Source organism: Carcharodon carcharias (genome assembly GCF_017639515.1).
Source record: "Carcharodon carcharias isolate sCarCar2 chromosome 27 unlocalized genomic scaffold, sCarCar2.pri SUPER_27_unloc_1, whole genome shotgun sequence".
Lineage (NCBI taxonomy): Eukaryota > Metazoa > Chordata > Chondrichthyes > Lamniformes > Lamnidae > Carcharodon > Carcharodon carcharias.
This window is the reverse complement of record NW_024470624.1, coordinates 902,444-966,145: the sequence shown is the minus strand read 5'-3', so window position 1 is coordinate 966,145 and position 63,702 is coordinate 902,444. Positions and strand designations below refer to the sequence as shown.

Genomic DNA, 63,702 nt, shown 5'->3' with positions numbered 1-63,702 from the left:
ACTCGGTCGTCCCACCTGCAGAGACACCAGCGAGTTCACAGCGGTGAAAGGCCATTCACCTGCTCTGAGTGTGGGAAGGGGTTTAGTGATTCATGCTCCCTGCTGACTCACCAGCGAGTTCACAGTGGGGAGAAGCCGTTCACCTGCTCTGACTGTGGGAAGGGATTCACTCAGTTACCCCACCTGCAGATACACCAGCGAGTTCACACTTGGGAGAGACCATTCACCTGCTCTGAGTGTGGGAAGAGATTCACTCAGTCATCCCACCTGCTGAGGGACAGGCGAGTTCACACCGGGGAGCGACCATTCACCTGCTCTGAGTTTAGGAAGGGATTCACTCATTTGTGTGACCTGCTGGCACACCAGCTGGGGAGAGGCCGTTCACCTGCTCTGAGTGTGGAAAGAGATTCACTGATTTATCCGCCCTACGGATGCATCGGCGAGTTCACACCAGTGAGAGAACCTTCACCTGCTCTGAGTGTGGGAAGGGATTCACTCAGTTATCTCACCTGCAGAGACACCAGCGAGTTCACACCAGGGAGAGACCATTCACCTGCCCTGAGTGTGGAAAGAGATTCACTGATTTATCCACCCTGCGGATGCATCGGCGAGTTCACACCGGTGAGAGAAACTTCACCTGCTCTGAGTGTGGGAAGGGATTCACTCAGTTATCCCACCTGCTGAGACACCAGTGAGTTCACACTGGGGAGAGGCCGTTCACCTGTTCCGTGTGTGGGAGGGGATTCACTCAGTTATCCCACCTGCATATAAACCAGCGAGTTCACACCGGGGTGAGGCCGTTCACCTGTTCCGTGTGTGGGAGGGGATTCACTCGGTCATCCAAGCTGCTGAGTCACCAGCGAGTTCACACCGGGGAGAGACCATTCACCTGCTCCAAGTGTGGAAAGAGATTCATTGTGTCATCTCACCTGCAGTGACCCCAGCGAGTTCAAAGCGGGGAAAGGCCATTCACCTACTCTGAGTGTCGGAAGTGGTTTAGTGATTCATCCTCCCTGCTGACTCATTGGCGAGTTCGCACCGGGGAGAGGCCGTTCACCTGCTCTGAGAGCGGGAAAGGATTCACTGGGTCATCCAACCTGCAGAGACAGCAGCGAGTTCACACCGGGGAGAGACCATTCACCTGTTTGAGTGTAGGAAGGGATTCACTCGGTCGTCCCACCTGCTGAGGCACCAGACAGTTCACACTGGGGAGAGGCCGTTCACCTGTTCTGAGTGTAGGAAGGGATTCACTTGGTCATTCCATCTGCTGATACACCAGCGAGTTCACTCCGGGGAGAGACAGTTCACGCGCTTTGAGTGTGGAAAGGGATTCGCTGCTTTTTCCGCCCTGCTGATGCATCAGCGAGTTCACACCGGGGAGAGACCTTTCACCTGCTCCAAGTGTGGGAAGGGATTCACTCAGTTATCCCACCTGCAGAGACAGCAGCGAGTTCACACCAGGGAGAAACCATTCACCTGTTCTGAGTGTGTGAAGGGATTTAGTGATTCATCCTCCTTGCTGACTCACCAGCGAGTTCACACTGGGTAGAGCCCATTCACCAGCTCTGAGTGTGGAAAGGGATTAATTCTGTCATCACACCTGCAGAGACACCAGCAATTTTAACCCGGGGAGAGGTTATTCACCTGTTCTGAGTGTGGAAAGGGATTCAGTCAGTCGTCCCACCTGCTGAGGCACCAGACAGTTCACACTGGGGAGAGGCCGTTCAGCTGCTCTGAGTGTAGGAAGGGATTCACTTGGTCATTCCATCTGCTGATAAACCAGCGAGTTCACTCCGGGGGAGAGACCGTTCACGCGCTTTGAGTGTGGGAAGGGGTTCGCTGCTTTATCCGCCCTGCGGATGCATCAGCGAGTTCACACTGGGGAGAGACCTTTCACCTGCTGCAAGTGTGGGAAGGGATTCACTCAGTTATCCCACCTGCAGAGCCATCAGCAAGTTCACACCAGGGAGAGACCATTCACCTGTTCTGAGTGTGGAAAGGGATTTAGTGATTCATCTTCCTTGCTGACTCACCAGCGAGTTCACACTGGGTAGAGCCCATTCACCAGCTCTGAGTGTGGAAAGGGATTAATTCTGTCATCACACCTGCAGAGACACCAGCGATTTTACACCGTGGAGAGGTCATTGACCTGCTCTGAGTGTGGGAAGGGATTCAGTCGGTCGTTCCACCTGCTGAGGCACCAGTCAGTTCACACTGGGGAGAGGCCGCTCACCTCCTCTGAGTGTAGGAAGGGATTCAATTGGTCATTCCAGCTGCTGACAGACCAACGAGTTAACTCCGGGGAGGGACCGTTCGCGCACTTTGAGTGTGGAAAGGGATTCGCTGCTTTATCCGCCCTGCGGATGCATCAGCGAGTTCACACCAGGGAGAGACCATTCATCTGTTCTGTGTATGGAACGGGATTTAGTGATTCATCCTCCTTGCTGACCCACCAGCGAGTTCACACTGGGTAGAGCCCATTCAGCAGCTCTGAGTGTGGAAAGAGATTAATTCTGTCATCACACCTGCAGAGACACCAGCGATTTTACACCGGGGAGAGTCCATTCACCTGCTCTGAGTATGGGAAGCGATTCACACAGTTACCCCACCTGCAGAGACACCAGCAAGTTCACACCGGGGAGAGACCCTTCGCCTGCTCTGACTTTAGGAAGGGATTCACTCAGTTACCCCACCTGCAGAGACACTAGCGAGTTCACACCGGAGAGAGACCCTTCACATGCCCTGAGTGTGGGAAGGGATTCACTCAGTTATCCCACCTGCAGAAACAGCAGTGAGTTCACAGCGAGGAGAGACCATTCACCTCTTCTGACTGTGGGAAGGAATTCACTCAGTTATCCCACCTGCAGAGACACCAGTGAGTTCTTATCGGGGTGAGGCCCTTCACCTGCTCTGAGTGTGGGAAGGGATTTAGTGATTCATGCTCCCTGCTGACTCACCAGCGAGTTCACAGTGTGGAGAGGCCATTTACCTGCTCTGACTGTGGGAAGGGATTCACTCAGTTATCCCACCTGCAGAGACACCAGCGAGTTCACACCGGGGAGAGGATGTTCACCTGCTCTGAGAGCGGGAAAGGATTCACTCGGTCATCCCATCTGCTGACACACCAGCGATTTCACATCGGAGCGAAGCCGTTCACCTGCTCCAAGTGTGGGAAGGGACTCAGTGATTCATCCGAGCAGCTGAAACACCAGCAAGTTCATACCGTGAAGAGACCGTTCACCTGCTCTGAGTGTGGAAAGAGGTTCACTGATTTATGCGCACTGCGGTGCGTCGGCGAGTTCACACCGGGGAGAGTCCCTTCACCTGCTCTGAGTGTGGGAAGGGATTTAATCAGTTATCCCACCTGCATATACACCAGCGAGTTCACACCGAGGAGAGTCCCTTCGCCTGCTCTGTGTGTGGGAAGGGATTCAGTCGGTCGTCCCACCTGCTGAGGCACCAGACATTTCACACTGGGGAGAGGACGTTCACCTGCTCTGAGTGTGGGAAGGGATTCACTCGGTCATCCCACCTGCTGAGGAACCAGACAGATCACACCAGGGAGAGGCCGTTCACCTGCTCTGAGTGTAGGAAGGGACTCACTCGGTCATCCCACCTGCAGAGACACCAGCGAGTTCACAGCGGTTAAAGGCCATTCACCTGCTCTGAGTGTAGGAAGGGACTCACTCGGTCGTCCCACCTGCAGAGACACCAGCGAGTTCACAGCGGTGAAAGGCCATTCACCTGCTCTGAGTGTGGGAAGGGGTTTAGTGATTCATGCTCCCTGCTGACTCACCAGCGAGTTCACAGTGGGGAGAAGCCGTTCACCTGCTCTGACTGTGGGAAGGGATTCACTCAGTTACCCCACCTGCAGATACACCAGCGAGTTCACACTTGGGAGAGACCATTCATCTGCTCTGAGTGTGGGAAGAGATTCACTCAGTCATCCCACCTGCTGAGGGACAGGCGAGTTCACACCAGGGAGCGACCATTCACCTTCTCTGAGTTTAGGAAGGGATTCACTCGTTTGTGTGACCTGCTGGCACACCAGCTGGGGAGAGGCCGTTCACCTGCTCTGAGTGTGGAAAGAGATTCACTGATTTATCCGCCCTACGGATGCATCGGCGAGTTCACACCAGTGAGAGAACCTTCACCTGCTCTGAGTGTGGGAAGGGATTCACTCAGTTATCCCACCTGCAGAGACACCAGCGAGTTCACACCAGGGAGAGACCATTCACCTGTTCTGAGTGTGGAAAGGGATTTAGTGATTCATCCTCCTTGCTGACTCACCAGCGAGTTCACACTGGGTAGAGTCCATTCACCTGCTCTGAGTGTTGAAAGGGATTAATTCTGTCATCACACCTGCAGAGACACCAGCGATTTTACACCGGGGAGAGGTCATTGACCTGTTCTGAGTGTGGGAAGGGATTCAGTCAGTCGTCCCACCTGCTGAGGCACCAGCGAGTTCAAACCGGGGAGAGACCCTTCGCCTGCTCTGACTTTAGGAAGGGATTCTCTCAGTTATCCCACCTGCAGAAACATCAGTGAGTTCACAGCGAGGAGAGACCATTCACCTCTTCTGACTGTGGGAAGGGATTCACTCAGTTATCCCACCTGCAGAGACACCCGCGAGTTCACACCGGGGTGAGGCCATTCACCTGCTCTGACTGTGGGAAGGGATTCACTCAGTTATCCCACCTGCAGAGACTCCAGCGAGTTCACATCGGAAAGAAGCCGTTCACCTGCTCCAAGTGTGGGGAGTGACTCAGTGATTCATCCGAGCAGCTGAGACACCAGCGAGTTCATACCATGGAGAGACCGTTCACCTGGTCTGAGTGTGGAAAGAGGTTCACTGATTTATCCGCACTGCGGTGCGTCGGCGAGTTCACACCGGGGAGAGACCCTTCACCTGCTCTGAGTGTGGGAAGGGATTTAATCAGTTATCCCACCTGCATATACACCAGTGAGATCACACCGGGGAGAGACCCTTCACCTGCTCTGAGTGTGGAAGGGATTTAATCAGTTATCCCACCTGCATATACAGCAGTGAGATCACACCGGGAAGAGACCCTTCACCTGCTCTGACTGTGGGAAGGGATTCAATCAGTTATCCCAGCTGCAGAGACACCAGCGAGTTCACACCGAGGAGAGTCCCTTTGCCTGCTTTGAATGTAGGAAGGGATTCACTCGGTCGTCCCACCTGCTGAGGCACCAGACAGTTCACACTGGGGAGACGCGGTTCACCTGCTCTGAGTGTAGGAAGGGATTCACTTGGTCATTCCATCTGCTGACTCACCAGCGGGTTCACACCAGGGAGAGTACATTCACCTGTTCTGAGTGTGGGAAGGGATTTAGTGATTCATCCTCCCTGCTGACTCACCAGCGAGTTCACACCGGCTAGAGCCCATTCACCAGCTCTGAGTGTGGATTAATTCTGTCATCACACCTGCAGAGACACCAGCGATTTTACACCGGGGAGAGGTTATTCACCTGTTCTGAGTGTGGGAAGGGATTCAGTCAGTCGTCCCACCTGCTGAGGCACCAGACAGTTCACACTGGGGAGAGCCCGTTCACCTGCTCTGAGTGTGGGAAGGGATTCACTCGGTCGTCCCACCTGCTGAGGAACCCGACAGATCACACCAGGGAGAGGCCGTTCACCTGCTCTGAGTGTGAGAAGGGACTCACTCGGTCATCCCACCTGCAGAGACACCAGCGAGTTCACACTGGAGAGAGGCCGTTCACCTGCTATGAGTGTGGGAAAGGATTCACTGAGTTTTACAGGCTGGAGATACACCAGCGAGTTCACAATGGGGAGAGGCCATTCACCTGCTCTGAGTGTGGAAAGGGATTAATTCTGTCATCTCACCTTAGAGACACCAGCGAATTCACAGCGGTGAAAGGCCATTCACCTGCTCTGAGTGTGGGAAGTTATTCACTCCGTTACCCCACCTGCAGATACACCAGCGAGTTCACACTTGAGAGAGACCATTCACCTGCTCTGAGTTTGGGAAGGGATTCACTTGGTTGTGTGACCTGCTGGCACACCAGCTGGGGAGAGGCCGTTCACCTGCTCTGAGTGTGGAAAGAGATTCACTGATTTATCCGCCCTACGGATGCATCGGCGAGTTCACACCAGTGAGAGAACCTTCACCTGCTCTGAGTGTGGGAAGGGATTCACTCAGTTATCCCACCTGCAGAGACAGCAGCGAGTGCACACCAGGGAGAAACCATTCACCTGTTCTGAGTGTGTGAAGGGATTTAGTGATTCATCCTCCTTGCTGACTCACCAGCGAGTTCACACTGGGTAGAGCCCATTCACCAGCTCTGAGTGTGGAAAGGGATTAATTCTGTCATCACACCTGCAGAGACACCAGCGATTTTACATTGGGGAGAGGTCATTGACCTGTTCTGAGTGTGGGAAGGGATTCAGTCAGTCGTCCCACCTGCTGAGGCACCAGTGAGTTCACACCGGGGAGAGACCCTTCGCCTGCTCTGACTTTAGGAAGGGATTCTCTCAGTTATCCCACCTGCAGAAACATCAGTGAGTTCACAGCGAGGAGAGACCTTTCACCTCTTCTGACTGTGGGAAGGGATTCACTCAGTTATCCTACCTGCAGAGACACCCGCGAGTTCACACCGGGGTGAGGCCATTCACCTGCTCTGACTGTGGGAAGGGATTCACTCAGTTATCCCACCTGCAGAGACACCAGCGAGTTCACATCGGAAAGAAGCCGTTCACCTGCTCCAAGTGTGGGGAGTGACTCAGTGATTCATCCGAGCAGCTGAGACACCAGCGAGTTCATACCATGGAGAGACCGTTCACCTGGTCTGAGTGTGGAAAGAGGTTCACTGATTTATCCGCACTGCGGTGCGTCGGCGAGTTCACACCGGGGAGAGACCCTTCACCTGCTCTGAGTGTGGGAAGGGATTTAATCAGTTATCCCACCTGCATATACAGCAGTGAGATCACACCGGGAAGAGACCCTTCACCTGCTCTGACTGTGGGAAGGGATTCAATCAGTTATCCCACCTGCAAAGACACCAGCGAGTTCACACCGAGGAGAGTCCCTTTGCCTGCTTTGAATGTAGGAAGGGATTCACTCGGTCGTCCCACCTGCTGAGGCACCAGACAGTTCACACTGGGGAGACGCGGTTCACCTGCTCTGAGTGTAGGAAGGGATTCACTTGGTCATTCCATCTGCTGACTCACCAGCGGGTTCACACCAGGGAGAGTACATTCACCTGTTCTGAGTGTGGGAAGGGATTTAGTGATTCATCCTCCCTGCTGACTCACCAGCGCGTTCACACCAGGTAGAGCCCATTCACCAGCTCTGAGTGTGGATTAATTCTGTCATCACACCTGCAGAGACACCAGCGATTTTACACCGGGGAGAGGTTATTCACCTGTTCTGAGTGTGGGAAGGGATTCAGTCAGTCGTCCCACCTGCTGAGGCACCAGACAGTTCACACTGGGGAGAGCCTGTTCACCTGCTCTGAGTGTGGGAAGGGATTCACTCGGTCGTCCCACCTGCTGAGGAACCCGACAGATCACACCAGGGAGAGGCCGTTCACCTGCTCTGAGTGTGAGAAGGGACTCACTCGGTCATCCCACCTGCAGAGACACCAGCGAGTTCACACTGGAGAGAGGCCGTTCACCTGCTATGAGTGTGGGAAAGGATTCACTGAGTTTTACAGGCTGGAGATACACCAGCGAGTTCACAATGGGGAGAGGCCATTCACCTGCTCTGAGTGTGGAAAGGGATTAATTCTGTCATCTCACCTTAGAGACACCAGCGAATTCACAGCGGTGAAAGGCCATTCACCTGCTCTGAGTGTGGGAAGTTATTCACTCCGTTACCCCACCTGCAGATACACCAGCGAGTTCACACTTGAGAGAGACCATTCACCTGCTCTGAGTTTGGGAAGGGATTCACTTGGTTGTGTGACCTGCTGGCACACCAGCTGGGGAGAGGCCGTTCACCTGCTCTGAGTGTGGAAAGAGATTCACTGATTTATCCGCCCTACGGATGCATCGGCGAGTTCACACCAGTGAGAGAACCTTCACCTGCTCTGAGTGTGGGAAGGGATTCACTCAGTTATCCCACCTGCAGAGACAGCAGCGAGTGCACACCAGGGAGAAACCATTCACCTGTTCTGAGTGTGTGAAGGGATTTAGTGATTCATCCTCCTTGCTGACTCACCAGCGAGTTCACACTGGGTAGAGCCCATTCACCAGCTCTGAGTGTGGAAAGGGATTAATTCTGTCATCACACCTGCAGAGACACCAGCGATTTTACATTGGGGAGAGGTCATTGACCTGTTCTGAGTGTGGGAAGGGATTCAGTCAGTCGTCCCACCTGCTGAGGCACCAGCGAGTTCACACCGGGGAGAGACCCTTCGCCTGCTCTGACTTTAGGAAGGGATTCTCTCAGTTATCCCACCTGCAGAAACATCAGTGAGTTCACAGCGAGGAGAGACCTTTCACCTCTTCTGACTGTGGGAAGGGATTCACTCAGTTATCCTACCTGCAGAGACACCCGCGAGTTCACACCGGGGTGAGGCCATTCACCTGCTCTGACTGTGGGAAGGGATTCACTCAGTTATCCCACCTGCAGAGACACCAGCGAGTTCACATCGGAAAGAAGCCGTTCACCTGCTCCAAGTGTGGGGAGTGACTCAGTGATTCATCCGAGCAGCTGAGACACCAGCGAGTTCATACCATGGAGAGACCGTTCACCTGGTCTGAGTGTGGAAAGAGGTTCACTGATTTATCCGCACTGCGGTGCGTCGGCGAGTTCACACCGGGGAGAGACCCTTCACCTGCTCTGAGTGTGGGAAGGGATTTAATCAGTTATCCCACCTGCATATACAGCAGTGAGATCACACCGGGAAGAGACCCTTCACCTGCTCTGACTGTGGGAAGGGATTCAATCAGTTATCCCACCTGCAGAGACACCAGCGAGTTCACACCGAGGAGAGTCCCTTTGCCTGCTTTGAATGTAGGAAGGGATTCACTCGGTCGTCCCACCTGCTGAGGCACCAGACAGTTCACACTGGGGAGACGCGGTTCACCTGCTCTGAGTGTAGGAAGGGATTCACTTGGTCATTCCATCTGCTGACTCACCAGCGGGTTCACACCAGGGAGAGTACATTCACCTGTTCTGAGTGTGGGAAGGGATTTAGTGATTCATCCTCCCTGCTGACTCACCAGCGCGTTCACACCAGGTAGAGCCCATTCACCAGCTCTGAGTGTGGATTAATTCTGTCATCACACCTGCAGAGACACCAGCGATTTTACACCGGGGAGAGGTTATTCACCTGTTCTGAGTGTGGGAAGGGATTCAGTCAGTCGTCCCACCTGCTGAGGCACCAGACAGTTCACACTGGGGAGAGGCCGTTCACCTGCTCTGAGTGTGGGAAGGGATTCACTCGGTCGTCCCACCTGCTGAGGAACCGGACAGATCACACCGGGGAGAGGCCGTTCACCTGCTCTGAGTGTGGGAAGGGATTCACTCGGTCGTCCCACCTGCTGAGGAACCGGACAGATCACACCGGGGAGAGGCCGTTCACCTGCTCTGAGTGTGGGAAGGGATTCACTCGGTCATCCCATCTGCTGACACACCAGCGAGCTCGCATGAAGGAGAGACTGTTCACCTGCTCCAAGTGTGGGAAGGGATTTAGTGATTCATCCGAGCAGCTGAGACACCAGCAAGTTCACATCGAGGAGAGACCATTCACCTGCTCCAAGTGTGGGAAGGGATTCACTGATTTATCTGCCCTGCGGATGCATCAGTGAGTTCCCACCGGGGAGAGACCATTCACTTGTTCTGAGTGTGGGAAGGGATTTAGTGATTCATCCTCTCCCCTGACTCACCAGCAAGTTCACAGTGGGGAGAGGCCATTCATCTGCCCTGACTGTGAGAAGGGATTAATTCTGTCATCTCACCATAGAGACACCAGGGAGTTCACACCAGGGAAAGGCCATTCACCTGCTCTGAGTGTGGGAAGGGTTTCACTCAGTTTCCCCACCTGCAGATACACCAGCGAGTTCACACCGGGGTGAGGCCATTCACCTGTTCTGAGTGTGCGAAGGGGTTTAGTGATTCATCCTCCCTGCTGACTCACCAGCGAGTTCACAGTGTGGAGAGGCCATTCACCTGCTCTGACTGTGGGAAAAGATTCACTCAGTTATCCTACCTGCAGAGACACCAGTGAGTTCACACCAGGGTAAGGTGGTTCATCTGCTCTGAGAGCAGGAAATGATTCACTTGGTCATCCCATCAGCTAACACCAGTGAGTTCACATCGGAGAGAAGCCGTTCACCTGCTCCAAGTGTGGGAAGGGACTCAGTGATTGATCCGAGCAGCTGAGACACCAGCGAGTTCATACCGTGGTGAAACCGTTCACCTGCTCTGAGCGTGGGAAGGGATTCACTCGGTTGTCCCACCTGCTGAGGCACCAGACAGTTCACACTGGGGAGAGGCGTTCACCTGCTCTGAGTGTAGGAAGGGATTCACTTGGTCATTCCATCTGCTGACTCACCAGCGGGTTCACACCGGGGAGAGCACATTCACCTGTTCTGAGTGTGGGAAGGGATTTAGTGATTCATCCTCCCTGCTGACTCATCAGCGAGTTCACCCCGGGTAGAGCCAATTCACCAGCTCTGAGTGTGGATTAATTCTGTCATCACACCTGCAGAGACACCAGCGATTTTACACCAGGGAGAGGTCATTCACCTGTTCTGAGTGTGGGAAGGGATTCATTTGGTCGGTTTACCTGCTGAGGCACCAGACAGTTAACACAGGGTAGAGCCCATTCACCAGCTCTGAGTGTGGATTAATTCTGTCATCACACCTGCAGAGACACCAGTGAGTTCACAGCGGGGAGAGACCATTTAGCTGCTCTGACTGTCGGAAAGGATTCACTCGGTCATCCTACCTGCTGACACACCAGCGAGTTCATACCGGGGACTGACTGATGTGCTCAGAATGTGTGAGAGATTCACTTGGTGGTGTGATCTGCTGGCACACCAGCGGGTTCACACTGGGGAGAGTCCGTTCACCTGTTCCGCGTGTGGGAAGGGATTCACTCGGTCGTCCCACCTGCAGAGACACCAGCGGGTTACACCGGGGAGAGGCAATTCACCTGCTCTGAGTGTGGGAAGGGATTAATTCTGTTGTCCCACCTGCAGAGACTCTAGCGATTTTACACTGGGGAGAGGCCATTCACCTGCTCTGAGTGTGGAAAGAGATTCACTGATTTATCCGCCCGGCGGATGCATTGGCGAGTTCACACCGGTGAGAGATCCTTCACCTTCTCTGAGTGTGGGAAGGGATTCACTCAGTTATCCCACCTGCAGAGACACCAGACAGTTCCCACTGGGGAGAGGCTGTTCACCTGTTATGAGTGTGGGAAGGGATTTAGTGATTCATCCTCCCTGCTGACTCACCAGCGAGTTCACACCGGGTAGAGCCCATTCACAAGCTCTGAGTGTGGATTAATTCTGTCAACACACCTGCAGAGACACCAGCGGGTTTACACCGGGGAGAGGTCATTCACCTGTTCTGAGTGTGGGAAGGGATTCACTTGGTCGGCTTACCTGCTGAGGCACCAGACAGTTCACACTGGGGAGAGGCCGTTCACCTGCTGTGAGTGTGGGAAGGTGTTTAGTGATTCATCCTCCCTGCTGACTCACCAGGGAGTTCACAGCGGGGAGAGACCATTTAGCTGCTCTGACTGTGGGAAAGGATTCACTCGGTCATCCTACCTGCTGACACACCAGCGAGTTCATACCGGGGACTGACTGATGTGCACAGAATGTGGGAGAGATTCACTTGGTGGTGTGATCTGCTTGCACACCAGCGGGTTCACACTGGGGAGAGGCCATTCACCTGCTCTGAGTGTGGGAAGGGATTAATTCTGTTGTCCCACCTGCATAGACACCAGCGGGTTTACACCGGGGAGAGGCCATTCACCTGCTCTGAGTGTGGGAAGGAATTCACTCGGTTGTTCCACCTGCTGAGGCACCAGACAGTTCACACTGGGGAGAGGCCATCCACCTGCTCTGATTGTGGGAAGGAATTAATTCTGTCATCTCACTTTAGAGACACCAGCGAGTTCACAGCATGGAAAGGCCATTCACCTGCTCTGAGTGTGGGAAGGAATTCACTCAGTTATCCCACCTGCAGATACACCAGCGAGTTCACACCGGGGAGAGGCCATTCACCTGATCTGAGTGTGGGAAGGGGTTTAGTGCTTCATCCTCCCTGCTGACTCACCAGCTAGCTCACAGTGTGGAGAGGCCATTCACCTGCTCTGACTGTGGGAAGAGATTCACTCAGTTATCCCAACTGCAGAGACACCAGCGAGTTCACACCAGGGAAAGGCCGTTCATCTGCTCTGAGAGCAGGAAATGATTCACTCGGTCATCCCATCTGCTGACACACCAGCGAGTTCACATTGGGGAGAAGCCGTTCACCTGCTCCGTGTGGGATGGGACTCAGTGATTCATCCGAGCAGCTGAGATACCAGCGAGTTCATACCGTGGAGAAACCGTTCACCTGCTCTGAGTGTGGGAAGGGATTAATTCTGTCATCTCACCTTAGACACACCAACGAGTTGACAGCGGGGAAAGGCCATTCACCTGGTCTGAGTGTGGGAAGGGGTTTAGTGATTCTTCCTCCCTGCTGACTCACCAGCGAGTTCACAGTGGGGAGAGGCCATTCACCTGCTCTGACTGTGGGAAGAGATTCACTCGGTTGTGTGACCTGCTGGCACACCAGCTGGGGAGATGCCGTTCACCTGCTCTGTGTGGAAAGAGATTCACTGATTTATCCGCCCTGCGGATGCATTGGCGAGTTCACACCAGTGAGAGACCCTTCACCTTCTCTGAGTGTGGGAAGAGATTCACTCAGTTATCCCACCTGCAGAGACACCAGCGAGTTCACACTGGGGAGAGGCTGTTCACCTACTCTGAATGTGAAAGGGATTCACTCAGTTATCCCATCTGCAGATACACCAGCGAGTTCACAGCGTGGATAGGCCATTCACCTGCTCTGAGTGTGGGAATGGGTTTAGTGATTCATCCTCCCTGCTGACTCACCAGCGAGTTCACGGTGGGGAGAGGCCATTCACCTGCTCTGACTATGGGAAGAGATTCACTCAGTTATCCCACCTGCAGAGACACCAGCTAGTTCACACCAGGGTAAAGTGGGTCATCTGCCCTGAGAGCAGGAAATGATTCACTTGGTCATCCCATCCGCTAACACACCGGCGAGTTCACAACGGGGAGAAGCCGTTCACCTGCTCCAAGTGTGGAAAGGGACTCAGTGATTCATCCGAGCAGCTGAGACACCAGCGAGTTCATACCGTGGTGAAACCGTTCACCTGCTCTGAGTGTGGAAAGAGGTTCACTGATTTACCCACACTGCGGATGCGTCGGCGAGTTCACACTGGGGAGAGGCCATTCACCTGTTCTGTGTGTGGCAAGGGATTTAGTGATTCATCCTCCCTGCTGACTCACCAGCGAGTTCACACCGGGTAGAGGCCATTCACCTGTTCTGAGTGTGGGAAGGGATTCCGTCGGTCATCCCACCTGCTGAGGCACCAGACAGTTCACACTGGGGAGAGGCTGTTCACCTGCTCTGAGTGTAGGAAGGGATTCACTTGGTCATTCCATCTGCTGACACACCAGCGTGTTAACTCCGGCGAGAGACTGTTAACGCGCTTTGAGTGTGGAAACGAATTCGCTGCTTTATCCGCCCTACGGATGCATCAGCGAGTTCACACCGGGGAGAGACCTTTCACCTGCTCCAAGTGTGGGAAGGGATTCACTCAGTTATCCCACCTGCAGAGACACCAGCGAGTTCACACCGGGGAGATGTTATTCACCTGTTCTGAGTGTGGGAAGGGATTCAGTCAGTCGTCCCACCTGCTGAGGAACCAGACAGATCACACCGGGGAGAGGCCGTTCACCTGCCCTGAGTGTGGGAAGGGATTCACTCGGTCATCCCATCTGCTGACACACCAGCGAGTTCGCATGAAGGAGAGACCGTTCACCTGCTCCAAGTGTGGGAAGGGATTTAGTGATTCATCCGAGCAGCTGAGACACCAGCAAGTTCACACCGGGGAGAGACCGTTCACCTGCTCTGAGTGTGGCAAGGGAATCACTGATTTATGCGCCCTGCGGATGCATCAGTGAGTTCCCACTGGGAAGAGACCATTCACTTGTTCTGAGTGTGGGAAGGGATTTAGTGATTCATCCTCTCTGCTGACTCACCAATGAGTTCACAAGGAGGAGAGACCATTCACCTGGTCTGAGTGTGCGAAGGGATTCACTCAGTTATCTCACCTGCAGATACACCAGCGAGTTCACACCGGGGAGAGGCTATTCACCTGCTCTGATTGTGGGAAGGGATTCACTCAGTTCTCCCACTTGCAGAGACACCAGCGAGTTCACACCGGGGAGGGGCCATTCACCTGCTCTGATTGTGGGATGGGATTCACTCAGTTCTCCCACCTGCAGAGACAGCAGTTAGTTCACACCGGGGAGAGACCATTCACCTGTTCTTAGTGTGGAAAGGGATGTAGTGATTCATCTTCCCTGCTCACTCACCAGTGAGTTCACAGCGGGGAGAGGCCATTTACCTGCTCGGATTGTGGGAAGGGATTCACTCAGTTCTCCCACCTGCAGAGACACCAGCGAGTTCACACCGGGGAGAGGCTATTCACCTGCTCTGATTGTGGGAAGGGATTCACTCAGTTCTCCCACCTGCAGAGACGCCAGCGAGTTCACACCGGGGAGGGGCCATTCACCTGCTCTGATTGTGGGATGGGATTCACTCAGTTCTCCCACCTGCAGAGACACCAGCTAGTTCACACCAGGGTAAAGTGGGTCATCTGCCCTGAGAGCAGGAAATGATTCACTTGGTCATCCCATCCGCTAACACACCAGCGAGTTCACAACGGGGAGAAGCCGTTCACCTGCTCCAAGTGTGGAAAGGGACTCAGTGATTCATCCGAGCAGCTGAGACACCAGCGAGTTCATACCGTGGTGAAACCGTTCACCTGCTCTGAGTGTGGAAAGAGGTTCACTGATTTACCCACACTGCGGATGCGTCGGCGAGTTCACACTGGGGAGAGGCCATTCACCTGTTCTGTGTGTGGCAAGGGATTTAGTGATTCATCCTCCCTGCTGACTCACCAGCGAGTTCACACCGGGTAGAGGCCATTCACCTGTTCTGAGTGTGGGAAGGGATTCCGTCGGTCATCCCACCTGCTGAGGCACCAGACAGTTCACACTGGGGAGAGGCTGTTCACCTGCTCTGAGTGTAGGAAGGGATTCACTTGGTCATTCCATCTGCTGACACACCAGCGTGTTAACTCCGGCGAGAGACTGTTAACGCGCTTTGAGTGTGGAAAGGAATTCGCTGCTTTATCCGCCCTGAGGATGCATCAGCGAGTTCACACCGGGGAGAGACCTTTCACCTGCTCCAAGTGTGGGAAGGGATTCACTCAGTTATCCCACCTGCAGAGACACCAGCGAGTTCACACCAGGGAGAGACCATTCACCTGTCCTGAGTGTGGAAAGGGATTTAGAGATTCATCCTCCCTGCTGACTCACCAGCGAGTTCACACTGGGTAGAGCCCAGTCACCAGCTCTGAGTGTGGAAAGGGATTAATTCTGTCATCACACCTGCAGAGACACCCGTGATTTTACACCGGGGAGAGGTTATTCACCTGTTCTGAGTGTGGGAAGGGATTCAGTCAGTCGTCCCACCTGCTGAGGAACCAGACAGATCACACTGGGGAGAGGCCGTTCAGCTGCCCTGAGTGTGGGAAGGGATTCACTCGGTCATCCCATCTGCTGACACACCAGCGAGTTCGCATGAAGGAGAGACCGTTCACCTGCTCCAAGTGTGGGAAGGGATTTAGTGATTCATCCGAGCAGCTGAGACACCAGCAAGTTCACACCGGGGAGAGACCGTTCACCTGCTCTGAGTGTGGCAAGGGAATCACTGATTTATGCGCCCTGCGGATGCATCAGTGAGTTCCCACTGGGAAGAGACCATTCACTTGTTCTGAGTGTGGGAAGGGATTTAGTGATTCATCCTCTCTGCTGACTCACCAATGAGTTCACAAGGAGGAGAGACCATTCACCTGGTCTGAGTGTGCGAAGGGATTCACTCAGTTATCTCACCTGCAGATACACCAGCGAGTTCACACCGGGGAGAGGCTATTCACCTGCTCTGATTGTGGGAAGGGATTCACTCAGTTCTCCCACTTGCAGAGACACCAGCGAGTTCACACTGGGGAGGGGCCATTCACCTGCTCTGATTGTGGGATGGGATTCACTCAGTTCTCCCACCTGCAGCGACAGCAGTTAGTTCACACCGGGGAGAGACCATTCACCTGTTCTTAGTGTGGAAAGGGATTTAGTGATTCATCTTCCCTTCTCACTCACCAGTGAGTTCACAGCAGGGAGAGGCCATTCACCTGCTCTGAGTGTGGGAAGAGATTCACTCGGTTCTGTGACCTGCTGGCACACCACCTGGGGAGAGGCCGTTCACCTGCTCTGAGTGTGGAAAGAGATTCACTGATTCATCCGCCCTGCGGATGCATCGGCGAGTTCACCCCGGGGTGAGACCTTTCACCTGCTCAGAGTGTGGGAAGGGATTCACTCAATTATCCCACCTGCAGAGACACCAGCAAGTTCCCACTGGGGAGAGACCCTTCACCTGTTCTGATTGTGAAAGGGATTCACTCAGTTATCCCATCTGCAGAGACACCAGCGGGTTCACACTGGAGAGAGGCCATTCACCTGTTCCGTGTGTGGGAAGGGATTCACTCGGTCGTCCCACCTGCAGAGACAGCAGCGAGTTCACACTGGGGAGAGACCCTTCACCTGTTCTGAGTGTGAAAGGGATTCACTCAGTTATCCCACCTGCAGAGACACCAGCGAGTGTACACCGGGGAGAGACCATTCACCTGTTCCGTGTGTGGGAAGGGATTCAGGCGGTCATCCTATCTGCAGAAACACCAACGAGTTCACATCGGGGAGAAGCCGTTCACCTGCTCCAAGTGTGGGAAGGGACTCAGTGATTCATCCGAGCAGCTGAGACACCAGCGAGTTCATACCGTGGAGAAACCGTTCACCTGCTCTGAGTGTGGAAAGAGGTTCACTGATTTACCCGCACTGCGGATGCGTCAGCCAGTTCACACCGCGGAGAGGCCATTCACCTTTTCTGTGTGTGGCAAGGGATTTAGTGATTCATCCTCCCTGCTGACTCACCAGCGAGTTCACACCGGGTAGAGGCCATTCACCTGCTCTGAGTGTGGGAAGGGATTCACTCGGTCGTCCCACCTGCTGAGGCACCAGACAGTTCACACTGGGGAGAGGCCATTCACCTGCTCTGAGTGTGGGAAGGAATTCAGTCAGTCGTCCCACCTGCTGAGGAACCAGACAGATCACACCGTGGAGAGGCCGTTCACCTGCCCTGAGTGTGGGAAGGGATTCACTCGGTCATCCCATCTGCTGACACACCAGCGAGTTCGCATGAAGGAGAGACCGTTCACCTGCTCCAAGTGTGGGAAGGGATTTAGTGATTCATCCGAGCAGATGAGACACCAGCAAGTTCACACCGGGGAGAGACCGTTCACCTGCTCTGAGTGTGGCAAGGGAATCACTGATTTATGCGCCCTGCGGATGCATCAGTGAGTTCCCACTGGGAAGAGACCATTCACTTGTTCTGAGTGTGGGAAGGGATTTAGTGATTCATCCTCTCTGCTGACTCACCAATGAGTTCACAAGGAGGAGAGACCATTCACCTGGTCTGAGTGTGTAAAGGGATTAATTCTGTCATCTGAACTGTAGAGACACCAGCGAGTTCACACAGGGGAGAGGCCATTCACCTGCTCTGAGTGTGCGAAGGGATTCACTCAGTTATCTCACCTGCAGATACACCAGCGAGTTCACACCGGGGAGAGGCTATTCACCTGCTCTGATTGTGGGAAGGGATTCACTCAGTTCTCCCCCTTGCAGAGACACCAGCGAGTTCACACCGGGGAGGGGCCATTCACCTGCTCTGATTGTGGGATGGGATTCACTCAGTTCTCCCACCTGCAGAGACAGCAGTTAGTTCACACCGGGGAGAGACCATTCACCTGTTCTTAGTGTGGAAAGGGATGTAGTGATTCATCTTCCCTGCTCACTCACCAGTGAGTTCACAGCGGGGAGAGGCCATTTTCCTGCTCGGATTGTGGGAAGGGATTCACTCAGTTCTCCCACCTGCAGAGACACCAGCGAGTTCACACGGGGGAGAGGCTATTCACCTGCTCTGATTGTGGGAAGGGATTCACTCAGTTCTCCCACCTTCAGAGACACCAGCGAGTTCACACCGGGGAGGGGCCATTCACCTGCTCTGATTGTGGGATGGGATTCACTCAGTTCTCCCACCTGCAGAGACAGCAGTTAGTTCACACCGGGGAGAGACCATTCACCTGTTCTTAGTGTGGAAAGGGATTTAGTGATTCATCTTCCCTGCTCACTCACCAGTGAGTTCACAGCGGGGAGAGGCCATTCACCTGCTCTGAGTGTGGGAAGAGATTCACTCGGTTCTGTGACCTGCTGGTACACCACCTGGGGAGAGGCCGTTCACCTGCTCTGAGTGTGGAAAGAGATTCACTGATTCATCCGCCCTGCGGATGCATCGGCGAATTCACCCCGGGGTGAGACCTTTCACCTGCTCAGAGTGTGGGAAGGGATTCACTCAATTATCCCACCTGCAGAGACACCAGCAAGTTCCCACTGGGGAGAGACCCTTCACCTGTTCTGAGTGTGAAAGGGATTCACTCAGTTATCCCATCTGCAGAGACACCAGCGAGTTCACACTGGGGAGAGGCTGTTCACCTACTCTGAATGTGAAAGGGATTCACTCAGTTATCCCATCTGCAGATACACCAGCGAGTTCACAGCGTGGAGAGGCCATTCACCTGCTCTGAGTGTGGGAATGGGTTTAGTGATTCATCCTCCCTGCTGACTCACCAGCGAGTTCACAGTGGGGAGAGGCCATTCACCTGCTCTGACTATGGGAAGAGATTCACTCAGTTATCCCACCTGCAGAGACACCAGCTAGTTCACACCAGTGTAAAGCGGGTCATCTGCCCTGAGAGCAGGAAATGATTCACTGGTCATCCCATCAGCTAACACACCAGCGAGTTCACAACGGGGAGAAGCCGTTCACCTGCTCCAAGTGTGGAAAGGGACTCAGTGATTCATCCGAGCAGCTGAGACACCAGCGAGTTCATACCGTGGTGAAACCGTTCACCTGCTCTGAGTGTGGAAAGAGGTTCACTGATTTACCCACACTGCGGATGCGTCGGCGAGTTCACACTGGGGAGAGACCATTCACCTGTTCTGTGTGTGGCAAGGGATTTAGTGATTCATCCTCCCTGCTGACTCACCAGCGAGTTCACCCGGGGTAGAGGCCATTCAACTGTTCTGAGTGTGGGAAGGGATTCCGTCGGTCATCCCACCTGCTGAGGCACCAGACAGTTAACACTGGGGAGAGGCTGTTCACCTGCTCTGAGTGTAGGAAGAGATTCACTTGGTCATCCCATCTGCTGACACACCAGCGTGTTAACTCCGGCGAGAGAATGTTAACGCGCTTTGAGTGTGGAAAGGAATTCGCTGCTTTATCCGCCCTGAGGATGCATCAGCGAGTTCACACCGGGGAGAGACCTTTCACCTGCTCCAAGTGTGGGAAGGGATTCACTCAGTTATCCCACCTGCAGAGACACCAGCGAGTTCACACCAGGGAGAGACCATTCACCTGTCCTGAGTGTGGAAAGGGATTTAGAGATTCATCCTCCCTGCTGACTCACCAGCGAGTTCACACTGGGTAGAGCCCAGTCACCAGCTCTGAGTGTGGAAAGGGATTAATTCTGTCATCACACCTGCAGAGACACCCGCGATTTTACACCGGGGAGAGGTTATTCACCTGTTCTGAGTGTGGAAAGGGATTCAGTCAGTCGTCCCACCTGCTGAGGAACCAGACAGATCACACCGGGGAGAGGCCGTTCAGCTGCCCTGAGTGTGGGAAGGGATTCACTCGGTCATCCCATCTGCTGACACACCAGCGAGTTCGCATGAAGGAGAGACCGTTCACCTGCTCCAAGTGTGGGAAGGGATTTAGTGATTCATCCGAGCAGCTGAGACACCGGCAAGTTCACACCGGGGAGAGACCGTTCACCTGCTCTGAGTGTGGCAAGGGAATCACTGATTTATGCGCCCTGCGGATGCATCAGTGAGTTCCCACTGGGAAGAGACCATTCACTTGTTCTGAGTGTGGGAAGGGATTTAGTGATTCATCCTCTCTGCTGACTCACCAATGATTTCACAAGGAGGAGAGACCATTCACCTGGTCTGAGTGTGTAAAGGGATTAATTCTGTCATCTGAACTGTAGAGACACCAGCGAGTTCACACAGGGGAGAGGCCATTCACCTGCTCTGAGTGTGCGAAGGGATTCACTCAGTTCTCCCACCTGCAGAGACAGCAGTTAGTTCACACCGGGGAGAGACCATTCACCTGTTCTTAGTGTGGAAAGGGATGTAGTGATTCATCTTCCCTGCTCACTCACCAGTGAGTTCACAGCGGGGAGAGGCCATTCACCTGCTCGGATTGTGGGAAGGGATTCACTCAGTTCTCCCACCTGCAGAGACACCAGCGAGTTCACACCGGGGAGAGGCTATTCACCTGCTCTGATTGTGGGAAGGGATTCACTCAGTTCTCCCACCTGCAGAGACACCAGCGAGTTCACACCGGGGAGGGGCCATTCACCTGCTCTGATTGTGGGATGGGATTCACTCAGTTCTCCCACCTGCAGAGACAGCAGTTAGTTCACACCGGGGAGAGACCATTCACCTGTTCTTAGTGTGGAAAGGGATTTAGTGATTCATCTTCCCTGCTCACTCACCAGTGAGTTCACAGAGGGGAGAGGCCATTCACCTGCTCTGAGTGTGGGAAGAGATTCACTCGGTTTTGTGACCTGCTGGCACACCACCTGGGGAGAGGCCGTTCACCTGCTCTGAGTGTGGAAAGAGATTCACTGATTCATCCGCCCTGCGGATGCATCGGCGAGTTCACCCCGGGGTGAGACCTTTCACCTGCTCAGAGTGTGGGAAGGGATTCACTCAATTATCCCACCTGCAGAGACACCAGCAAGTTCCCACTGGGGAGAGACCCTTCACCTGTTCTGATTGTGAAAGGGATTCACTCAGTTATCCCATCTGCAGAGACACCAGCGGGTTCACACTGGAGAGAGGCCATTCACCTGTTCCGTGTGTGGGAAGGGATTCACTCGGTCGTCCCACCTGCAGAGACAGCAGCGAGTTCACACTGGGGAGAGACCCTTCACCTGTTCTGAGTGTGAAAGGGATTCACTCAGTTATCCCACCTGCAGAGACACCAGCGAGTGTACACCGGGGAGAGACCATTCACCTGTTCCGTGTGTGGGAAGGGATTCAGGCGGTCATCCTACCTGCAGAAACACCAGCGAGTTCACATCGGGGAGAAGCCGTTCACCTGCTCCAAGTGTGGGAAGGGACTCAGTGATTCATCCGAGCAGCTGAGACACCAGTGAGTTCATACCGTGGAGAAACCGTTCACCTGCTCTGAGTGTGGAAAGAGGTTCACTGATTTACCCGCACTGCGGATGCGTCAGCCAGTTCACACCGCGGAGAGGCCATTCACCTTTTCTGTGTGTGGCAAGGGATTTAGTGATTCATCCTCCCTGCTGACTCACCAGCGAGTTCACACCGGGTAGAGGCCATTCACCTGCTCTGAGTGTGGGAAGGGATTCACTCGGTCGTCCCACCTGCTGAGGCACCAGACAGTTCACACTGGGGAGAGGCCATTCACCTGCTCTGAGTGTGGAAAGGAATTAATTCTGTCATCTCACCTTAGAGATACCAGCGAGTTCACACCAGGGAAAGGCCATTCAGCTGCTCTGAGTGTGAGAAGGGGTTTAGTGATTCATCCTCCCTGCTGACTCACCAGCGAGTTCACAGTGGTTTGAGGCCATTCACCTGCTCTGACTATGGGAAGAGATTCACTCAGTTATCCCACCTGCAGAGACACCAGCGAGTTCACACCAGGGTAAGGCGGTTCATCTGCTCTGAGAGCAGGAAATGATTCACTTGGTCATCCCATCAGCTAACACACCAGCGAGTTCACATCGGGGAGAAGCCGTTCACCTGCTCTGAGTGTGGGAAGGGACTCAGTGATTCATCCGAGCAGCTGAGCCACCAGCGAGTTCATACCGTGGAGAAACCGTTCACCTGCTCTGAGTGTGGGAAGGGATTCACTCGGTCATCCCAGTTGCTGAGGCACCAGACAGTTCACACTGGGGAGAGGCGTTCACCTGCTCTGAGTGTAGGAATGGATTCACTTGGTCATTCCATCTGCTGACTCACCAGCGGGTTCACACCGGGGAGAGTACATTCACCTGCTCTGAGTGTGGGAAGGGATTTAGTGATTCATCCTCCCTGCTGACTCACCAGCGAGTTCACAGCGGGGAGAGACCATTTAGCTGCTCTGACTGTGGGAAAGGATTCACTTGGTCATCCTACCTGCTGACATACCGGCGAGTTCATACCGGGGACTGACTGATGTGCTCAGAATGTGGGAGAGATTCACTTGGTGGTGTGATCTGCTGGCACACCAGCGGGTTCACACTGGGGAGAGGCCGTTCCGCGTGTGGGAAGGGATTCACTCGGTCGTCCCACCTGCAGAGACACCAACGGGTTTACACCGGGGAGAGACCATTCACCTGCTCTGAGTGTGGGAAGCGATTAATTCTGTTGTCCCACCTGCAGAGACACCAGCGATTTTACACTGGGGTGAGGCCATTCACCTGTTCTGAGTGTGGGAAGGAATTCACTCGGTCGTTCCACCTGCTGAGGCACCAGACAGTTCACACTGGGGAGAGGCCATTCACCTGCTCTGATTGTGGGAAGGGATTAATTCTGTCATCTCACCTTAGGGACACCAGCGAGTTCACAGCATGGAAAGACCATTCACCTGCTCTGAGTGTGGGAAGTAATTCACTCAGTTACCCCACCTGCAGATACACCAGCGAGTTCACACCGGGGAGAGGCCATTCACCTGGTCTGAGTGTGGGAAGGGGTTTAGTGATTCATCCTCCCTGCTGACTCACGAGCGAGTTCACAGTGGGGAGAGGCCATTCAGCAGCTCTGACCGTGGGAAGGGATTCACTCAGTTTCCGACCTGCAGATACACCAGCGAGTTCACATTAGGGTGAAGCCGTTCACCTGCTCCAAGTGTGGGAAGGGACTCAGTGATTCATCCGAGCAGCTGAGACACCAGCGAGTTCATACCGTGGTGAAACCGTTCAGCTGCTCTGAGTGTGGGAAGGAATTAATTCTGTCATCTCACCTTAGACACACCAGCGAGTTCACAGCATGGAGAGGCAATTCACCTGCTGTGAGTGTGGGAAGAGATTCACTCGGTTGTGTGACCTGCTGGCACACCAGCTGGGGAGAGGCCGTTCACCTGCTCTGAGTGTGGAAAGAGATTCACTGATTTATCCGCCCGGCGGATGCATTGGCGAGTTCACACCGGTGAGAGAGCCTTCACCTTCTCTGAGTATGGGAAGGGATTCACTCAGTTATCCCACCTGCAGAGAAACCAGTGAGTTCACACTGGTTAGAGACCGTTCACCTGGTCTGACTGTGGGATGGGATTCACTCAGTTATCCCACCTGCGTATGCACCAGCGATTTCACACCGGGGAAAGGCTGTTCACCCACTCTGAATGTGAAAGGGATTCACTCAGTTATCCCAGCTGCAGAGTCACCAGTGATTTCACACCGGGAAGAGACCATTCACCTCTTCCGTGTGTGGGAAGGGATTCACACGGTCGTCCTACCTGCAGAGACACCTGCGCGTTTACACCGGGTAGAGGCAGTTCACCTGCTCTGAGTGTGGGAAGGGATTCACTCAGTCATCCCACCTGCAGAGGCACCAGACAGTTGACTGGGGAGAGGCCGTTCACCTGCTCTGACTGTGGGAAGTGATTCACTCGGTCATCCTACCTGCTGACTCACTAGCGAGTTCATACCGGGGACTGGCTGATCTGCTCAGAATGTGGGAGGAGATTCACTCGGTTGTGTGACCTGCTGGCACAGCAGCGAGTTCACACTGGGGAGAAGCCATTCACCTCTTCCGTGTGCGGGAAGGGATTCCCTTGGTCGTCCCACCTGCAGAGACATCAGCGAGAGACCATTCACCTGCTCTGAGTGTGGGAAGAGATTCACTCGGTTGTGTGACCTGCTGGCACACCTCCTGTGGAGTGGCCGTTCACCTACTCTGAGTGTGGAAAGAGATTCACTGATTCATCCGCCCTGCGGATGCATCAGCGAGTTCACACCGGGGAGAGACCCTTCACCTGCTCTGTGTGGGAAGGGATTCACTCAGTTATCCCACCTGCAGAGACACCAGTGAGTTCACACTGGGGAGAGACCCTTCACCTGTTCTGAGTGTGGGAAGGGTTTCATTCAGTTACCTCACCTGCAGGTACACCAGCGAGTTCACACCGGGGAGTGGCCATTCACCTGATCCGTGTGTGGGAAGGGATTCACTCGGTCGTCCCACCTGCAGAGACACCAGCCAGTTTACACCGGGGAGAGGCTGTTCACCTGCTCTGAGTGTGGGAAGGGATTCACTCGGTTGTCCCACCTGCTGAGGCACCAGACAGTTCACACTGGTGAGAGGCTGTTCAGCTGCTCTGAGTGTGGAAAGGGATTAATTCTGTCATCTCACCTTAGAGTCACCAGCGAGTTCACAGCGGGGGAAGGCCATTCACCTGCTCTGAGTGTGGGAAGGGATTCAGTCGGTCGTCCCACCTACTGAGGCACCAGACAGTTCACACTGGGGAGAGGCCGTTCACCTGCTCTGAGTGTAGGAATGGATTCACTTGGTCATTCCATCTGCTGAGACACCAGCGAGTTCACTCCGGGGAGAGACTGTTCACGCGCTTTGAGTGTGGAAAGGTATTCGCTGCTTTATCCGCCCTGCGGATGCATCAGCGAGTTCACACCGGGGAGAGACCTTTCACCTGCTCCGAGTGTGGAAAGGGATTCACTCAGTTATCCCATTTGCAGAGACAGCAGCGAGTTCACACCAGGGAGAGACCATTCACCTGTTCTGAGTGTGGAAAGGGATTTAGTGATTCATCCTCCCTGCTGACTCACCAGCGAGTTCACACTGGGTAGAGCCCATTCACCAGCTCTGAGTGTGGAAAGGGATTAATTCTGTCATCACACCTGCAGAGACACCAGCGATTTTACACCGAGGAGAGGTTATTCACCTGTTCTGAGTGTGGGAAGGGATTCAGTCAGTCGTCTCAACTGCTGAAGCACCAGACAGTTCACACTGGGGAGAGGCCGTTCACCTGCACTGAGTGCGGGAAGGGATTCACTCGGTCGTCCCACCTGCTGAGGAACCAGACAGATCACACCGGGGAGAGGCCGTTCACCTGCTCTGTGTGTGGGAAAGGATTCACTCGGTCGTCCCACCTGCTGAGGAACCAGGCAGATCACACCCGGGTGAGGCTGTTCACCTGCTCTGAGTGTGGGAAGCGATTCACTCGGTCATCCCATCTGCTGACACACCAGCGAGTTCGCATCGAGGAGAGACCGTTCACCTGCTCCAAGTGTGGGAAGGGATTCACTGATTTATCCGCCCTGCGGATGCATCAGTGAGTTCCCATCGGGGAGAGACCATTCACTTGTTCTGAGTGTGGGAAGGGATTTAGTGATTCATCCTCTCTGCTGACTCACCAACGAGTTCACAAGGTGGAGAGACCATTCACCTGTTCTGAGTGTGTAAAGCGATTAATTCTGTCATCTGAACTGTAGAGACACCAGTGAGTTCACACCGGGGAGAGGCCATTCACCTGCTCTGAGTGTGCGAAGGGATTCACTCAGTTATCCCACCTGCAGATACACCAGCGAGTTCACACCGGGGAGAGGCTATTCACCTGCTCTGATTGTGGGAAGGGATTCATTCAGTTCTCCCACCTGCAGAGACAGCAGTTAGTTCACACCGGGGAGAGACCATTCACCTGTTCTTAGTGTGGAAAGGGATTTAGTGATTCATCTTCCCTGCTCACTCACCAGTGTGTTCACAGCGGGGAGAGGCCATTCACCTGCTCTGAGTGTGGAAAGAGATTCGCTGCTTTATCTGCCCTGCGGATGCATCAGCGAGTTCACACCAGGGAAAGACCGTTCACCTGTTCTGAGTGTGGAAAGGGATTTAGTGATTCATCCTCCCTGCTGACTCACCAGCGAGTTCACACTGGGTAGAGCCCATTCACCAGCTCTGAGTGTGGAAAGGGATTAATTCTGTCATCACACCTGCAGAGACACCAGCGATTTTACACCGAGGAGAGGTTATTCACCTGTTCTGAGTGTGGGAAGGGATTCAGTCAGTCGTCCCACCTGCTGAAGCACCAGACAGTTCACACTGGGGAGAGGCCGTTCACCTGCTCTGAGTGTGGGAAAGGATTCACTCGGTCGTCCCACCTGCTGAAGAGCCAGGCAGATCACACCGGGGTGAGGCCATTCACTGCTCCAAGTGTGGGAAGGGACTCAGTGATTCATCCGAGCAGCTGAGCCACCAGCGAGTTCATACCGTGGAGAAACCGTTCACCTGCTCTGAGTGTGGGAAAGGATTCACTCGGTCGTCCCAGTTGCTGAGGCACCAGACAGATCACGCTGGGGAGAGGCGTTCACCTGCTCTGAGTGTAGGAAGGGATTCACTTGGTCATTCCATCTGCTGACTCACCAGCGGGTTCACACCGGGCAGAGTACATTCACCTGTTCTGAGTGTGGAAAAGGATTTAGTGATTCATCCTCCCTGCTGTCTCACCAGTGAGTTCACAGCGGGGAGAGACCATTTAGCTGCTCTGACTGTGGGAAAGGATTCACTCGGTCATCCTACCTGCTGACACACCAGCGAGTTCATACCGGGGACTGACTGATGTGCTCAGAATGTGGGAGAGATTCACTTGGTGGTGTGATCTGCTGGCACACCAGCGGGTTCACACTGGGGAGAGGCTGTTCACCTGTTCCGCGTGTGGGAAGGGATTCACTCGGTCGTCCCACCTGCAGAGACACCAACGGGTTTACACCGGGGAGAGGCCATTCACCTACTCTGAGTGTGGGAAGGGATTAATTCTGTTGTCCCACCTGCAGAGACACCAGCGATTTTGCACTGGGGAGAGGCCATTCACCTGCTCTGATTGTTGGAAGGGATTAATTCTGTCATCTCACCTTAGGGACACCAGCGAGTTCACAGCACGGAAAGACCATTCACCTGCTCTGAGTGTGGGAAGTAATTCACTCAATTACCCCACCTGCAGATACACCAGCGAGTTCACACCGGGGAGAGGCCATTCACCTGGTCTGAGTGTGGGAAGGGGTTTAGTGATTCATCCTCCCTGCTGACTCACGAGCGAGTTCACACCAGGGGAGAGGCCATTCAGCAGCTCTGACCGTGGGAAGGGATTCACTCAGTTTCCGACCTGCAGATACACCAGCGAGTTCACATTAGGGTGAAGCCGTTCACCTGCTCCAAGTGTGGGAAGGGACTCAGTGATTCATCCGAGCAGCTGAGACACCAGCGAGTTCATACCGTGGTGAAACCGTTCAGCTGCTCTGAGTGTGGGAAGGATTAATTCTGTCATCTCACCTTAGAGACACCAGCGAGTTCACAGCGGGGAGAGGCTATTCACCTGCTCTAGGTGTGGGAAGAGATTCCTGGGTGTCTTACCTGCTGGCACACCCCTGAGGAGAGGCCATTCACCTGCTCTGAGTGTGGAAAGAGATTCACTGATTTATCCGCCCTGCGGATGCATTGGCGAGTTCACACCGGTGAGAGAGCCTTCACCTTCTCTGAGTGTGGGAAGGGATTCACTCAGTTATCCCACCTGCAGAGACACCAGCGAGTTCACACCGGGTAGAGACCGTTCACCTGCTCTGAGTGTGGGAAGGGATTCACTCAGTTATCCCACCTGCAGAGACACCAGCGAGTTCACACCGGGTAGAGACCGTTCACCTTCTCTGAATGTGGAAAGAGATTCACTGATTTATCCGCCCTGCGGATGCATCAGTGAGTTCCTTTCGGGGAGAGACCATTCACTTGTTCTGAGTGTGGGAAGGGATTTAGTGATTCATCCTCTCTGCTGACTCACCAATGAGTTCACAAGGAGGAGAAACCATTCACCTGGTCTGAGTGTGTAAAGGGTTTAATTCAGTCATCCCACCTGCAGAGGCACCAGACAGTTGACTGGGGAGAGGCCATTCACCTGCTCTGAGAGTGGAAGGGATTCATTCGGTCATCCTACCTGCTGACACACCAGCGAGTTCATACCGGGGACTGGCTGATCTGCTCAGAATGTGGGAAGAGATTCACTCGTTTGTGTGACCTGCTGACTCACCAGCGAGGTCACATTGGGGAGAGGCTGTTCACCTGCTCTGAGTGTGGGAAAGGATTCACTTGGTCATCCCACCTGCTGACACATCAGCGAGAGACCATTCACCTGCTCTGAGTGTGGGAAGAGATTCACTCGGTTGTGTGACCTGCTGGCACACCTCCTGTGGAGTGGCCGTTCACCTACTCTGAGTGTGGAAAGAGATTCACTGATTCATCCGCCCTGCGGATGCATCAGCGAGTTCACACCGGGAGAGACCCTTCACCTGCTCTGTGTGGGAAGGGATTCACTCAATTATCCCACCTGCAGTGACACCAGCGAGTTCACACTGGGGAGAAAACCTCCACCTGTTCTGATTGTGAAAGGGATTCACTCAGTTATCCCACCTGCAGTGACAGCAGCAAGTTCACACTGGGGAGAGACCCTTCACCTGTTCTGATTGTGAAAGGGATTCACTCAGTTATCCCACCTGCAGAGACACCAGCGAGTTTACACCGGGGAGAGGCTGTTCACCTGCTCTGATTGTGGTAAGGGATTCACTCAATTATCCCAACTGCAGAGACACCAGACAGTTCACACTGGGGAGAGACCCTTCACCTGTTCTGAATGTAAACGGGATTCACTCAGTCATCCCAACTGCAGAGACACCAGCAGGTTCACACTGGGGAGAGGCCATTCACCTGATCCGTGTGTGGGAAGGGATTCACTCGGTCGTCCCACCTGCAGAGACAGCAGCGAGTTCACACTGGGGAGAGACCCTTCACCTGTTCTGAGTGTGAAAGGGATTCACTCAGTTATCCCACCTGCAGAGACACCAGCCAGTTTACACCGGGGAGAGGCTGTTCACCTGCTCTGAGTGTGGGAAGGGATTCACTCGGTTGTCCCACCTGCTGAGGCACCAGACAGTTCACACTGGTGAGAGGCTGTTCAGCTGCTCTGAGTGTGGAAAGGGATTAATTCTGTCATCTCACCTTAGAGTCACCAGCGAGTTCACAGCGGGGGAAGGCCATTCACCTGCTCTGAGTGTGGGAAGGGATTCAGTCGGTCGTCCCACCTACTGAGGCACCAGACAGTTCACACTGGGGAGAGGCCGTTCACCTGCTCTGAGTGTAGGAATGGATTCACTTGGTCATTCCATCTGCTGAGACACCAGCGAGTTCACTCCGGGGAAAGACTGTTCACGCGCTTTGAGTGTGGAAAGGTATTCGCTGCTTTTTCCGCCCTGCAGATGCATCAGCGAGTTCACACCGGGGAGAGACCTTTCACCTGCTCCGAGTGTGGGAAGGGATTCACTCAGTTATCCCATTTGCAGAGACAGCAGCGAGTTCACACCAGGGAGAGACCATTCACCTGTTCTGAGTGTGGAAAGGGATTTAGTGATTCATCCTCCCTGCTGACTCACCAGCGAGTTCACACTGGGTAGAGCCCATTCACCAGCTCTGAGTGTGGAAAGGGATTAATTCTGTCATCACACCTGCAGAGACACCAGCGATTTTACACCGAGGAGAGGTTATTCACCTGTTCTGAGTGTGGGAAGGGATTCAGTCAGTCGTCTCAACTGCTGAAGCACCAGACAGTTCACACTGGGGAGAGGCCGTTCACCTGCTCTGAGTGTGGGAAAGGATTCACTCGGTCGTCCCACCTGCTGAGGAACCAGGCAGATCACACCCGGGTGAGGCCGTTCACCTGCTCTGAGTGTGGGAAGCGATTCACTCGGTCATCCCATCTGCTGACACACCAGCGAGTTCGCATCAAGGAGAGACCGTTCACCTGCTCCAAGTGTGGGAAGGGATACACTGATTTATCCGCCCTGCGGATGCATCAGTGAGTTCCCATCGGGGAGAGACCATTCACTTGTTCTGAGTGTGGGAAGGGATTTAGTGATTCATCCTCTCTGCTGACTCACCAACGAGTTCACAAGGAGGAGAGACCATTCACCTGTTCTGAGTGTGTAAAGCGATTAATTCTGTCATCTGAACTGTAGAGACACCAGCGAGTTCACACACGGGAGAGGCCATTCACCTGCTCTGAGTGTGCGAAGGGATTCACTCAGTTATCCCACCTGCAGATACACCAGCGAGTTCACACCGGGGAGAGGCTATTCACCTGCTCTGATTGTGGGAAGGGATTCATTCAGTTCTCCCACCTGCAGAGACAGCAGTTAGTTCACACCGGGGAGAGACCATTCACCTGTTCTTAGTGTGGAAAGGGATTTAGTGATTCATCTTCCCTGCTCACTCACCAGTGTGTTCACAGCGGGGAGAGGCCATTCACCTGCTCTGAGTGTGGAAAGAGATTCGCTGCTTTATCTGCCCTGCGGATGCATCAGCGTGTTCACACCAGGGAAAGACCATTCACCTGTTCTGAGTGTGGAAAGGGATTTAGTGATTCATCCTCCCTGCTGACTCACCAGCGAGTTCACACTGGGTAGAGCCCATTCACCAGCTCTGAGTGTGGAAAGGGATTAATTCTGTCATCACACCTGCAGAGACACCAGCGATTTTACACCGGGGAGAGGTTATTCACCTGTTCTGAGTGTGGGAAGGGATTCAGTCAGTCGTCCCACCTGCTGAAGCACCAGACAGTTCACACTGGGGAGAGGCCGTTCACCTGCTCTGAGTGTGGGAAAGGATTCACTCGGTCGTCCCACCTGCTGAGGAACCAGGCAGATCACACCGGGGTGAGGCCATTCACTGCTCCAAGCGTGGGAAGGGACTCAGTGATTCATCCGAGCAGCTGAGCCACCAGCGAGTTCATACCGTGGAGAAACCGTTCACCTGCTCTGAGTGTGGGAAGGGATTCACTCGGTCGTCCCAGTTGCTGAGGCACCAGACAGTTCACGCTGGGGAGAGGCGTTCACCTGCTCTGAGTGTAGGAAGGGATTCACTTGGTCATTCCATCTGCTGACTCACCAGCGGGTTCACACCGGGGAGAGTACATTCACCTGTTCTGAGTGTGGAAAAGGATTTAGTGATTCATCCTCCCTGCTGTCTCACCAGCGAGTTCACAGCGGGGAGAGAGCATTTAGCTGCTCTGACTGTGGGAAAGGATTCACTCGGTCATCCTACCTGCTGACACACCAGCGAGTTCATACTGGGGACTGACTGATGTGCTCAGAATGTGGGAGAGATTCACTTGGTGGTGTGATCTGCTGGCACACCAGCGGGTTCACACTGGAGAGAGGCCGTTCACCTGTTCCGCGTGTGGGAAGGGATTCACTCGGTCGTCCCACCTGCAGAGACACCAACGGGTTTACACCGGGGAGAGGCCATTCACCTGCTCTGAGTGTGGGAAGGGATTAATTCTGTTGTCCCACCTGCAGAGACACCAGCGATTTTACACTGGGGAGAGGCCATTCACCTGCTCTGATTGTTGGAAGGGATTAATTCTGTCATCTCACCTTAGAGACACCAGCTAGTTCACAGCACGGAAAGCCCATTCACCTGCTCTGAGTGTGGGAAGGAATTCACTCAGTTACCCCACCTGCAGAGACACCAGCGAGTTCACACCGGGGAGAGGCCATTCACCTGCTCTGACTGTGGGAAGAGATTCACTCAGTTATCCCAACTGCTGAGTCACCAGCGAGTTCACACCAGGGAAAGGCCGTTCATCTGCTCTGAGAGCAGGAAAGGATTCACTTGGTCATCCCATCTGCTGACACACCAGCAAGTTTACATTGGGGAGAAGCCGTTCACCTTCTCCAAGTGTGGGAAGGGACTCAGTGATTCATCCGAGCAGCTGAGACACCAGCGAGTTCATACCGTGGTGAATCTGTTCAGCTGCTCTGAGTGTGGGAAGGGATTAATTCTGTCATCTCACCTTAGAGACACCAGCGAGTTCACAGCGGGGAGAGGCTATTCACCTGCTCTGAGTGTGGGAAGAGATTCCTCGGTTGTGTTACCTGCTGGCACACCACCTGAGGAGAGGCCATTCACCTGCTCTGAGTGTGGGAAGGGATTCACTCGGTCATCCCACCTGCTGAGGAACCGGACAGATCACACCGGGGAGAGGCCGTTCACCTGCTCTGAGTGTGGGAAGGGATTCACTCGGTCATCCCATCTTCTGACACACCAGCGAGCTCGCATGAAGGAGAGACCGTTCACCTGCTCCAAGTGTGGGAAGGGATTTAGTGATTCATCCGAGCAGCTGAGACACCAGCAAGTTCACATCGAGGAGAGACCATTCACCTGCTCCAAGTGTGGGAAGGGATTCACTGATTTATCCGCCCTGCGGATGCATCAGTGAGTTCCCATCGGGGAGAGACCATTCACTTGTTCTGAGTGTGGGAAGGGATTTAGTGATTCATCCTCTCCCCTGACTCACCAGCAAGTTCACAGTGGGGAGAGGCCATTCATCTGCCCTGACTGTGAGAAGGGATTAATTCTGTCATCTCACCATAGAGACACCAGGGAGTTCACACCAGGGAAAGGCCATTCACCTGCTCTGAGTGTGGGAAGGGTTTCACTCAGTTTCCCCATCTGCAGATACACCAGCGAGTTCACACCGGGGTGAGGCCATTCACCTGTTCTGAGTGTGCGAAGGGGTTTAGTGATTCATCCTCCCTGCTGACTCACCAGCGAGTTCACAGTGTGGAGAGGCCATTCACCTGCTCTGACTGTGGGAAAAGATTCACTCAGTTATCCCACCTGCAGAGACACCAGTGAGTTCACACCAGGGTAAGGCGGTTCATCTGCTCTGAGAGCAGGAAATGATTCACTTGGTCATCCCATCAGCTAACACCAGTGAGTTCACATCGGAGAGAAGCCGTTCACCTGCTCCAAGTGTGGGAAGGGACTCAGTGATTGATCCGAGCAGCTGAGACACCAGCGAGTTCATACCGTGGTGAAACCGTTCACCTGCTCTGAGTGTGGGAAGGGATTCACTCGGTCGTCCCACCTGCTGAGGCACCAGACAGTTCACACTGGGGAGAGGCGTTCACCTGCTCTGAGTGTAGGAAGGGATTCACTTGGTCATTCCATCTGCTGACTCACCAGCGGGTTCACACCGGGGAGAGCACATTCACCTGTTCTGAGTGTGGGAAGGGATTTAGTGATTCATCCTCCCTGCTGACTCATCAGCGAGTTCACACCGGGTAGAGCCCATTCACCAGCTCTGAGTGTGGATTAATTCTGTCATCACACCTGCAGAGACACCAGCGATTTTACACCAGGGAGAGGTCATTCACCTGTTCTGAGTGTGGGAAGGGATTCACTTGGTCGGCTTACCTGCTGAGGCACCAGACAGTTAACACCGGGTAGAGCCCATTCACCAGCTCTGAGTGTGGATTAATTCTGTCATCACACCTGCAGAGACACCAGTGAGTTCACACCAGGGAGAGGATGTTCACCTGCTCTGAGAGCGGGAAAGGATTCACTCGGTCGTCCCATCTGCTGACACACCAGCGATTTCACATCGGAGCGAAGCCGTTCACCTGCTCCAAGTGTGGGAAGGGACTCAGTGATTCATCCGAGCAGCTGAGACACCAGCAAGTTCATACCGTGAAGAGACCGTTCACCTGCTCTGAGTGTGGAAAGAGGTTCACTGATTTATGCGCACTGCGGTGCGTCGGCGAGTTCACACCGGGGAGAGTCCCTTCACCTGCTCTGAGTGTGGGAAGGGATTTAATCAGTTATCCCACCTGCATATAAACCAGCGAGTTCACACCGAGGAGAGTCCCTTCGCCTGCTCTGTGTGTGGGAAGGGATTCAGTCGGTCGTCCCACCTGCTGAGGCACCAGACAGTTCACACTGGGGAGAGGCCGTTCACCTGCTCTGAGTGTGGGAAAGGATTCACTCGGTCGTCCCACCTGCTGAGGAACCAGGCAGATCACACCCGGGTGAGGCCGTTCACCTGCTCTGAGTGTGGGAAGCGATTCACTCGGTCATCCCATCTGCTGACACACCAGCGAGTTCGCATCAAGGAGAGACCGTTCACCTGCTCCAAGTGTGGGAAGGGATACACTGATTTATCCGCCCTGCGGATGCATCAGTGAGTTCCCATCGGGGAGAGACCATTCACTTGTTCTGAGTGTGGGAAGGGATTTAGTGATTCATCCTCTCTGCTGACTCACCAACGAGTTCACAAGGAGGAGAGACCATTCACCTGTTCTGAGTGTGTAAAGCGATTAATTCTGTCATCTGAACTGTAGAGACACCAGCGAGTTCACACACGGGAGAGGCCATTCACCTGCTCTGAGTGTGCGAAGGGATTCACTCAGTTATCCCACCTGCAGATACACCAGCGAGTTCACACCGGGGAGAGGCTATTCACCTGCTCTGATTGTGGGAAGGGATTCATTCAGTTCTCCCACCTGCAGAGACAGCAGTTAGTTCACACCGGGGAGAGACCATTCACCTGTTCTTAGTGTGGAAAGGGATTTAGTGATTCATCTTCCCTGCTCACTCACCAGTGTGTTCACAGCGGGGAGAGGCCATTCACCTGCTCTGAGTGTGGAAAGAGATTCGCTGCTTTATCTGCCCTGCGGATGCATCAGCGTGTTCACACCAGGGAAAGACCATTCACCTGTTCTGAGTGTGGAAAGGGATTTAGTGATTCATCCTCCCTGCTGACTCACCAGCGAGTTCACACTGGGTAGAGCCCATTCACCAGCTCTGAGTGTGGAAAGGGATTAATTCTGTCATCACACCTGCAGAGACACCAGCGATTTTACACCGGGGAGAGGTTATTCACCTGTTCTGAGTGTGGGAAGGGATTCAGTCAGTCGTCCCACCTGCTGAAGCACCAGACAGTTCACACTGGGGAGAGGCCGTTCACCTGCTCTGAGTGTGGGAAAGGATTCACTCGGTCGTCCCACCTGCTGAGGAACCAGGCAGATCACACCGGGGTGAGGCCATTCACTGCTCCAAGCGTGGGAAGGGACTCAGTGATTCATCCGAGCAGCTGAGCCACCAGCGAGTTCATACCGTGGAGAAACCGTTCACCTGCTCTGAGTGTGGGAAGGGATTCACTCGGTCGTCCCAGTTGCTGAGGCACCAGACAGTTCACGCTGGGGAGAGGCGTTCACCTGCTCTGAGTGTAGGAAGGGATTCACTTGGTCATTCCATCTGCTGACTCACCAGCGGGTTCACACCGGGGAGAGTACATTCACCTGTTCTGAGTGTGGAAAAGGATTTAGTGATTCATCCTCCCTGCTGTCTCACCAGCGAGTTCACAGCGGGGAGAGAGCATTTAGCTGCTCTGACTGTGGGAAAGGATTCACTCGGTCATCCTACCTGCTGACACACCAGCGAGTTCATACTGGGGACTGACTGATGTGCTCAGAATGTGGGAGAGATTCACTTGGTGGTGTGATCTGCTGGCACACCAGCGGGTTCACACTGGAGAGAGGCCGTTCACCTGTTCCGCGTGTGGGAAGGGATTCACTCGGTCGTCCCACCTGCAGAGACACCAACGGGTTTACACCGGGGAGAGGCCATTCACCTGCTCTGAGTGTGGGAAGGGATTAATTCTGTTGTCCCACCTGCAGAGACACCAGCGATTTTACACTGGGGAGAGGCCATTCACCTGCTCTGATTGTTGGAAGGGATTAATTCTGTCATCTCACCTTAGAGACACCAGCTAGTTCACAGCACGGAAAGCCCATTCACCTGCTCTGAGTGTGGGAAGGAATTCACTCAGTTACCCCACCTGCAGAGACACCAGCGAGTTCACACCGGGGAGAGGCCATTCACCTGCTCTGACTGTGGGAAGAGATTCACTCAGTTATCCCAACTGCTGAGTCACCAGCGAGTTCACACCAGGGAAAGGCCGTTCATCTGCTCTGAGAGCAGGAAAGGATTCACTTGGTCATCCCATCTGCTGACACACCAGCAAGTTTACATTGGGGAGAAGCCGTTCACCTTCTCCAAGTGTGGGAAGGGACTCAGTGATTCATCCGAGCAGCTGAGACACCAGCGAGTTCATACCGTGGTGAATCTGTTCAGCTGCTCTGAGTGTGGGAAGGGATTAATTCTGTCATCTCACCTTAGAGACACCAGCGAGTTCACAGCGGGGAGAGGCTATTCACCTGCTCTGAGTGTGGGAAGAGATTCCTCGGTTGTGTTACCTGCTGGCACACCACCTGAGGAGAGGCCATTCACCTGCTCTGAGTGTGGGAAGGGATTCACTCGGTCATCCCACCTGCTGAGGAACCGGACAGATCACACCGGGGAGAGGCCGTTCACCTGCTCTGAGTGTGGGAAGGGATTCACTCGGTCATCCCATCTTCTGACACACCAGCGAGCTCGCATGAAGGAGAGACCGTTCACCTGCTCCAAGTGTGGGAAGGGATTTAGTGATTCATCCGAGCAGCTGAGACACCAGCAAGTTCACATCGAGGAGAGACCATTCACCTGCTCCAAGTGTGGGAAGGGATTCACTGATTTATCCGCCCTGCGGATGCATCAGTGAGTTCCCATCGGGGAGAGACCATTCACTTGTTCTGAGTGTGGGAAGGGATTTAGTGATTCATCCTCTCCCCTGACTCACCAGCAAGTTCACAGTGGGGAGAGGCCATTCATCTGCCCTGACTGTGAGAAGGGATTAATTCTGTCATCTCACCATAGAGACACCAGGGAGTTCACACCAGGGAAAGGCCATTCACCTGCTCTGAGTGTGGGAAGGGTTTCACTCAGTTTCCCCATCTGCAGATACACCAGCGAGTTCACACCGGGGTGAGGCCATTCACCTGTTCTGAGTGTGCGAAGGGGTTTAGTGATTCATCCTCCCTGCTGACTCACCAGCGAGTTCACAGTGTGGAGAGGCCATTCACCTGCTCTGACTGTGGGAAAAGATTCACTCAGTTATCCCACCTGCAGAGACACCAGTGAGTTCACACCAGGGTAAGGCGGTTCATCTGCTCTGAGAGCAGGAAATGATTCACTTGGTCATCCCATCAGCTAACACCAGTGAGTTCACATCGGAGAGAAGCCGTTCACCTGCTCCAAGTGTGGGAAGGGACTCAGTGATTGATCCGAGCAGCTGAGACACCAGCGAGTTCATACCGTGGTGAAACCGTTCACCTGCTCTGAGTGTGGGAAGGGATTCACTCGGTCGTCCCACCTGCTGAGGCACCAGACAGTTCACACTGGGGAGAGGCGTTCACCTGCTCTGAGTGTAGGAAGGGATTCACTTGGTCATTCCATCTGCTGACTCACCAGCGGGTTCACACCGGGGAGAGCACATTCACCTGTTCTGAGTGTGGGAAGGGATTTAGTGATTCATCCTCCCTGCTGACTCATCAGCGAGTTCAAACCGGGTAGAGCCCATTCACCAGCTCTGAGTGTGGATTAATTCTGTCATCACACCTGCAGAGACACCAGCGATTTTACACCAGGGAGAGGTCATTCACCTGTTCTGAGTGTGGGAAGGGATTCACTTGGTCGGCTTACCTGCTGAGGCACCAGACAGTTAACACCGGGTAGAGCCCATTCACCAGCTCTGAGTGTGGATTAATTCTGTCATCACACCTGCAGAGACACCAGTGAGTTCACACCAGGGAGAGGATGTTCACCTGCTCTGAGAGCGGGAAAGGATTCACTCGGTCGTCCCATCTGCTGACACACCAGCGATTTCACATCGGAGCGAAGCCGTTCACCTGCTCCAAGTGTGGGAAGGGACTCAGTGATTCATCCGAGCAGCTGAGACACCAGCAAGTTCATACCGTGAAGAGACCGTTCACCTGCTCTGAGTGTGGAAAGAGGTTCACTGATTTATGCGCACTGCGGTGCGTCGGCGAGTTCACACCGGGGAGAGTCCCTTCACCTGCTCTGAGTGTGGGAAGGGATTTAATCAGTTATCCCACCTGCATATAAACCAGCGAGTTCACACCGAGGAGAGTCCCTTCGCCTGCTCTGTGTGTGGGAAGGGATTCAGTCGGTCGTCCCACCTGCTGAGGCACCAGACAGTTCACATTGGGGAGAGGACGTTCACCTGCTCTGAGTGTGGGAAGGGATTCACTCGGTCATCCTACCTGCTGAGGAACCAGGCAGATCACACCCGGGTGAGGCCGTTCACCTGCTCTGAGTGTGGGAAGCGATTCACTGATTTATCCGCCCTGCGGATGCATTGGCGAGTTCACACCGGTGAGAGAGCCTTCACCTTCTCTGAGTGTGGGAAGGGATTCACTCAGTTATCCCACCTGCAGAGACACCAGCGAGTTCACACCGGGTAGAGACCGTTCACCTTCTCTGAATGTGGAAAGAGATTCACTGATTTATCCGCCCTGCGGATGCATCAGTGAGTTCCCATCGGGGAGAGACCATTCACTTGTTCTGAGTGTGGGAAGGGATTTAGTGATTCATCCTCTCTGCTGACTCACCAATGAGTTCACAAGGAGGAGAGACCATTCACCTGGTCTGAGTGTGTAAAGGGATTAATTCTGTCATCTGAACTGTAGAGACATCAGCGAGTTCACACCGGGGAGAGGCCATTCACCTTCTCTGAGTGTGCGACGGGATTCACTCAGTTATCCCACCTGCAGGTACACCAGCGAGTTCACACCGGGGAGAGGCTATTCACCTGCTCTGATTGTGGGAAGGGATTCATTCAGTTCTCCCACCTGCAGAGACAGCTGTTAGTTCACACCGGGGAGAGACCATTCACCTGTTCTTAGTGTGGAAAGGGATTTAGTGATTCATCTTCCCTGCTCACTCACCAGTGAGTTCACAGCGGGGAGAGGCCATTCACCTGCGATGAGTGTGGGAAGCGATTCACTCGGTTGTGTGACCTGCTGGCACACCACCTGGGGAGAGGCCGTTCACCTGCTCTGAGTGTGGAAAGAGATTCACTGATTCATCTGCCCTGCGGATGCATCGGCGAGTTCACCCCGGGGAGAGACCTTTCACCTGCTCAGAGTGTGGGAAGGGATTCACTCAATTATCCCACCTGCAGTGACACCAGCGAGTTCACACTGGGGAGAAAACCTCCACCTGTTCTGATTGTGAAAGGGATTCACTCAGTTATCCCACCTGCAGTGACAGCAGCAAGTTCACACTGGGGAGAAACTCTTCACCTGTTCTGAGTGTGAAAGGGATTCACTCAGTTATCCCACCTGCAGAGACACCAGCGAGTTTACACCAGGGAGAGGCTGTTCACCTGCTCTGAGTGTGGGAAGGGATTTACTCAATTATCCCAACTGCAGAGACACCAGCGAGTTCACACTGGGGAGAGACCCTTCACCTGTTCTGAATGTAAACGGGATTCACTCAGTCATCCCAACTGCAGAGACACCAGCGGGTTCACACTGGGGAGAGGCCATTCACCTGATCCGTGTGTGGGAAGGGATTCACTCGGTCGTCCCACCTGCAGAGACAGCAGCGAGTTCACACTGGGGAGAGACCCTTCACCTGTTCTGAGTGTGAAAGGGATTCACTCAGTTATCCCACCTGCAGAGACACCAGCCAGTTTACACCGGGGAGAGGCTGTTCACCTGCTCTGAGTGTGGGAAGGGATTCACTCGGTTGTCCCACCTGCTGAGGCACCAGACAGTTCACACTGGTGAGAGGCTGTTCAGCTGCTCTGAGTGTGGAAAGGGATTAATTCTGTCATCTCACCTTAGAGTCACCAGCGAGTTCACAGCGGGGGAAGGCCATTCACCTGCTCTGAGTGTGGGAAGGGATTCAGTCGGTCGTCCCACCTACTGAGGCACCAGACAGTTCACACTGTGGAGAGGCCGTTCACCTGCTCTGAGTGTAGGAATGGATTCACTTGGTCATTCCATCTGCTGAGACACCAGCGAGTTCACTCCGGGGAAAGACTGTTCACGCGCTTTGAGTGTGGAAAGGTATTCGCTGCTTTATCCGCCCTGCGGATGCATCAGCGAGTTCACACCGGGGAGAGACCTTTCACCTGCTCCGAGTGTGGGAAGGGATTCACTCAGTTATCCCATTTGCAGAGACAGCAGCGAGTTCACACCAGGGAGAGACCATTCACCTGTTCTGAGTGTGCAAAGGGATTTAGTGATTCATCCTCCCTGCTGACTCACCAGCGAGTTCACACTGGGTAGAGCCCATTCACCAGCTCTGAGTGTGGAAAGGGATTAATTCTGTCATCACACCTGCAGAGACACCAGCGATTTTACACCGAGGAGAGGTTATTCACCTGTTCTGAGTGTGGGAAGGGATTCAGTCAGTCGTCTCAACTGCTGAAGCACCAGACAGTTCACACTGGGGAGAGGCCGTTCACCTGCACTGAGTGTGGGAAGAGATTCACTCAGTCATCCCAACTGCTGAGGGACAGGCGACTTCACACCAGGGAGCGACCATTCACCTGCTCTGAGTTTAGGAAGGGATTCACTCGTTTGTGTGACCTGCTGGCACACCAGCTGGGGAGAGGCCGTTCACCTGCTCTGAGTGTGGAAAGAGATTCACTGATTTATCCGCCCTACGGATGCATCGGCGAGTTCACACCAGTGAGAGAACCTTCACCTGCTCTGAGTGTGGGAAGGGATTCACTCAGTTATCCCACCTGCAGAGACACCAGCGAGTTCACACCAGGGAGAGACCATTCACCTGTTCTGAGTGTGGAAAGGGATTTAGTGATTCATCCTCCTTGCTGACTCACCAGCGAGTTCACACTGGGTAGAGCCCATTCACCAGCTCTGAGTGTGGAAAGGGATTAATTCTGTCATCACACCTGCAGAGACACCAGCGATTTTACACCGGGGAGAGGTCATTGACCTGTTCTGAGTGTGGGAAGGGATTCAGTCAGTCGTCCCACCTGCTGAGGCACCAGCGAGTTCACACCGGGGAGAGACCCTTCGCCTGCTCTGACTTTAGGAAGGGATTCTCTCAGTTATCCCACCTGCAGAAACATCAGTGAGTTCACAGCGAGGAGAGACCACTCACCTCTTCTGACTGTGGGAAGGGATTCACTCAGTTATCCCACCTGCAGAGACACCCGCGAGTTCACACCGGGGTGAGGCCATTCACCTGCTCTGACTGTGGGAAGGGATTCACTCAGTTATCCCACCTGCAGAGACACCAGCGAGTTCACATCGGAAAGAAGCCGTTCACCTGCTCCAAGTGTGGGGAGGGACTCAGTGATTCATCCGAGCAGCTGAGACACCAGCGAGTTCATACCATGGAGAGACCGTTCACCTGGTCTGAGTGTGGAAAGAGGTTCACTGATTTATCCGCACTGCGGTGCGTCGGCGAGTTCACACCGGGGAGAGACCCTTCACCTGCTCTGAGTGTGGGAAGGGATTTAATCAGTTATCCCACCTGCATATACACCAGTGAGATCACACCGGGAAGAGACCCTTCACCTGCTCTGACTGTGGGAAGGGATTCAATCAGTTATCCCACCTGCAGAGACACCAGCGAGTTCACACCGAGGAGAGTCCCTTTGCCTGCTTTGAATGTAGGAAGGGATTCACTCGGTCGTCCCACCTGCTGAGGCACCAGACAGTTCACACTGGGGAGAGGCCGTTCACCTGCTCTGAGTGTGGGAAGGGATTCACTCGGTCGCCCCACCTGCTGAGGAACCCGACAGATCACACCAGGGAGAGGCCGTTCACCTGCTCTGAGTGTGAGAAGGGACTCACTCGGTCATCCCACCTGCAGAGACACCAGCGAGTTCACACCAGGGAGAGACCATTCACCTGTTCTGAGTGTGGAAAGGGATTTAGTGATTCATCCTCCTTGCTGACTCACCAGCGAGTTCACACTGGGTAGAGCCCATTCACCAGCTCTGAGTGTGGAAAGGGATTAATTCTGTCATCACACCTGCAGAGACACCAGCGATTTTACACCGGGGAGAGGTCATTGACCTGTTCTGAGTGTGGGAAGGGATTCAGTCAGTCGTCCCACCTGCTGAGGCACCAGCGAGTTCACACCGGGGAGAGACCCTTCGCCTGCTCTGACTTTAGGAAGGGATTCTCTCAGTTATCCCACCTGCAGAAACATCAGTGAGTTCACAGCGAGGAGAGACCACTCACCTCTTCTGACTGTGGGAAGGGATTCACTCAGTTATCCCACCTGCAGAGACACCCGCGAGTTCACACCGGGGTGAGGCCATTCACCTGCTCTGACTGTGGGAAGGGATTCACTCAGTTATCCCACCTGCAGAGACACCAGCGAGTTCACATCGGAAAGAAGCCGTTCACCTGCTCCAAGTGTGGGGAGGGACTCAGTGATTCATCCGAGCAGCTGAGACACCAGCGAGTTCATACCATGGAGAGACCGTTCACCTGGTCTGAGTGTGGAAAGAGGTTCACTGATTTATCCGCACTGCGGTGCGTCGGCGAGTTCACACCGGGGAGAGACCCTTCACCTGCTCTGAGTGTGGGAAGGGATTTAATCAGTTATCCCACCTGCATATACACCAGTGAGATCACACCGGGAAGAGACCCTTCACCTGCTCTGACTGTGGGAAGGGATTCAATCAGTTATCCCACCTGCAGAGACACCAGCGAGTTCACACCGAGGAGAGTCCCTTTGCCTGCTTTGAATGTAGGAAGGGATTCACTCGGTCGTCCCACCTGCTGAGGCACCAGACAGTTCACACTGGGGAGAGGCCGTTCACCTGCTCTGAGTGTGGGAAGGGATTCACTCGGTCGTCCCACCTGCTGAGGAACCCGACAGATCACACCAGGGAGAGGCCGTTCACCTGCTCTGAGTGTGAGAAGGGACTCACTCGGTCATCCCACCTGCAGAGACACCAGCGAGTTCACACTGGAGAGAGGCCGTTCACCTGCTATGAGTGTGGGAAAGGATTCACTGAGTTTTACAGGCTGGAGATACACCAGCGAGTTCACAATGGGGAGAGGCCATTCACCTGCTCTGAGTGTGGAAAGGGATTAATTCTGTCATCTCACCTTAGAGACACCAGCGAATTCACAGCGGTGAAAGGCCATTCACCTGCTCTGAGTGTGGGAAGGGATTCACTCCGTTACCCCACCTGCAGATACACCAGCGAGTTCACACTTGGGAGAGACCATTCACCTGCTCTGAGTTTGGGAAGGGATTCACTTGGTTGTGTGACCTGCTGGCACACCAGCTGGGGAGAGGCCGTTCACCTGCTCTGAGTGTGGAAAGAGATTCACTGATTTATCCACCCTGCGGATGCATCGGCGAGTTCACACCGGTGAGAGAACCTTCACCTGCTCTGAGTGTGGGAAGGGATTCACTCAGTTATCCCACCTGCAGAGACACCAGTGAGTTCACACTGGGGAGAGGCCTTTCACCTGTTCCGTGTGTGGGAGGGGATTCACTCAGTTATCCCACCTGCATATAAACCAGCGGGTTCACACCGGGGAGAGGCCGTTCACCTGTTCCGTGTGTGGGAGGGGATTCACTCGGTCGTCCAAGCTGCTGAGTCACCAGCGAGTTCACACCGGGGAGAGACCGTTCACCTGCTCCAAGTGTGGAAAGAGATTCATTGTGTCATCTCACCAGCAGTGACCCCAGCGAGTTCAAAGCGGGGAAAGGCCATTCACCTACTCTGAGTGTCGGAAGTGGTTTAGTGATTCATCCTCCCTGCTGACTCATTGGCGAGTTCGCACCGGGGAGAGGCCGTTCACCTGCTCTGAGAGCGGGAAAGGATTCACTCGGTCATCCAACCTGCAGAGACAGCAGCGAGTTCACACCGTGGAGAGACCATTCACCTGTTCTGAGTGTAGGAAGGGATTCACTCGGTCGTCCCACCTGCTGAGGCACCAGACAGTTCACACTGGGGAGAGGCCGTTCACCTGTTCTGAGTGTAGGAAGGGATTCACTTGGTCATTCCATCTGCTGATACACCAGCGAGTTCACTCCGGGGAGAGACAGTTCACGCGCTTTGAGTGTGGAAAGGGATTCGCTGCTTTTTCCGCCCTGCTGATGCATCAGCGAGTTCACACCGGGGAGAGACCTTTCACCTGCTCCAAGTGTGGGAAGGGATTCACTCAGTTATCGCACTTGCAGAGACAGCAGCGAGTTCACACCAGGGAGAAACCATTCACCTGTTCTGAGTGTGTGAAGGGATTTAGTGATTCATGCTCCTTGCTGACTCACCAGCGAGTTCACACTGGGTAGAGCCCATTCACCAGCTCTGAGTGTGGAAAGGGATTAATTCTGTCATCACACCTGCAGAGACACCAGCGATTTTAACCCGGGGAGAGGTTATTCACCTGTTCTGAGTGTGGAAAGGGATTCAGTCAGTCGTCCCACCTGCTGAGGCACCAGACAGTTCACACTGGGGAGAGGCCGTTCAGCTGCTCTGAGTGTAGGAAGGGATTCACTTGGTCATTCCACCTGCTGATAAACCAGCGAGTTCACTCCGGGGGAGAGACCGTTCACGCGCTTTGAGTGTGGGAAGGGGTTCGCTGCTTTATCCGCCCTGCGTATGCATCAGCGAGTTCACACTGGGGAGAGACCTTTCACCTGCTGCAAGTGTGGGAAGGGATTCACTCAGTTATCCCACCTGCAGAGCCATCAGCAAGTTCACACCAGGGAGAGACCATTCACCTGTTCTGAGTGTGGAAAGGGATTTAGTGATTCATCTTCCTTGCTGACTCACCAGCGAGTTCACACTGGGTAGAGCCCATTCACCAGCTCTGAGTGTGGAAAGGGATTAATTCTGTCATCACACCTGCAGAGACACCAGCGATTTTACACCGTGGAGAGGTCATTGACCTGCTCTGAGTGTGGGAAGGGATTCAGTCGGTCGTTCCACCTGCTGAGGCACCAGACAGTTCACACTGGGGAGAGGCCGCTCACCTCCTCTGAGTGTAGGAAGGGATTCAATTGGTCATTCCAGCTGCTGACAGACCAACAGTTAACTCCGGGGAGGGACCGTTCGCACACTTTGAGTGTAGAAAGGGATTCGCTGCTTTATCCGCCCTGCGGATGCATCAGCGAGTTCACACCAGGGAGAGACCATTCATCTGTTCTGTGTATGGAACGGGATTTAGTGATTCATCCTCCTTGCTGACCCACCAGCGAGTTCACACTGGGTAGAGCCCATTCAGCAGCTCTGAGTGTGGAAAGAGATTAATTCTGTCATCACACCTGCAGAGACACCAGCGATTTTACACCGGGGAGAGTCCATTCACCTGCTCTGAGTATGGGAAGCGATTCACACAGTTACCCCACCTGCAGAGACACCAGCAAGTTCACACCGGGGAGAGACCCTTCGCCTGCTCTGACTTTAGGAAGGGATTCACTCAGTTACCCCACCTGCAGAGACACCTGCGAGTTCACACCGGAGAGAGACCCTTCACATGCCCTGAGTGTGGGAAGGGATTCACTCAGTTATCCCACCTGCAGAAACACCAGTGAGTTCACAGCGAGGAGAGACCATTCACCTCTTCTGACTGTGGGAAGGAATTCACTCAGTTATCCCACCCGCAGAGACACCAGTGAGTTCATATCGGGGTGAGGCCCTTCACCTGCTCTGAGTGTGGGAAGGGATTTAGTGATTCATGCTCCCTGCTGACTCACCAGCGAGTTCACAGTGGGGAGAGGCCATTTACCTGCTCTGACTGTGGGAAGGGATTCACTCAGTTATCCCACCTGCAGAGACACCAGCGAGTTCACACCGGGGAGAGGATGTTCACCTGCTCTGAGAGCGGGAAAGGATTCACTCGGTCATCCCATCTGCTGACACACCAGCGATTTCACATCGGAGCGAAGCCGTTCACCTGCTCCAAGTGTGGGAAGGGACTCAGTGATTCATCCGAGCAGCTGAGACACCAGCAAGTTCATACCGTGAAGAGACCGTTCACCTGCTCTGAGTGTGGAAAGAGGTTCACTGATTTATGCGCACTGCGGTGCGTCGGCGAGTTCACACCGGGGAGAGTCCCTTCACCTGCTCTGAGTGTGGGAAGGGATTTAATCAGTTATCCCACCTGCATATACACCAGCGAGTTCACACCGAGGAGAGTCCCTTCGCCTGCTCTGTGTGTGGGAAGGGATTCAGTCGGTCGTCCCACCTGCTGAGGCACCAGACAGTTCACATTGGGGAGAGGACGTTCACCTGCTCTGAGTGTGGGAAGGGATTCACTCGGTCATCCCACCTGCTGAGGAACCAGACAGATCACACCAGGGAGAGGCCGTTCACCTGCTCTGAGTGTAGGAAGGGACTCACTCGGTCGTCCCACCTGCAGAGACACCAGCGAGTTCACAGCGGTGAAAGGCCATTCACCTGCTCTGAGTGTGGGAAGGGGTTTAGTGATTCATGCTCCCTGCTGACTCACCAGCGAGTTCACAGTGGGGAGAAGCCGTTCACCTGCTCTGACTGTGGGAAGGGATTCACTCAGTTACCCCACCTGCAGATACACCAGCGAGTTCACATTTGGGAGAGACCATTCACCTGCTCTGAGTGTGGGAAGAGATTCACTCAGTCATCCCACCTGCTGAGGGACAGGCGAGTTCACACCGGGGAGCGACCATTCACCTGCTCTGAGTTTAGGAAGGGATTCACTCATTTGTGTGACCTGCTGGCACACCAGCTGGGGAGAGGCCGTTCACCTGCTCTGAGTGTGGAAAGAGATTCACTGATTTATCCACCCTGCGGATGCATCGGCGAGTTCACACCGGTGAGAGAACCTTCACCTGCTCTGAGTGTGGGAAAGGATTCACTCAGTTATCCCACCTGCTGAGACACCAGTGAGTTCACACTGGGGAGAGGCCATTCACCTGTTCCGTGTGTGGGAGGGGATTCACTCAGTTATCCCACCTGCATATAAACCAGCGAGTTCACACCGGGGTGAGGCCGTTCACCTGTTCCGTGTGTGGGAGGGGATTCACTCGGTCGTCCAAGCTGCTGAGTCACCAGCGAGTTCACACCGGGGAGAGACCGTTCACCTGCTCCAAGTGTGGAAAGAGATTCATTGTGTCATCTCACCTGCAGTGACCCCAGCGAGTTCAAAGCGGGGAAAGGCCATTCACCTACTCTGAGTGTCGGAAGTGGTTTAGTGATTCATCCTCCCTGCTGACTCATTGGCGAGTTCGCACCGGGGAGAGGCCGTTCACCTGCTCTGAGAGCGGGAAAGGATTCACTTGGTCATCCAACCTGCAGAGACAGCAGCGAGTTCACACCGGGGAGAGACCATTCACCTGTTTGAGTGTAGGAAGGGATTCACTCGGTCGTCCCACCTGCTGAGGCACCAGACAGTTCACACTGGGGAGAGGCCGTTCACCTGTTCTGAGTGTAGGAAGGGATTCACTTGGTCATTCCATCTGCTGATACACCAGCGAGTTCACTCCGGGGAGAGACAGTTCACGCGCTTTGAGTGTGGAAAGGGATTCGCTGCTTTTTCCGCCCTGCTGATGCATCAGCGAGTTCACACCGGGGAGAGACCTTTCACCTGCTCCAAGTGTGGGAAGGGATTCACTCAGTTATCCCACCTGCAGAGACAGCAGCGAGTTCACACCAGGGAGAAACCATTCACCTGTTCTGAGTGTGTGAAGGGATTTAGTGATTCATCCTCCTTGCTGACTCACCAGCGAGTTCACACTGGGTAGAGCCCATTCACCAGCTCTGAGTGTGGAAAGGGATTAATTCTGTCATCACACCTGCAGAGACACCAGCGATTTTAACCCGGGGAGAGGTTATTCACCTGTTCTGAGTGTGGAAAGGGATTCAGTCAGTCGTCCCACCTGCTGAGGCACCAGACAGTTCACACTGGGGAGAGGCCGTTCAGCTGCTCTGAGTGTAGGAAGGGATTCACTTGGTCATTCCATCTGCTGATAAACCAGCGAGTTCACTCCGGGGGAGAGACCGTTCACGCGCTTTGAGTGTGGGAAGGGGTTCGCTGCTTTATCCGCCCTGCGGATGCATCAGCGAGTTCACACTGGGGAGAGACCTTTCACCTGCTGCAAGTGTGGGAAGGGATTCACTCAGTTATCCCACCTGCAGAGCCATCAGCAAGTTCACACCAGGGAGAGACCATTCACCTGTTCTGAGTGTGGAAAGGGATTTAGTGATTCATCTTCCTTGCTGACTCACCAGCGAGTTCACACTGGGTAGAGCCCATTCACCAGCTCTGAGTGTGGAAAGGGATTAATTCTGTCATCACACCTGCAGAGACACCAGCGATTTTACACCGTGGAGAGGTCATTGACCTGCTCTGAGTGTGGGAAGGGATTCAGTCGGTCGTTCCACCTGCTGAGGCACCAGTCAGTTCACACTGGGGAGAGGCCGCTCACCTCCTCTGAGTGTAGGAAGGGATTCAATTGGTCATTCCAGCTGCTGACAGACCAACGAGTTAACTCCGGGGAGGGACCGTTCGCGCACTTTGAGTGTGGAAAGGGATTCGCTGCTTTATCCGCCCTGCGGATGCATCAGCGAGTTCACACCAGGGAGAGACCATTCATCTGTTCTGTGTATGGAACGGGATTTAGTGATTCATCCTCCTTGCTGACCCACCAGCGAGTTCACACTGGGTAGAGCCCATTCAGCAGCTCTGAGTGTGGAAAGAGATTAATTCTGTCATCACACCTGCAGAGACACCAGCGATTTTACACCGGGGAGAGTCCATTCACCTGCTCTGAGTATGGGAAGCGATTCACACAGTTACCCCACCTGCAGAGACACCAGCAAGTTCACACCGGGGAGAGACCCTTCGCCTGCTCTGACTTTAGGAAGGGATTCACTCAGTTACCCCAGCTGCAGAGACACTAGCGAGTTCACACCGGAGAGAGACCCTTCACATGCCCTGAGTGTGGGAAGGGATTCACTCAGTTATCCCACCTGCAGAAACACCAGTGAGTTCACAGCGAGGAGAGACCATTCACCTCTTCTGACTGTGGGAAGGAATTCACTCAGTTATCCCACCCGCAGAGACACCAGTGAGTTCTTATCGGGGTGAGGCCCTTCACCTGCTCTGAGTGTGGGAAGGGATTTAGTGATTCATGCTCCCTGCTGACTCACCAGCGAGTTCACAGTGTGGAGAGGCCATTTACCTGCTCTGACTGTGGGAAGGGATTCACTCAGTTATCCCACCTGCAGAGACACCAGCGAGTTCACACCGGGGAGAGGATGTTCACCTGCTCTGAGAGCGGGAAAGGATTCACTCGGTCATCCCATCTGCTGACACACCAGCGATTTCACATCGGAGCGAAGCCGTTCACCTGCTCCAAGTGTGGGAAGGGACTCAGTGATTCATCCGAGCAGCTGAAACACCAGCAAGTTCATACCGTGAAGAGACCGTTCACCTGCTCTGAGTGTGGAAAGAGGTTCACTGATTTATGCGCACTGCGGTGCGTCGGCGAGTTCACACCGGGGAGAGTCCCTTCACCTGCTCTGAGTGTGGGAAGGGATTTAATCAGTTATCCCACCTGCATATACACCAGCGAGTTCACACCGAGGAGAGTCCCTTCGCCTGCTCTGTGTGTGGGAAGGGATTCAGTCGGTCGTCCCACCTGCTGAGGCACCAGACAGTTCACACTGGGGAGAGGACGTTCACCTGCTCTGAGTGTGGGAAGGGATTCACTCGGTCATCCCACCTGCTGAGGAACCAGACAGATCACACCAGGGAGAGGCCGTTCACCTGCTCTGAGTGTAGGAAGGGACTCACTCGGTCATCCCACCTGCAGAGACACCAGCGAGTTCACAGCGGTTAAAGGCCATTCACCTGCTCTGAGTGTAGGAAGGGACTCACTCGGTCGTCCCACCTGCAGAGACACCAGCGAGTTCACAGCGGTGAAAGGCCATTCACCTGCTCTGAGTGTGGGAAGGGGTTTAGTGATTCATGCTCCCTGCTGACTCACCAGCGAGTTCACAGTGGGGAGAAGCCGTTCACCTGCTCTGACTGTGGGAAGGGATTCACTCAGTTACCCCACCTGCAGATACACCAGCGAGTTCACACTTGGGAGAGACCATTCACCTGCTCTGAGTGTGGGAAGAGATTCACTCAGTCATCCCACCTGCTGAGGGACAGGTGAGTTCACACCAGGGAGCGACCATTCACCTTCTCTGAGTTTAGGAAGGGATTCACTCGTTTGTGTGACCTGCTGGCACACCAGCTGGGGAGAGGCCGTTCACCTGCTCTGAGTGTGGAAAGAGATTCACTGATTTATCCGCCCTACGGATGCATCGGCGAGTTCACACCAGTGAGAGAACCTTCACCTGCTCTGAGTGTGGGAAGGGATTCACTCAGTTATCCCACCTGCAGAGACACCAGCGAGTTCACACCAGGGAGAGACCATTCACCTGTTCTGAGTGTGGAAAGGGATTTAGTGATTCATCCTCCTTGCTGACTCACCAGCGAGTTCACACTGGGTAGAGTCCATTCACCTGCTCTGAGTGTTGAAAGGGATTAATTCTGTCATCACACCTGCAGAGCCACCAGCGATTTTACACCGGGGAGAGGTCATTGACCTGTTCTGAGTGTGGGAAGGGATTCAGTCAGTCGTCCCACCTGCTGAGGCACCAGCGAGTTCAAACCGGGGAGAGACCCTTCGCCTGCTCTGACTTTAGGAAGGGATTCTCTCAGTTATCCCACCTGCAGAAACATCAGTGAGTTCACAGCGAGGAGAGACCATTCACCTCTTCTGACTGTGGGAAGGGATTCACTCAGTTATCCCACCTGCAGAGACACCCGCGAGTTCACACCGGGGTGAGGCCATTCACCTGCTCTGACTGTGGGAAGGGATTCACTCAGTTATCCCACCTGCAGAGACTCCAGCGAGTTCACATCGGAAAGAAGCCGTTCACCTGCTCCAAGTGTGGGGAGTGACTCAGTGATTCATCCGAGCAGCTGAGACACCAGCGAGTTCATACCATGGAGAGACCGTTCACCTGGTCTGAGTGTGGAAAGAGGTTCACTGATTTATCCGCACTGCGGTGCGTCGGCGAGTTCACACCGGGGAGAGACCCTTCACCTGCTCTGAGTGTGGGAAGGGATTTAATCAGTTATCCCACCTGCATATACACCAGTGAGATCACACCGGGAAGAGACCCTTCACCTGCTCTGAGTGTGGGAAGGGATTTAATCAGTTATCCCACCTGCATATACAGCAGTGAGATCACACCGGGAAGAGACCCTTCACCTGCTCTGACTGTGGGAAGGGATTCAATCAGTTATCCCACCTGCAGAGACACCAGGGAGTTCACACCGAGGAGAGTCCCTTTGCCTGCTTTGAATGTAGGAAGGGATTCACTCGGTCGTCCCACCTGCTGAGGCACCAGACAGTTCACACTGGGGAGACGCGGTTCACCTGCTCTGAGTGTAGGAAGGGATTCACTTGGTCATTCCATCTGCTGACTCACCAGCGGGTTCACACCAGGGAGAGTACATTCACCTGTTCTGAGTGTGGGAAGGGATTTAGTGATTCATCCTCCCTGCTGACTCACCAGCGCGTTCACACCAGGTAGAGCCCATTCACCAGCTCTGAGTGTGGATTAATTCTGTCATCACACCTGCAGAGACACCAGCGATTTTACACCGGGGAGAGGTTATTCACCTGTTCTGAGTGTGGGAAGGGATTCAGTCAGTCGTCCCACCTGCTGAGGCACCAGACAGTTCACACTGGGGAGAGCCTGTTCACCTGCTCTGAGTGTGGGAAGGGATTCACTCGGTCGTCCCACCTGCTGAGGAACCCGACAGATCACACCAGGGAGAGGCCGTTCACCTGCTCTGAGTGTGAGAAGGGACTCACTCGGTCATCCCACCTGCAGAGACACCAGCGAGTTCACACTGGAGAGAGGCCGTTCACCTGCTATGAGTGTGGGAAAGGATTCACTGAGTTTTACAGGCTGGAGATACACCAGCGAGTTCACAATGGGGAGAGGCCATTCACCTGCTCTGAGTGTGGAAAGGGATTAATTCTGTCATCTCACCTTAGAGACACCAGCGAATTCACAGCGGTGAAAGGCCATTCACCTGCTCTGAGTGTGGGAAGTTATTCACTCCGTTACCCCACCTGCAGATACACCAGCGAGTTCACACTTGAGAGAGACCATTCACCTGCTCTGAGTTTGGGAAGGGATTCACTTGGTTGTGTGACCTGCTGGCACACCAGCTGGGGAGAGGCCGTTCACCTGCTCTGAGTGTGGAAAGAGATTCACTGATTTATCCGCCCTACGGATGCATCGGCGAGTTCACACCAGTGAGAGAACCTTCACCTGCTCTGAGTGTGGGAAGGGATTCACTCAGTTATCCCACCTGCAGAGACAGCAGCGAGTGCACACCAGGGAGAAACCATTCACCTGTTCTGAGTGTGTGAAGGGATTTAGTGATTCATCCTCCTTGCTGACTCACCAGCGAGTTCACACTGGGTAGAGCCCATTCACCAGCTCTGAGTGTGGAAAGGGATTAATTCTGTCATCACACCTGCAGAGACACCAGCGATTTTACATTGGGGAGAGGTCATTGACCTGTTCTGAGTGTGGGAAGGGATTCAGTCAGTCGTCCCACCTGCTGAGGCACCAGCGAGTTCACACCGGGGAGAGACCCTTCGCCTGCTCTGACTTTAGGAAGGGATTCTCTCAGTTATCCCACCTGCAGAAACATCAGTGAGTTCACAGCGAGGAGAGACCTTTCACCTCTTCTGACTGTGGGAAGGGATTCACTCAGTTATCCTACCTGCAGAGACACCCGCGAGTTCACACCGGGGTGAGGCCATTCACCTGCTCTGACTGTGGGAAGGGATTCACTCAGTTATCCCACCTGCAGAGACACCAGCGAGTTCACATCGGAAAGAAGCCGTTCACCTGCTCCAAGTGTGGGGAGTGACTCAGTGATTCATCCGAGCAGCTGAGACACCAGCGAGTTCATACCATGGAGAGACCGTTCACCTGGTCTGAGTGTGGAAAGAGGTTCACTGATTTATCCGCACTGCGGTGCGTCGGCGAGTTCACACCGGGGAGAGACCCTTCACCTGCTCTGAGTGTGGGAAGGGATTTAATCAGTTATCCCACCTGCATATACAGCAGTGAGATCACACCGGGAAGAGACCCTTCACCTGCTCTGACTGTGGGAAGGGATTCAATCAGTTATCCCACCTGCAGAGACACCAGCGAGTTCACACCGAGGAGAGTCCCTTTGCCTGCTTTGAATGTAGGAAGGGATTCACTCGGTCGTCCCACCTGCTGAGGCACCAGACAGTTCACACTGGGGAGACGCGGTTCACCTGCTCTGAGTGTAGGAAGGGATTCACTTGGTCATTCCATCTGCTGACTCACCAGCGGGTTCACACCAGGGAGAGTACATTCACCTGTTCTGAGTGTGGGAAGGGATTTAGTGATTCATCCTCTCTGCTGACTCACCAGCGCGTTCACACCAGGTAGAGCTCATTCACCAGCTCTGAGTGTGGATTAATTCTGTCATCACACCTGCAGAGACACCAGCGATTTTACACCGGGGAGAGGTTATTCACCTGTTCTGAGTTTGGGAAGGGATTCAGTCAGTCGTCCCACCTGCTGAGGCACCAGACAGTTCACACTGGGGAGAGGCCGTTCACCTGCTCTGAGTGTGGGAAGGGATTCACTCGGTCGTCCCACCTGCTGAGGAACCCGACAGATCACACCGGGGAGAGGCCGTTCACCTGCTCTGAGTGTGGGAAGGGATTCACTCGGTCGTCCCACCTGCTGAGGAACCGGACAGATCACACCGGGGAGAGGCCGTTCACCTGCTCTGAGTGTGGGAAGGGATTCACTCGGTCATCCCATCTGCTGACACACCAGCGAGCTCGCATGAAGGAGAGACCGTTCACCTGCTCCAAGTGTGGGAAGGGATTTAGTGATTCATCCGAGCAGCTGAGACACCAGCAAGTTCACATCGAGGAGAGACCATTCACCTGCTCCAAGTGTGGGAAGGGATTCACTGATTTATCTGCCCTGCGGATGCATCAGTGAGTTCCCACCGGGGAGAGACCATTCACTTGTTCTGAGTGTGGGAAGGGATTTAGTGATTCATCCTCTCCCCTGACTCACCAGCAAGTTCACAGTGGGGAGAGGCCATTCATCTGCCCTGACTGTGAGAAGGGATTAATTCTGTCATCTCACCATAGAGACACCAGGGAGTTCACACCAGGGAAAGGCCATTCACCTGCTCTGAGTGTGGGAAGGGTTTCACTCAGTTTCCCCACCTGCAGATACACCAGCGAGTTCACACCGGGGTGAGGCCATTCACCTGTTCTGAGTGTGCGAAGGGGTTTAGTGATTCATCCTCCCTGCTGACTCACCAGCGAGTTCACAGTGTGGAGAGGCCATTCACCTGCTCTGACTGGGAAAAGATTCACTCAGTTATCCCACCTGCAGAGACACCAGTGAGTTCACACCAGGGTAAGGTGGTTCATCTGCTCTGAGAGCAGGAAATGATTCACTTGGTCATCCCATCAGCTAACACCAGTGAGTTCACATCGGAGAGAAGCCGTTCACCTGCTCCAAGTGTGGGAAGGGACTCAGTGATTGATCCGAGCAGCTGAGACACCAGCGAGTTCATACCGTGGTGAAACCGTTCACCTGCTCTGAGCGTGGGAAGGGATTCACTCGGTTGTCCCACCTGCTGAGGCACCAGACAGTTCACACTGGGGAGAGGCATTCACCTGCTCGAGTGTAGGAAGGGATTCACTTGGTCATTCCATCTGCTGACTCACCAGCGGGTTCACACCGGGGAGAGCACATTCACCTGTTCTGAGTGTGGGAAGGGATTTAGTGATTCATCCTCCCTGCTGACTCATCAGCGAGTTCACACCGGGTAGAGCCAATTCACCAGCTCTGAGTGTGGATTAATTCTGTCATCACACCTGCAGAGACACCAGCGATTTTACACCAGGGAGAGGTCATTCACCTGTTCTGAGTGTGGGAAGGGATTCAATTGGTCGGTTTACCTGCTGAGGCACCAGACAGTTAACACCGGGTAGAGCCCATTCACCAGCTCTGAGTGTGGATTAATTCTGTCATCACACCTGCAGAGACACCAGTGAGTTCACAGCGGGGAGAGACCATTTAGCTGCTCTGACTGTCGGAAAGGATTCACTCGGTCATCCTACCTGCTGACACACCAGCGAGTTCATACCGGGGACTGACTGATGTGCTCAGAATGTGTGAGAGATTCACTTGGTGGTGTGATCTGCTGGCACACCAGCGGGTTCACACTGGGGAGAGTCCGTTCACCTGTTCCGCGTGTGGGAAGGGATTCACTCGGTCGTCCCACCTGCAGAGACACCAGCGGGTTACACCGGGGAGAGGCAATTCACCTGCTCTGAGTGTGGGAAGGGATTAATTCTGTTGTCCCACCTGCAGAGACTCTAGCGATTTTACACTGGGGAGAGGCCATTCACCTGCTCTGAGTGTGGAAAGAGATTCACTGATTTATCCGCCCGGCGGATGCATTGGCGAGTTCACACCGGTGAGAGATCCTTCACCTTCTCTGAGTGTGGGAAGGGATTCACTCAGTTATCCCACCTGCAGAGACACCAGACAGTTCCCACTGGGGAGAGGCTGTTCACCTGTTATGAGTGTGGGAAGGGATTTAGTGATTCATCCTCCCTGCTGACTCACCAGCGAGTTCACACCGGGTAGAGCCCATTCACAAGCTCTGAGTGTGGATTAATTCTGTCAACACACCTGCAGAGACACCAGCGGGTTTACACCGGGGAGAGGTCATTCACCTGTTCTGAGTGTGGGAAGGGATTCACTTGGTCGGCTTACCTGCTGAGGCACCAGACAGTTCACACTGGGGAGAGGCCGTTCACCTGCTGTGAGTGTGGGAAGGTGTTTAGTGATTCATCCTCCCTGCTGACTCACCAGTGAGTTCACAGCGGGGAGAGACCATTTAGCTGCTCTGACTGTGGGAAAGGATTCACTCGGTCATCCTACCTGCTGACACACCAGCGAGTTCATACCGGGGACTGACTGATGTGCACAGAATGTGGGAGAGATTCACTTGGTGGTGTGATCTGCTTGCACACCAGCGGGTTCACACTGGGGAGAGGCCATTCACCTGCTCTGAGTGTGGGAAGGGATTAATTCTGTTGTCCCACCTGCATAGACACCAGCGGGTTTACACCGGGGAGAGGCCATTCACCTGCTCTGAGTGTGGGAAGGAATTCACTCGGTTGTTCCACCTGCTGAGGCACCAGACAGTTCACACTGGGGAGAGGCCATCCACCTGCTCTGATTGTGGGAAGGAATTAATTCTGTCATCTCACTTTAGAGACACCAGCGAGTTCACAGCATGGAAAGGCCATTCACCTGCTCTGAGTGTGGGAAGGAATTCACTCAGTTATCCCACCTGCAGATACACCAGCGAGTTCACACCGGGGAGAGGCCATTCACCTGATCTGAGTGTGGGAAGGGGTTTAGTGCTTCATCCTCCCTGCTGACTCACCAGCTAGCTCACAGTGTGGAGAGGCCATTCACCTGCTCTGACTGTGGGAAGAGATTCACTCAGTTATCCCAACTGCAGAGACACTAGCGAGTTCACACCAGGGAAAGGCCGTTCATCTGCTCTGAGAGCAGGAAATGATTCACTCGGTCATCCCATCTGCTGACACACCAGCGAGTTCACATTGGGGAGAAGCCGTTCACCTGCTCCGTGTGGGATGGGACTCAGTGATTCATCCGAGCAGCTGAGATACCAGCGAGTTCATACCGTGGAGAAACCGTTCACCTGCTCTGAGTGTGGGAAGGGATTAATTCTGTCATCTCACCTTAGACACACCAACGAGTTGACAGCGGGGAAAGGCCATTAACCTGGTCTGAGTGTGGGAAGGGGTTTAGTGATTCTTCCTCCCTGCTGACTCACCAGCGAGTTCACAGTGGGGAGAGGCCATTCACCTGCTCTGACTGTGGGAAGAGATTCACTCGGTTGTGTGACCTGCTGGCACACCAGCTGGGGAGATGCCGTTCACCTGCTCTGTGTGGAAAGAGATTCACTGATTTATCCGCCCTGCGGATGCATTGGCGAGTTCACACCAGTGAGAGACCCTTCACCTTCTCTGAGTGTGGGAAGAGATTCACTCAGTTATCCCACCTGCAGAGACACCAGCGAGTTCACACTGGGGAGAGGCTGTTCACCTACTCTGAATGTGAAAGGGATTCACTCAGTTATCCCATCTGCAGATACACCAGCGAGTTCACAGCGTGGATAGGCCATTCACCTGCTCTGAGTGTGGGAATGGGTTTAGTGATTCATCCTCCCTGCTGACTCACCAGCGAGTTCACGGTGGGGAGAGGCCATTCACCTGCTCTGACTATGGGAAGAGATTCACTCAGTTATCCCACCTGCAGAGACACCAGCTAGTTCACACCAGGGTAAAGTGGGTCATCTGCCCTGAGAGCAGGAAATGATTCACTTGGTCATCCCATCCGCTAACACACCGGCGAGTTCACAACGGGGAGAAGCCGTTCACCTGCTCCAAGTGTGGAAAGGGACTCAGTGATTCATCCGAGCAGCTGAGACACCAGCGAGTTCATACCGTGGTGAAACCGTTCACCTGCTCTGAGTGTGGAAAGAGGTTCACTGATTTACCCACACTGCGGATGCGTCGGCGAGTTCACACTGGGGAGAGGCCATTCACCTGTTCTGTGTGTGGCAAGGGATTTAGTGATTCATCCTCCCTGCTGACTCACCAGCGAGTTCACACCGGGTAGAGGCCATTCACCTGTTCTGAGTGTGGGAAGGGATTCCGTCGGTCATCCCACCTGCTGAGGCACCAGACAGTTCACACTGGGGAGAGGCTGTTCACCTGCTCTGAGTGTAGGAAGGGATTCACTTGGTCATTCCATCTGCTGACACACCAGCGTGTTAACTCCGGCGAGAGACTGTTAACGCGCTTTGAGTGTGGAAACGAATTCGCTGCTTTATCCGCCCTACGGATGCATCAGCGAGTTCACACCGGGGAGAGACCTTTCACCTGCTCCAAGTGTGGGAAGGGATTCACTCAGTTATCCCACCTGCAGAGACACCAGCGAGTTCACACCGGGGAGATGTTATTCACCTGTTCTGAGTGTGGGAAGGGATTCAGTCAGTCGTCCCACCTGCTGAGGAACCAGACAGATCACACCGGGGAGAGGCCGTTCACCTGCCCTGAGTGTGGGAAGGGATTCACTCGGTCATCCCATCTGCTGACACACCAGCGAGTTCGCATGAAGGAGAGACCGTTCACCTGCTCCAAGTGTGGGAAGGGATTTAGTGATTCATCCGAGCAGCTGAGACACCAGCAAGTTCACACCGGGGAGAGACCGTTCACCTGCTCTGAGTGTGGCAAGGGAATCACTGATTTATGCGCCCTGCGGATGCATCAGTGAGTTCCCACTGGGAAGAGACCATTCACTTGTTCTGAGTGTGGGAAGGGATTTAGTGATTCATCCTCTCTGCTGACTCACCAATGAGTTCACAAGGAGGAGAGACCATTCACCTGGTCTGAGTGTGCGAAGGGATTCACTCAGTTATCTCACCTGCAGATACACCAGCGAGTTCACACCGGGGAGAGGCTATTCACCTGCTCTGATTGTGGGAAGGGATTCACTCAGTTCTCCCACTTGCAGAGACACCAGCGAGTTCACACCGGGGAGGGGCCATTCACCTGCTCTGATTGTGGGATGGGATTCACTCAGTTCTCCCACCTGCAGAGACAGCAGTTAGTTCACACCGGGGAGAGACCATTCACCTGTTCTTAGTGTGGAAAGGGATGTAGTGATTCATCTTCCCTGCTCACTCACCAGTGAGTTCACAGCGGGGAGAGGCCATTTACCTGCTCGGATTGTGGGAAGGGATTCACTCAGTTCTCCCACCTGCAGAGACACCAGCGAGTTCACACCGGGGAGAGGCTATTCACCTGCTCTGATTGTGGGAAGGGATTCACTCAGTTCTCCCACCTGCAGAGACGCCAGCGAGTTCACACCGGGGAGGGGCCATTCACCTGCTCTGATTGTGGGATGGGATTCACTCAGTTCTCCCACCTGCAGAGACACCAGCTAGTTCACACCAGGGTAAAGTGGGTCATCTGCCCTGAGAGCAGGAAATGATTCACTTGGTCATCCCATCCGCTAACACACCAGCGAGTTCACAACGGGGAGAAGCCGTTCACCTGCTCCAAGTGTGGAAAGGGACTCAGTGATTCATCCGAGCAGCTGAGACACCAGCGAGTTCATACCGTGGTGAAACCGTTCACCTGCTCTGAGTGTGGAAAGAGGTTCACTGATTTACCCACACTGCGGATGCGTCGGCGAGTTCACACTGGGGAGAGGCCATTCACCTGTTCTGTGTGTGGCAAGGGATTTAGTGATTCATCCTCCCTGCTGACTCACCAGCGAGTTCACACCGGGTAGAGGCCATTCACCTGTTCTGAGTGTGGGAAGGGATTCCGTCGGTCATCCCACCTGCTGAGGCACCAGACAGTTCACACTGGGGAGAGGCTGTTCACCTGCTCTGAGTGTAGGAAGGGATTCACTTGGTCATTCCATCTGCTGACACACCAGCGTGTTAACTCCGGCGAGAGACTGTTAACGCGCTTTGAGTGTGGAAAGGAATTCGCTGCTTTATCCGCCCTGAGGATGCATCAGCGAGTTCACACCGGGGAGAGACCTTTCACCTGCTCCAAGTGTGGGAAGGGATTCACTCAGTTATCCCACCTGCAGAGACACCAGCGAGTTCACACCAGGGAGAGACCATTCACCTGTCCTGAGTGTGGAAAGGGATTTAGAGATTCATCCTCCCTGCTGACTCACCAGCGAGTTCACACTGGGTAGAGCCCAGTCACCAGCTCTGAGTGTGGAAAGGGATTAATTCTGTCATCACACCTGCAGAGACACCCGTGATTTTACACCGGGGAGAGGTTATTCACCTGTTCTGAGTGTGGGAAGGGATTCAGTCAGTCGTCCCACCTGCTGAGGAACCAGACAGATCACACTGGGGAGAGGCCGTTCAGCTGCCCTGAGTGTGGGAAGGGATTCACTCGGTCATCCCATCTGCTGACACACCAGCGAGTTCGCATGAAGGAGAGACCGTTCACCTGCTCCAAGTGTGGGAAGGGATTTAGTGATTCATCCGAGCAGCTGAGACACCAGCAAGTTCACACCGGGGAGAGACCGTTCACCTGCTCTGAGTGTGGCAAGGGAATCACTGATTTATGCGCCCTGCGGATGCATCAGTGAGTTCCCACTGGGAAGAGACCATTCACTTGTTCTGAGTGTGGGAAGGGATTTAGTGATTCATCCTCTCTGCTGACTCACCAATGATTTCACAAGGAGGAGAGACCATTCACCTGGTCTGAGTGTGCGAAGGGATTCACTCAGTTATCTCACCTGCAGATACACCAGCGAGTTCACACCGGGGAGAGGCTATTCACCTGCTCTGATTGTGGGAAGGGATTCACTCAGTTCTCCCACTTGCAGAGACACCAGCGAGTTCACACCGGGGAGGGGCCATTCACCTGCTCTGATTGTGGGATGGGATTCACTCAGTTCTCCCACCTGCAGAGACAGCAGTTAGTTCACACCGGGGAGAGACCATTCACCTGTTCTTAGTGTGGAAAGGGATGTAGTGATTCATCTTCCCTGCTCACTCACCAGTGAGTTCACAGCGGGGAGAGGCCATTTACCTGCTCGGATTGTGGGAAGGGATTCACTCAGTTCTCCCACCTGCAGAGACACCAGCGAGTTCACACCGGGGAGAGGCTATTCACCTGCTCTGATTGTGGGAAGGGATTCACTCAGTTCTCCCACCTGCAGAGATGCCAGCGAGTTCACACCGGGGAGGGGCCATTCACCTGCTCTGATTGTGGGATGGGATTCACTCAGTTCTCCCACCTGCAGAGACAGCAGTTAGTTCACACCGGGGAGAGACCATTCACCTGTTCTTAGTGTGGAAAGGGATGTAGTGATTCATCTTCCCTGCTCACTCACCAGTGAGTTCACAGCGGGGAGAGGCCATTTACCTGCTCGGATTGTGGGAAGGGATTCACTCAGTTCTCCCACCTGCAGAGACACCAGCGAGTTCACACCGGGGAGAGGCTATTCACCTGCTCTGATTGTGGGAAGGGATTCACTCAGTTCTCCCACCTGCAGAGACACCAGCGAGTTCACACTGGGGAGGGGCCATTCACCTGCTCTGATTGTGGGATGGGATTCACTCAGTTCTCCCACCTGCAGCGACAGCAGTTAGTTCACACCGGGGAGAGACCATTCACCTGTTCTTAGTGTGGAAAGGGATTTAGTGATTCATCTTCCCTTCTCACTCACCAGTGAGTTCACAGCAGGGAGAGGCCATTCACCTGCTCTGAGTGTGGGAAGAGATTCACTCGGTTCTGTGACCTGCTGGCACACCACCTGGGGAGAGGCCGTTCACCTGCTCTGAGTGTGGAAAGAGATTCACTGATTCATCCGCCCTGCGGATGCATCGGCGAGTTCACCCCGGGGTGAGACCTTTCACCTGCTCAGAGTGTGGGAAGGGATTCACTCAATTATCCCACCTGCAGAGACACCAGCAAGTTCCCACTGGGGAGAGACCCTTCACCTGTTCTGATTGTGAAAGGGATTCACTCAGTTATCCCATCTGCAGAGACACCAGCAGGTTCACACTGGAGAGAGGCCATTCACCTGTTCCGTGTGTGGGAAGGGATTCACTCGGTCGTCCCACCTGCAGAGACAGCAGCGAGTTCACACTGGGGAGAGACCCTTCACCTGTTCTGAGTGTGAAAGGGATTCACTCAGTTATCCCACCTGCAGAGACACCAGCGAGTGTACACCGGGGAGAGATCATTCACCTGTTCCGTGTGTGGGAAGGGATTCAGGCGGTCATCCTACCTGCAGAAACACCAGCGAGTTCACATCGGGGAGAAGCCGTTCACCTGCTCCAAGTGTGGGAAGGGACTCAGTGATTCATCCGAGCAGCTGAGACACCAGCGAGTTCATACCGTGGAGAAACCGTTCACCTGCTCTGAGTGTGGAAAGAGGTTCACTGATTTACCCGCACTGCGGATGCGTCAGCCAGTTCACACCGCGGAGAGGCCATTCACCTTTTCTGTGTGTGGCAAGGGATTTAGTGATTCATCCTCCCTGCTGACTCACCAGCGAGTTCACACCGGGTAGAGGCCATTCACCTGCTCTGAGTGTGGGAAGGGATTCACTCGGTCGTCCCACCTGCTGAGGCACCAGACAGTTCACACTGGGGAGAGGCCATTCACCTGCTCTGAGTGTGGGAAGGAATTCAGTCAGTCGTCCCACCTGCTGAGGAACCAGACAGATCACACCGTGGAGAGGCCGTTCACCTGCCCTGAGTGTGGGAAGGGATTCACTCGGTCATCCCATCTGCTGACACACCAGCGAGTTCGCATGAAGGAGAGACCATTCACCTGCTCCAAGTGTGGGAAGGGATTTAGTGATTCATCCGAGCAGATGAGACACCAGCAAGTTCACACCGGGGAGAGACCGTTCACCTGCTCTGAGTGTGGCAAGGGAATCACTGATTTATGCGCCCTGCGGATGCATCAGTGAGTTCCCACTGGGAAGAGACCATTCACTTGTTCTGAGTGTGGGAAGGGATTTAGTGATTCATCCTCTCTGCTGACTCACCAATGAGTTCACAAGGAGGAGAGACCATTCACCTGGTCTGAGTGTGTAAAGGGATTAATTCTGTCATCTGAACTGTAGAGACACCAGCGAGTTCACACAGGGGAGAGGCCATTCACCTGCTCTGAGTGTGCGAAGGGATTCACTCAGTTATCTCACCTGCAGATACACTAGCGAGTTCACACCGGGGAGAGGCTATTCACCTGCTCTGATTGTGGGAAGGGATTCACTCAGTTCTCCCCCTTGCAGAGACACCAGCGAGTTCACACCGGGGAGGGGCCATTCACCTGCTCTGATTGTGGGATGGGATTCACTCAGTTCTCCCACCTGCAGAGACAGCAGTTAGTTCACACCGGGGAGAGACCATTCACCTGTTCTTAATGTGGAAAGGGATGTAGTGATTCATCTTCCCTGCTCACTCACCAGTGAGTTCACAGCGGGGAGAGGCCATTTTCCTGCTCGGATTGTGGGAAGGGATTCACTCAGTTCTCCCACCTGCAGAGACACCAGCGAGTTCACACGGGGGAGAGGCTATTCACCTGCTCTGATTGTGGGAAGGGATTCACTCAGTTCTCCCACCTTCAGAGACACCAGCGAGTTCACACCGGGGAGGGGCCATTCACCTGCTCTGATTGTGGGATGGGATTCACTCAGTTCTCCCACCTGCAGAGACAGCAGTTAGTTCACACCGGGGAGAGACCATTCACCTGTTCTTAGTGTGGAAAGGGATTTAGTGATTCATCTTCCC

The 63,702-nt window shown here is 54.0% G+C and overlaps 1 protein-coding gene and 3 pseudogenes across 1 annotated transcript; all 4 read left to right on the top strand.

The window, feature by feature from the left end:
* Positions 1–3,721: 3,721 nt before the first annotated feature.
* LOC121273722 (gastrula zinc finger protein XlCGF8.2DB-like) lies at positions 3,722–4,752 on the top strand (the record flags this gene model as incomplete). The annotated part of the gene is made up of 3 exons (XM_041180884.1): positions 3,722–3,977; positions 4,052–4,307; positions 4,557–4,752. Coding segments are annotated over 3 exons (708 nt in total), but the record flags the coding sequence as incomplete, so codon positions are not given.
* An 8,797-nt stretch (positions 4,753–13,549) lies between these two features.
* LOC121273721 lies at positions 13,550–14,743 on the top strand (annotated as a pseudogene).
* A 1,871-nt stretch (positions 14,744–16,614) lies between these two features.
* LOC121273583 lies at positions 16,615–41,534 on the top strand (annotated as a pseudogene).
* A 16,506-nt stretch (positions 41,535–58,040) lies between these two features.
* On the top strand, positions 58,041–59,234 carry LOC121273720 (annotated as a pseudogene).
* Positions 59,235–63,702: the final 4,468 nt, after the last annotated feature.